The 72,089-nt window shown below is 40.6% G+C and overlaps 1 protein-coding gene across 1 annotated transcript; it reads right to left on the reverse strand.

Moving 5' to 3' along the window:
• Positions 1-3,324: 3,324 nt before the first annotated feature.
• On the reverse strand, positions 3,325-53,704 carry st6galnac5a (ST6 (alpha-N-acetyl-neuraminyl-2,3-beta-galactosyl-1,3)-N-acetylgalactosaminide alpha-2,6-sialyltransferase 5a). The gene is made up of 5 exons (XM_034153186.1): positions 53,301-53,704; positions 52,362-52,589; positions 20,116-20,528; positions 8,971-9,078; positions 3,325-3,844 (listed from the first exon to the last, which is right to left on the reverse strand). Exons 1-5 carry the CDS (start codon positions 53,313-53,315, stop codon positions 3,586-3,588), a joined length of 1,023 nt encoding a protein of 340 aa, XP_034009077.1. The 5' UTR covers positions 53,316-53,704; the 3' UTR covers positions 3,325-3,585.
• Positions 53,705-72,089: the final 18,385 nt, after the last annotated feature.

A 72,089-nucleotide genomic window follows, 5' to 3' on the forward strand; every position in this document is an offset into this window, starting at 1 on the left:
ATGTTAAAAATGAAACGCCTACATTTTCATCTCTGTTCATAAGTCTTATGATATTATACTTTATAATGAGAAATCAATCCTCCTTAATGCACGTTAAGAACATTTTATTGATCTGTCTCACTATTGGATTGTTTATCATTCTTTAATACATACTTGTATTCCCTTTATCATCCTCTGATGTTTGCTTGATCAAATGTTACCTTCAGTAACAGAGGCTGTACTTTTTCAAACACAAAAGAGAGATGGTCCAGCACTCAGCCATGAAGTCAGTCAGATATGTGTTTTTAGCTCGTGGGAATAATGGCCTTGTAACGCCGCATGTGTTTCATTATTATTTCAGTGTGACACAGCCTGATGTCACGAGCAGACAGGGAGGCAGAGATTGAAAAGTAAGAATCGCAGCTGCCGTCAGTGGAGGGTGAAGGTGAGTCACTGGCCTCCCCTCCATGTCTCATCTTCACGTCTGAGGGGTAACACACACACACACACACACACACACACACACACACACACACACACACACACACACACACACACACACACACACACACACACACACACACACACACACACACACACACACACACACACACACACACACACACACACACACACACACACACACACACCTTGTTTTTGTTACCTATAGAAAAACTACTGAATGCAGTACTGTTGGTAAACATGTTTTATTGAGTGGAATGACACATTTCCATCATGTGCAAAAAACTCCTATTAACAACATCAGTGCTAAATTATTAGTCGATTAGTCCTTCAAAAGGAAATACATTTATAACAGTTGAGTAACCCTTTGAAAGGAATGTTTGACATTATGAGAAATGAGACTTCTTCTGAGAGTACAGATTGATACCACTGTCATGTCTGTACAGTAAATATGCAGCTGGTTAGCTTAGCTTAGCATAGAAACAGAAATGAGAGCCAGGCCAGCCCTGTGCAAAGACAGTGGTGGAAGACGGACTCAAATCCTATATCAGTTCAAATATAAATACCATAGTCTTAAAAATACTCAAATAAATGTTCAGAATTCAAGATGTTACTTAACTAGTTTTTATCAGCAAAATCTACCTAAAGTATCAGAAGTAAAAGACAGAGATCTGCATGATGGCTCCTCTCAATGTGGTAGGATTTTTATATAATTCTGTTTTTATAACGTACAAATACATGGGACAGTATTTAAGGGATTCATCAATGAAGAGCCAAATTGAGATAAGCGTCAAATAACTATAGTGGAGTCAAAATGACTTTTCCCTCCCTGTATAAGCAGAAAGTATAACAGAGGAATACTCTAGTACAATTTTGACATACTTGTACTTGACTTATGACAGTACTTAGTTAATATACTTGGTTATATTACACCACCATCCAAAGATCATTAGGTGTTACACAGGTTGATGTTTTATATTTAGTAAGTGCTGTTTTTCTTGGCTGGGACTAAAAGTAGTCAGGCATGCAAGCCCCCGGTAAAACAGCTAATTGTCTTGTCTTTCCATTTTCACTTCATGCTAAGCTACTGTAAGCATCTGCTGGCTTCAGCTACATTTTCACTGTACAGATATGAGAGATAAGTCAAACTGAATATCTGCACGAAGAGAGTAATACCAAACCTTATCCATGAAGCATGAAACATTTGAAATGTTCACTGTGTCACCTTGTCGATTGTGAGGATTTTCTTCTGTTATACAGTTATACCAATTTAATATCTTTGGGTTTTGTCTGTTGTTTGTACAAAACCAGCAGTCTGAAAATGTCACCTTGGGCTCCGGGAAATGGTGACTAATTTCTGACATTTCAGAGACCAAACAATTAATCTAAAATGAAAATAGCTTGCAGCCCAAAAAGACAAACTGTGAGTGTGTGTATCACTCCGCTGATACACACTGCTGTGCACACAGATGAGTAAACAAACACATATCTTCATCTCTCCTCGAGCAGCAGGACTCTCAGTACAGTAGCATCACTCCTGCAGCTCTTTGTGATGGATGAAAAGTAATCGCCGCGTCTCCGATGTGAAACACATCCTCGTGTGAGCGCCTCTGTATCTGACCCACGGCATTCCTCCTCTCATTACTTACATTACAGAGATGAGGGGGAAATCAATAAGGACTTGGGACCAGAATCATTAAGATAACCACAGGTCTCATCACTTCCTGCAGACACCTGACTCTTATTCATGGAGGAGAAAATAGAGGATCTCAGATAGAGGAAGGGTTAGTCTACAAGCTGCATACACTCCATCAAATGAGAGGAGAGTGCTATACAACACAATCGAGAGCGAGAGAGGAGAAGACGGACACATCACATACTCATCAGTTTAACAAAAATCTGTAATTTTCCTGCGAGGAGATTCAGGCCGCAGATGAGCGCTGTAGAGTAGGATGGATGGCGCCGGTGCATCCCTGCTCTCCATTTTAATCTCCCACTTGTCTTGTGTGACATGGCTGTGCATTTACTGTACATGGAAATCTGGCTTGTAGCTTTATAAATTGCACTATTAGGTGCTGACAGGAGCTGACAGGAGCCGACAAGGCCTTATAATACATACGTACGGGCCACGAGGCACACACACACGAGATAAAACCTTCCAGTTAATAGCACACACACAAGATAAAACCTTCCAGTTAATAGCACACGCATGTCACTCAGCCGGGTCGGGACGCGGTGCAAAGTTTCACTTGTTTGACACTTGTGAGTTTACAATGCACACATCTGAAAGGTAGTGAAAATGAAAGTCAGGGAAGTGATTCATACCGGATTTGTTGCACGGCACAAAGAATCGGATCCAACTTGACCTCTTCACACTTTGAGTACAGCGAGAGAATAATGGTGATGAATCATACTTTGACTTTAACTACACTATTATAGGTATTCATGTGGCACTGTCTCCAGCACCACATTGTAATGGTACTTTTCTTTCAGAGCACTGTGAGCCTTGAATCCTGCAAAGATCCTTCATCCAGCAGAGGCTTTGTGGAGAGCCCAAACTCAAGTTAGTATCCGCTGCGATCCCTCAGGGGCGGGCGGGCGGGCGGGCACACACACACACACACACACACACACACACACACACACACACACACACACACACACACACACACACACACACACACACACACACACACACACACACACACACACACACACACACACACACACACACACACACACACACACACACACACACACACACACACACACACACACACACACACACACAACACACACACACACACACACAACACACACACACACACACACACCCACACTAAGACACTGGATGCATGCATTGAGAGTGTGTAATGATGTTTCTCTTTGTATACAATCACTTTACAAGGTTGTACAATGGATGTATAACTTTGAACTCAGTGAACCAAACACACTGATGGAGCTGGAGAAATGTTCGCACCAAACATCCAGCAGGATTCTTCTTCTGTGGTAACTATATCTTGCCTTCTTCTTGTTTCATCCTTCTCTGATAAGTGTCCAGCAGCCTTCAATGCAAACACTTCCCCATCTTTAGACTTTTTCCTAGATGAATCTCTAAAGTATTTTTCTCCCTCCCAACACAGGTCACGTCTTCTGGGGTACCAGGGGCGCCGCGGTGGCTGTGGCTTCTAGAGTCTGGTTGGCTGGGAGAGGAGGGGGTGTCCAGTCCGGCTGGTAGAAGTGGATGTCAAAAGTCCGAGCCCACTTAGCAAAGACCCTCTTCTCCGTGATGAAGCGGTGGTGGCTGCCCCTCCGCCCGCGCTCATGGGAGATGTACATGGCGCACTCGTCTGGACCCCGCGGCTCGTAGTAGTGGTACGGGACGGAGTGTTGCTGCGACTCCCTGCAGAAATACAGAATAATTATAATTATAATAATAATACGTTTATTTAGTGTTGGGAACATACTGAATGTACTCTTCCAATATCAGAGTCCACATGATAACAAAGGTATCCCAACTGTAGCTGTGTACATGACAGGATGTATGATTACCTAGAAGAGCATCAGGACTGTTTTAGACATATGATAGCTATGTGATTAACATGATGATTCAGCCTCTATGGAGAGAGACATATGACAAGCATGATCATTTCTGATGTGGCCCTTAGCTACAGTAATAGTTGTACCATATGCTCTGTATGTGATGACTACTTCCATTCTTGCAAGGATAATAAATGCATGTATCCTGATTATTGAAGCTCAAGTCGGTGCCGAGTGATATTTTTCCAACATCTAGTATAGCACCTTTCACAGAAATAGAAGTGCTTCACAAGAAAGAAAAAAAAGACCACAGAAACATGAATCCAATAACCACACGAGGCAGAAATGTAAGGTTAACATAAAATCAAAACACAGACCACAGAGTCCCGAAAGGAACAAACATATGAACAGAACACATCACACACATCTCAAGTATAAACAAAAGCCAATGTAAAAAGATAGGTCTTCAGTCGTTTTTTTTAAAGCTTCTACAGAGACAGCAGAGCGGATGTCAATAGAGGGGGGGGGCTCTGTAGTGTTGGAGCACCACTTGAAAAGACACGGTCACCTTTAGTAGCAGAGGGGGTTGACATTTAAAAACCGCTTTATGAGTCACTTCAGCTTCAGTGTTTTTCATGTATTGTTTAAAGAGGTGGACTGATTTGCATTTATTTGTCCGTCTCTGCATGGATTACGTAACCACATTTAATAGCTTTTTAAATGCCACCTGCAGCTCATGACTAAATGAAAAAGACAAATGAAGAAACAAAGTTTAAGCATGAATAATGAAAGTTATGACAAAAGAGCCTCCATTCAGGCGGGCATGAGCAGCGTTTTATATTCACATCATGTATGAGTTCTCTTCTTACATCGGGTGGTCTATACAAAGATGTGTTACTAATTGCTACCCTGCTGCCTGATTTCAAATATGTAAATCCCACTCCCCGGGATACTTATCATGCACAAACTCTACAACTATAAATGTGGCTTTTATTCTGTCGTTAATCTAGATGACTATTTCTTATCAATGTTGATTCAGTAAAAGAAATGTTCTGACTTTTTTCCAACCAGAATATGCACCGCACTTGCATACACTAAAAGAAGTCACAGTATAGTAGGTTACAAAAAGGTTTCGTATGTCTAAAATGATGGAAAATGTCATTATATACATGTCAAAAAAGGTTTCATAATATAGTATGTCATAAAAAGAAATAAAAACGGTGTAGTAATAAAATAAAATGTAATATTGGTGATTGGATTTAGTTAACAAAAAGTCAAAGTAAAGTGTGTCTGAGAAAAGTAAAAAGGTCAGTATGATTGGAAGCTACAGTAAGCTAACCCAGCTACGACCTCAGGCTATTCCACTACCCAGCATGCACCAGGCTGATGTCCTCTTGTGTGCTCTTCTGTCCGACCGCTGGAAGAAGCACAGACTTAAAGGTCCCCTATTATACTGTTTTTCATCAATATATTACAGGTCTCAGATATATACAAACATGTCTCTGAAGTGTTTGGCTCCAAACACCAAAGAGATCATTGCAGCATCCCATAATCCCCTCTGTTTCAGCCCTGTTTCCAAAGTGCTGATTCTCTGTCTGTTACTTCAGATGAAAATAAGGAGCCACTCCCCACGCCCCTCTGAGAGATATTTGGTTACAAAGAACACAATGGTGCTCTAGGAGGAGATTCAGGTGATAAGGTGGTTACCTTGGTTGGTGATTGGCTAATGGTTACACAAGCCAAAACATCGTTATGACATCATAAAGTGGGCAAAATCTGATCAGCTCATTTTCAGACAGGTTTTTATATAAATGGATCAGGACAAAAAGAGAGAGAATCTTTTTTCCTGAAACTTTCAGAGTCTCTTTACACAGAGGGGACACATGTTGATGTAGAAGAGACATGAAAAAGTGGATTTTGCATAATAGGTCCCCTTTAAGGAATACTACAGTTTTTATTTCGTCTTGTCTTGTTTGTTTTTCAGCATTTAATGAAAAACTGCATCTCATTGTGCAATCCTGTGTTGCAGAATGACAGGAAATGATCCTTGTTGTACTAAAGTCGTGGTAGAGTATGCCATAAAGTAATGTAATTAAAATGTTATGCTGTAGTATGTCATTAAAAGTCATGCTACATTAATAAAAAGACTTAGCAGAAAGTCACTGTATAGTTGTCTACCCTTCATTAAGAATTTAAATAATGTAAAATGTCGACAAAACACATTGGATGTAAGTGATTGTCAGTTGGATCACATCCAGTAACATCTGCAGACTTCACTTGTAACAACTTATAGTGATTGCCAAATATGAGCTTAGACAACCATTTGTTCAAAGAAATGAACCGACATCTCTCTCCTCATTATCAAGATTGGACTTGTGCCTATACCCAAAATGATTTAATCAATCAGCAGCGGGAACAAAGATATACTGAGCATTTTACAGTTTGTTCTTTTTTATTGAGAAATCTAATAAGATTTGTTCCTTGTCCAATAAAATCCCCCAATTAAAGCGTTGGCTGAGAGGAAAGAGACGTGAGCTGTAATTTCAAACCATTAAACTCGGCTAATGAGACGCTCGTTGAGTTTGTTGCTATAGGAGCAGGACAGTCCCCCTCAGCTATGTATCCCATCATCCTTTGCATTTGTGCTGAAGGGGAGCAGCGTCATGGTCACGTTATTTTAACCTGCTCAGTGAAAAGAGAGGGAAATATTAGATTTATTTAAGATTTATGAAAGGTTAAAAATCCCTTTTTCTTTTTTCAAAATGCTCAGTGGAAATAATATCAGGGGTTCTGACCTTGGATTATATTATCCTGGATATTGGTTTTGTGTTCACTCTGTTTTCTGATTGCAAAACTTCCTGTAGTTATTTGTGGTTAATTTGGCGCAATATGAAAAGTATGTATTATATGTATTATTTCCATTTCCTCCACATGGCCCGTACTAATGATGAGAACATCTTGAGAGGTTTTATTTTGGTATAATGGCTTCCCTGTAAAGATGGAGTATTCTACCTCCAATAACAGAAACATTAAAAGCTCCTTCATGAGTCAACAACTTCCTGTTCTGAGTATTTTCTCTATAATCAAGTTGAAAAATATGAAAAACTGTTATAGTATAGTGTGTTGAAAAATCATAGTATAATATGTTAAAATATCATGAAAACTGTATGTCAAAAAATCCAAATAAAAGTCGTTTTATAGACTGTTAAAAAAAGTCTTAGTATAGTATGTCGGAATAAAAACGAAAAGTCATGAGATATTATGTTTAAAATGTCGAAAAAAGTTGTAGTATAGCATGTCGAAAAAAAGACATAATTTAGTATGTCCAACATTTTGAAATAAAGTCATACTGTAGTTAAAGGTAGGGTAGGTAAGAATGGAGAAACCGGCTCGAGATCGCTAGAATTTGAAAATACACAACCGGAAAAAATCTGCCACTTCCTTACAGAGCCCCTCCTCCAACACACACGAATGCACACATGACCAATGAGGGCACGAGATAAGTTTGTGCACAGATGGAAGGCTGACAGGCAGGTAGGCCATCCAGTTATTTTAGCCGGGTCGGCTAAAATGATTGGTCATGCTTTTTACAGTACTACGGCTTCCACAGAATTTTTTTTATGTATTTATTGTCAAAGTATTTAATATATTCATTGCTATCGGGATGTTAAGAGCATTCCATGGAATATAACAAAAAGTGTTTCTGAAATAAATGACATACCCCACCTTTAAGTATGTCAAAACAAAAGGTCACCGTCTAGTACGTTGAAAAACAAGTTACGGAATAGTACATATGTCAAGATTTAGAAAAAAAGTCATAGTATAGTATGTGGACAATTTTGAAGAAAAGTTATAGTATAGTTAAATGTCAAAAAAAGTCTTAGTAGTCATAGTATAGTATGACGAAGAATATCAGAAAAAAAAAGTCATAGTGTGTTGAATTTTTTGTAAATGTACTGCAAGCTGAATCTCTCTTCAACAGGAGGCTAGAGGGAAGCCTGTCTACACAGATATGACAGAAAACGTCATTCTGTATACAGTATGTTCAACAAAGCTTCTTCACACACTGTGCAATGATGTGGCCATACAGAGGAGCAGAGTGAGACCCCTGCTTTCTCTTTTATCTCACATGCACACAAATACTAAAACTCTGTGAGAATTATTCTTCATTTTGACTAATCTTCAGGCAATTTAAGCAATCCAAAAACATCTCCAGTCACAGTGACGTTTTATCTATCAGCTGCCTGAATACATTTAGTTTGAATCTTTCTTATCAGGGCGATGTGCTGCTATGAATTTCTATACACTTAGAGCGACTGCATTTACACCTCTGCTCAGAGATGGCAAAAGTACAGACATCCTTTCCTCAAGTAGAAGTACAGATACTCGTGTTTAAAATACTCTGGTAAAAGTAGAAGTACTGACTAAACTTCTTTACTCAAGTAAAAGTAAAGAAGTATGGGCTTTGAAATGTACTTAAGTAAAAAGTACCCATAACTAGCAGCTGTTTTAAAGAGTACCTGACCTCCCTTTATATTAATAGAACAATAATGTCATTGTTAGCTAATGAATGTTTCCATGCTGAACAACGGCAACATGACAACGTTTTCATTGGTCCCTCTTCTTTAGAGAAGACCAGGAAATGATGGATACACGGATCGTGTTCAAATCAATAGGCACGCAATGACTCTAAATAATAATGATCACGCCACCAAACACACATTCAAACTAAAGTAACCAGCCTGTTTGGAAAATGTAAGAAGTAGAACGTACAGTACAGGTATTTGGGTTCAAAATGTAAGAATTAAAAGTAAAAAGTCGTCAGAAAAATAAGTAGTGGAGTAAAGTACTGATACCAGAAAAATGTACTTAAGTACAGTAACAAAGTATTTGTACTCCAGTACTTCCCACCTCTGCCTCTGCTTTATAAAAGCCTCAGTGATGGAGTTAGAGAGCTGATGGTGTTTCACATGCAGCTCCACAGCTCACCTGCAGAAGTCGGGGGCCACCATGCCGTACACGTTGATCCGGTCGCACAGCTCCAGGGCGATGGTCATCGTGAACCAGCCGGTGCTCAGCCAGGAGTTAGAGACTCTTCTGCAGAGGAGAGAGGATCAGGCAGTTAGATGGATTTCATGCGTGGGAGATCACGAGGATTAAAAATGTACCTCGTTGGATTTTTTTGGAATGTGATTAACTGGGATAGATATTTAGAAAATCTCACATTGGCATATTAAGGCAGAATAAAGATTTATCTCGATCCAGAGGTCGATTTTTCTGACTGCAAGATCATTCCTCGCAGCTTCATTAAAATACAAATCTATTCTACGTATCGATGGATGCAAATGAACCCTATCAAATAATCAAACCCTCAATCAGAGAGTAGTCTTGGTTTGCATGTGGTGCAGAAAGTAGAGAAGACAAAGCTTCAGCTGCAGAACCATCTGCTTCACACTGGAGATTTTTCAGTCTAGCCCCGAAGAACTGAGCAGTTTTCTGAGAAATACTTTTTACATTGCATTAGATAGTCTCTCTACATTTAAATGCCCATCAGAGAGACCCCTCTCATAGGGGTTCTGTCAGATGAAGTAACATAACAGCCTGACTATCATGCATTTTTCAAGAATCCCTTGTTGGTTTTGAATAGATTTAATGGGCTCCAGTCATAAAACTTCAAACACCACTCCTAAAAGGACTAAAAAAAAACATTCAGTTCAAAGTAAAATACTCAAAAACTAACACTAAACAAAATAACCAAAACTTTGATTCTGGGGATTTGACAGAAAAATGAATAAATAAGCCCTAATCAAAGTTAGCTGAAATACGCAGAAATGAGAACATGTTGAAATATAAAAGCACACTGTTTATCAGAAGCTTCTGTTATTAAGGCTGTGGAATAAAAACACTGTTTCTCTTAAAGTCGCCTTTAGAGGGTTTTCAAGTTAACATTTGGAACAGCCAATGTGTTTAGGGTGTGTTTTGTAGACCTGATGATTAACCCGACTGCAAATTGCCTTAATGGCCTGAATGGACAGCTAAAATGTTTTCGTCAACTACTTTAGTCCAGACTGAAATATATTTACTTTTAAACAGATTTCCATGAAACGTTAGGCAGATATTCATGATCCTCAGGGGATGAACCCTGACAAACTTGTGGCTCACATTTTGTTTTTGGGTGAAATCACTTCATACATATTGAATGTGTGACCATGACATGACAGCTGGCCCTAGGCTCTGGAACACTTTGCCCCTCCATGTGAGGTCGGCCCAGACCGTAGGGGTTTTTAAATCCACATTAAAAACACACTTCTTCTCTCTGGCTTTCTAATTAGAGCGGAGCATGACTCCTGACTTTTCCGTGTGTTTTATTCTTATTTTGTTTTTTAAGTTATATCTGTTGTAATTTATTGTCGTTTATTGTGTTTTGTAGTAATGTGTTTTTTATTACATGTACAGCACTTTGGCTCGACCAAAAATCGCTTTTAAATGTGCTTTATAAATAAAACCTGATTTGATTCGATTTGATTGACATTTGACAATGGATATGATGGATAATCAATGACCATAGAGAAGAAAGTGTATCCTTCATTGGTGAACTCAAGATCTCTTATCTAGCGCCATCATCAGGTTCAAACTTAGATGTTTCCCAAATCTTTGGTTTGTGACCAAATAGCTGCAAAACCAATGGCATTCCCAAAAGTTTCAGCTATACAGCTATACACTATACATTTAAGATTTAAACCATGAACTGTAATCATATTGTTTTGCTCGCAGACAATCACTGCAAGCGTTCTTCAATTAAATGTGACTTGTAATTGGAGTTAAAGTTGAACGCTTTCTGCAGAGTTGGGAGATCAGTGTCCCAAGATGCCTCCAAAATATGTCAAAGTATGGCTGTAGTACGGGGTAGTAAACCATCAGCATGATGGCATTACTATGAGCATGTTAACATTTAGCTCAAAGCAGAGCATGGCATCTAGCTCCTGTCTCACAAAGCAGTTGGGAAGAAAACTTGATGCTGGTTGGCTCGAAAGCCACGTCTGTAATCGCTGCCAAGCACAGTCATGCAGGAGGTTTAGCTGCTGTGCACTTTTGGAACAATCAGCATTCATTAAATACATTTATAATTTCGAAATGATTCACAACTGCTCTAGTTCTCTCACACACTTATTATTAAAAGTATGAGCTGATTCAGCAGGGATGAGTTTGAGTCCTTCAGCTGAGTCAGCCCAGCTGTGGCCCTGTCACGCTCAAACAAACCTCACTGGGACTATGCCAGGGGACCAGTGGAGGTGTTCAGGCATCCGCTATCAGGTGTATTTTAAGATGGCCTCTTTGGAAACGTCCTTACAAAAACAAATATAAGTAATGCCTGCAGCCTTTACTGTAAATGCTGCAACAGATTCATATATCCGATTAAAGTTAAATAACAATGAAGGAGGAACGAAATGTGTTCTACTTAAAGCACATCATTTATATTATGTGATCTTCCTCATCAAATATTTAAAGAGGTAGCAGGGCCACCTATAGCGCACTGAGTCATTTATGAACGTAAGTATAAGATTGGCCGAGACTTTAAAGAAACGTTCTGGGACAAAGATCACAAAGAGATAGCTTTATGGTGCAGAGCCAACACGTGCGAGCTTTGCCAGATGATAGAAGAAGTGAAGGTTGATGGGGAAAAGAAAATAACTTTTGGCAAGAGCAGGAAATGATGGGCTGGCATGTGATACGATAGGCTTTTTATTATGAAGATGCTGTTAACTAATTATGTGTTTTTGCAAGATATTGTTAATTACAGGAATCAGAATATTCACTTGTACAGTTTACCTTGTTAGGCTAGTATAATGTTGACTATGATCATCTTTATCCACAATGCTTACATTTGGAAATTAGCACTAAACACAGAGTATAGCTGAGGGGGATTTAGTTTTGCAGGTTTTTGGTAATAAAATTAAGCATTATTTGGGTTTAAACTTATTGTTTTTTTCAACAGCTTCCATAACATGTGACCCCGTGACTCTAAACCAATGCAGCATTGTATTACAACACTGGACTAAATAGGTCACATCTTTTTAGGCTGTGTCCACTTTGTTAGAAAACATTCAGTCAGGAGGTTCCTATAAAGTAATAAGGATTTGTCCTCATGGTACGATGAATACTTGTTCTAAATGTCACGGAGATCCGTCCAATAGATGTTACGCTTTTTCCATCACCAAGTGGTGAACAAACAGAGAAAAAGACCAACCGATAAATAAAGCCAAGTGTCAATCAAAAGTAATTTTTCATCCTACCTTTGTTTTAAACACTTTAAACATGCATTACAATAAGCTTTCCTGGTCATCATTTGTTTTTGAATGCTGTAAAGAGCAGCGAGGAGGCAGAAGATGAAGTGCAGTTTGACAGATCTGCCGTTCTCTCGACCACCTCGTCTCCCCGCTGCTTTCAGAGAGCTTGCTACCGCTCCTCGTCTGTTCCCACACACACTCTCCACACACACTCTCAGCATCCACAGCAAGAAACAAAGCTCGGCCTGATAAGAAAAGTGTTGACAAGAACAACCAGGCAGCCATCTCCTCACTCGGTTGATGAGGGTGACACATTCTAAGTGGAGGGTTAGCCTGGCTGCTTGTGAGCTGTTTCTCTTATTTCTCACAGAGGCAGCAGCGTAGGGGGGGACAGACAGACAGAAAGCTTTTAAATAGAAAGCCTGTTGAGCATTTGAATTCTGAGCATTTCCCCCTGCCTGAGGATGGTGGAATAAAAACCACATCTTCCTGGGACACTTTAGAGGATGTAAGGACATGTTAAGAGCTTTTTCTAAACAGATATAAAGAAGGACTTTGGTATCAGACATACTAACAGTCCACTACCTTTCCAAATATGACTATAATCTGAATATGATACAGGACAGGTATCATCTGAATATGATACAGGACAGGTCAACAGTATCATCTGAATATGATACAGGACAGGTAAACAGTATCATCTGAATATGATACAGGACAGGTAAACAGTATCATCTGAATATGATACAGGACAGGTAAACAGTATCATCTGAATATGATACAGGACAGGTCAACAGTATCATCTGAATATGATACAGGACAGGTAAACAGTATCATCTGAATATGATACAGGACAGGTAAACAGTATCATCTGAATATGATACAGGACAGGTAAACAGTATCATCTGAATATGATACAGGACAGGTAAACAGTATCATCTGAATATGATACAGGACAGGTAAACAGTATCATCTGAATATGATACAGGACAGGTCAACAGTATCATCTGAATATGATACAGGACAGGTAAACAGTATCATCTGAATATGATACAGGACAGGTAAACAGTATCATCTGTGAGGATGTTCTGAATAAAGCCTAAAACACATGATTTAGATGAGGGCTGTGTTGATATTAATTCGATTTCGAGAGCATTCTTTGAACTTGAACAAAGTGCATTCAGAATATGAAACTGAATTACGCTCTTTACCATTCGTTTGCAATAATGGAGTAAAGATCATGGAGATGCATGGTTGAGCAGGTCTCCCTTGAAAAAGAGATCAATGATCTCAATGGGATACACCTGGATAAATAAAGGTTTGAAATGAAATGAAAGACAGTCTAAACGTCTGGTCGGAAAGAAAGACACAACTGCTTAAACATTACGAAATACTTCATAATCAATATGTTGTTCCATATTTGCACATTTTGCATATAGAAGGTTGTGTCCATTGGTGATCATTACTGGTGTGAGGAAATGTAATCTTGATCACGGCTGCATAGAAAAGAGAAAATTGATTGAATATATATTCGCATAATTCATTTAAACAATTGAGTGTGAATATTGCCTTGTTAAAACTGGTATATTTTGTGTATGTTATTTTCAATACCTCTGTGCTTTCAAGTTAATAGTATTAGAGAAATTATGTTAAAACAGTATTAAACATGTGTCCTACATTTTTATCACTGTTTTACATAATATTTTAATAGAAGATCATTTTAGGTTTTCACAATACAGTGGCTTTCATGTCATCGGGTCTAATTACTGTGAATCAATGCAGCATTATATAACTATACTGGACGAGTAGGACAAACCTGTTAATGCGATTTTAGTGCTTCCTCTATTTTATACGAATAGTGTTTGGAAAGTCTGTGGCTAAATCAATGCAGCATTTATCAACTGGTCGAGTAGGACACACCTGTTTTTAGTGGATTCTAAAGCCTCTTCTATTTTATATGGATTTTTTGCTGTAAAATTCAGTAACAAGACCAGAGTGAATGTCAAATATCCAAAGTAAAACTAACTGATATGTTCCATCGTGGCAGTTTTTAATCAGAATACATTTCGGAAACATTCTGACACTGAAATAACAAAGCAGATCGTGAATAGAGTGCACTGTGTAGGAGTTGGAGAGCGATTTGAGACACATCCTAAGTTTTGTTATTTTTCAGCAGTCAAGCAAACAACAATCACCTTCCTCTTTCGCCCTACTCCGACCTTTAATACAACAACATTGTGTTTGCTGGAGAAAAAATATCTCCAAATGAACACATCCTGCTGTTTTACCGTGTTGCCAAACAACACCAAAACCCTCTGAATCAATATGTTCACTGAGTGACAGCGTGATGAATAGTGACGCCGCACTTTTGTCAGATTTTCATCTTTATTAACGTCAGTGCAGGGGACAAACAACAGTGTCTGTCCAAAGTGATGCTATCGCTGCCCAAGCACAGACTTCTCATTTTCATTTAATTACGACAGGACCCAGGTTGTCTGGAACATGTTGATTTGTATTGATATGCAAACACAGCCCGGGGGCTGGACTATGACGAGAACAGCACACACACACACACACACACACACACACACACACACACACACACACACACACACACACACACACACACACACACACACACACACACACACACCACACACACACACACACACACACACACACACACACACACACACACACACACACACACACACACACACACACACACACACACACACACACACACACACACACACACACACACACACACACACACACACACACACACACACACACACACACACACACACACACACACACACACACACACACGGACACACACACACACAGACACACACGGATACCTTTAGCAAATTAGAAAACTTCCAAAGTTCAAAGCGCAACATTTTGTCATCAAGCCGTCTTTGGTGGATGCGCGGAGGTCTTAGTCAGGAGGCGTGCAGCTAATCTTCCTTAAGAAGTCTTCCTCATTTCCTTGTTTATGAACATGCTGATGAATAATGTGGTGTGAAATGTCAAGCTCTTAGCTTCAATGGCTGTCTTTAAAAAGGACTGGAAGCAAGCTGTGAGTGGGAAGAAGGATTTATCCCGGCGAAGGAAAGCGTCTCCTCGTGTTTACGCAGTTCTGAAAGTCTAGCAAAACCCCGTTAATGAGTAGTTTAACTGTAGTCTGATCCTTGGGTGTTCAAATCTTATTTCTATTAAAAGAGCGAGAAAAGAGTGCTCTTATTTAATAAAGGAGATGGCTGTTTTCATAATATTGACGCTGAAGTTGATTTGCAACAACACCCAGCAGGCATATTGTCATTTACTTTGAGAAAGATAATCTAATAGAATCAAATTAGTCAAGAAGTGTAAATCTTTCTAATTATGAAGCTGATTCGAGAAAGAGAATCGTGCTGCTCTTTGGTTATTCTGTTGTTGTATTGTGATCATTTCTAAAGAGCAGGTGTAGTTTATTATAATGGTTTGTATGTTACCGCTGAGAGGTAAAGGTCAAACCAAGGAGTTTAACATTAGTTTAAAAAAGCAGACTCTTTGTTGTGAAAGGTCTTTTGCTTCTCGCATTAGAACAAGGCATAGGCACAGTTTATTTACGCGCCTCTAATGACTGCAGTGATTAGAAGCAGTTTGGTGTTGATTACTGATTTATGGTACTTCACTTCTTTCAGGCCGCTTTCCTTCTGATCACAGCTCCCGTTATGTTGCATTGCTCAGGCGTGAAAGAAGTCAAGAATAAAGCTTACATATCTTTTGCAATCACTTCTCACACCGTGTTTTTGTACTTCTTAGCCAATACAACCATATTTATTTGTATATATTTTCTAACGTGTCTTGCTTTACTTAGCTGCAGACTTTCCTGCTCCTGGAATGCTTTGTTTTATTAATATATACATATATTACAGGCTACTTTTTGTTCTTTACAAGTCATTAATTGCTTCAGGAAAGATATGTAACTAAAAATCTCACTTTTATTCCAAAAGATGGTCGATATATATTCCTACATGCTCTGCACCTGTGCTCAGATGGTACATCCACACAGGTGATGTATATTCTTTATCTGTTAGTAGTTTCCTTCAAATTGTAGCAAAATTCCAGAGCAGAATCTCCAATTTACTTTTATACTACTTTAATAAAAAAGAACGACCTTTAAAGGATACTCTTACCCTTTGTTGAAACAAGAAATGATGTCTTTTGAAAAATGTGTCATGTTCTTCAACTTTTAGAAGATACCTATTCATAATTAACTCTGTAGAGTCTTCTAAGTTTAATTAAAGAAGCCCTGTTCTACTTTGTTGGGGGTTTTCCCTTCCCTGTAGTTTGTTAAATACGTTTGTGTGGATGGTCTACAAAGGCTACATTCCCTGTGTTCCCTCCAGAGGGAGTTTCTCTCCCACACACTGCCTGAAACACCTCCATTGGACTCCTATGTTTACTTCTGGGACATAATGACATCACTATGTTACACTCGTGCTTCTATTGGCTAGCGCTCCAACACATTGTACGTGATAGGCTGCGAGGCGGGACATCTCTAAGTGGTTGAGCAATCACAACTGAGCCGGCCAGCTAACCAATCAGAGCAGACTGAGCTCTGGTTTCAGACAGAGGGTGAAAAGAGGTGCTGCAGCACAGGCAGTATGAGGAAAATAAAGAGCTTTTTGAACATTAACGCATGGGGACATGTCACAGGAGAGACTCAGCATACTGATATGAACCTGATTTGTAAATGTAAACTCGACAGTCTATTGTTCTCTGTTGAATACGAGGCCTTCTGTTCCTGCTCTCATTCTCCTTTTTGACCTTTAAAGTCACCCCAGTTTCGTTTTGCAGGACTGTCAATGCTTTAGCTGGCATTTTTCATCTTCTTTTCAGCAATTAGATTTACTTTTAAAAGGGTCAAACTGTCTTTTGGTAACTGAATGAGCCTGACACCTACACACTTCAGTTTTATTCCAGCACTACCTTTCCCAAATGAATCAAGTAGAAACCTTACAGTAAAACACAGTGAGACTGTAAGTGATTAGAACAAAGCATTATGGGAGCATAACATTATGTATATAAATAAAAAGGGATAAAAAGTCATTAAAAAAGCTAATTTGCCTTTAATCATCGGTTGAGGCTCATTCGGGCATGGCAATTGAACACAGAGGATGCAGAGGGACACCTGTTTTTCATTGCTCCTCTGCCAGCTTTATTAAAATGGGTGGATGTGACACCAGCCCACACCGTCTTAATTACCTTTACTGAAACGGCATAACCCATAATTACAATTACTGGCTTGCAGGGTTGCCGATCGCACAGTTGATTACCCAGAGACTCTGCTACTACTGCAGCTCACACAGCTTCACAGTCCTGGAAAGAACTATAGGATTCATTCTATAAATGCGTTAAACTGTTGTTATTTAAACTTTAAACTTGTATCCATCATTAAAATGATGTAAAAGCATTGAGGCTTTCTTCCTCTCTCTTCCCACGCTCCACAGAGCTGAAATGACCTCAAATAAGCCCCACGGATATTAATGCCAAATGCTATAAAAAAAGATAACAGTACATCGGAAGCCGCTTGCTCCCTGTAAACATTTCAACATTTAACATGAATGAAGACACAGATCCTGAAGGAGGTCTTGGCCATTCAACAAACGCTGGAGTCAGATTCAGTCTCCAGCAACACTCCGGACAAAAGGAGAGAGACTAACAGTGTGTGTGCGTGTGTGTGCGTGTGTGCGTGCGTGCGTGCGTGGGTGTGTGTGTGTGTGTGTGTGTGTGTGTGTGTGTGTGTGTGTGTGTGTGTGTGTGTGTTAGCATTTTCATTAAGTGCTAATGGCCTCAAGACTGAGGACTCCGCTTGGACTCATTACATTTGAGCCCTCTAACACTGCTTGAGAAGAGACGCTGCAGAAACTCAAAAAGACGTTCTAAATCATTTGGACATCACACGTAAACAAAACATTATTTCTTCTTTTCATTGCAAGTATATTTCACATTTACTTTGAAACATTTCCCTCGGTACATTAACTCAAAACTCAATGCCTTTCTAGTTTGATTTTCAAAAACAAAATACAGATGGCGATGCACCGGCGTGTTTTGCAGCACCTCTCTTCACCCTCTGTCTGAAACCAGGGCTGTTGTGATTGGTTATCTGCTTAGAGATGTCTCACCCTTTGTCTATCACGTATAATGTGTTGGAGCGTTAGAAGCGCCAGTGTTACATAGTGATGTCATTATGTTGCAGATATAAACAATGGAGCTGTTTCAGGCAGGGGGGGAGTGTGTAGGAGAGAAACTCTTGGATTTCAGTCTTTGAACCATTGACCATTGACATGCACAAAAAGCCTATACAACACACTACAGGACATGGGACAACCCCAAAAAGCAGAATAGGGCCTCTTGTGATCTAATGGCAGGACAGTATAAGATGTGTTTCCCTGATGTCAGGTGATGATTTTGTGATGACACTGGTTTTAAATAGAAACCTATCCTTGCTTTCTATATGTGAAGCTGCCTCTAAAGTTAGCAGGCTTGCATGTTGCGCTTTGAGTGTTTCTTCACCTTGGGCGAAAAGTGAAACCATTACATTCAAACCATGAAGACTGACCACTTCAAGAAATAGACTTCTGGAGCCCTGAGGAGAAACTCTTATCACACAGCCTTCCAACTGGACTAATATCAAACTAGACTGTGAACCTCACGCTGCGGCACATTTCTGCCTCCTCTAGCAGGAGCTATTTGGCCAAATCATTTCCATAAATGCATCATAAAAGTAAGGTCATTTATTAAAGAATTGTGGCACTGAGAAATATTTACTGGTAACCAGATAGACAGAAATCTAACTGTGCTTCGAGCACTGATTATATATATTAATAGGCTTGAAAATGCTACACAACAAGATGCTCTTATACCCAAAAGCATTACCACAATATATAACCATGTCACTGTTATTCAAGTCTCCAAAGATTCAACTAATTATCTGTACGAAAATACTTTTAAGGTCACAATACTTCAATGCCATCTTTGTCACTAAGTTTACTGAAATGACTGCGTATTATTTTTCGCCATGGTTGTATACTTATTTGTATATTTTATTACTAATGTGTGCTTTACTTTTTTAGTATTTTACATTTCATTTCTTTTCTTTTATTACCTGCTATTCAACTTTTGCTGTAACATTGTAAATGTCCTCGCTGTGGGACTAATAAAGGATTTCTGATTCAGTAGTTCTTTTATTTATTTTCAATTGAGGGATTATTCAGTGAAGTAAAAAAACACATTTTCCCAAAGCCCTAAGTGAAGATGCCAAATTGCATTTATTCCAAAGACTCCCAAATCACATTAGTCAAATAAAAGGCAGCAAATGCTCACACTTGTACCAACAGTATATATATTTTCTTTACATGTTGCTTATCCTCTTACTTGGAAAATAAGGACTGATTTTCTGTCAATCGTCGAATAATGTAATCGAATCATTATTCAAACACGCTGTCCACAATGCATCTCTCATATAAAATCCCCAAAACTGAATGCATTCCTGTATTTTACATATCACTTGAGCTCATCATGTTAATGTCGCAGTTTTAGCCTTAAAGGGTGAGGTGCAATATGTGCAATATATATATAAACCTGGCTGCTAAATCCTCAGAACTGTTACAGGATGTGTATTTTGTAAATGGTGTAACTTACTTTTATTATAATTTTGTTATCTTCAATACTTTTTTATGCATGCTTCTTAGGTAACATTAAGCTTTCTTTGGCTCTTTTCTGCTGTAACAATGTACATGTCCCCTCTGTGGGACTAATAAAGGTATTCTGATTCTGAACTCTCCCTCACCTGTCCTTGCCGGTCTCCTTCTTGAAGAGCTCGTCGAACTGCAGCATCTTCTGCCAGGAGATGATGTAGACCTTGAGTTTGGGCAGCACCTGGTTCATCAGCCTCAGGTTGTTGTACACCAGGCCCTTCCCGTCCCTCCTCATGTAGCTGCTGGGGCCCCAGAAGATGAACACCGTGTCCTGGCTAGCGTTCAGCAGCTCGTGGCGGCTCCTCAGGACGCGCTGCATGCTGGAGTGAGCGACCACGCGCAGGGATGTGCGGCGGCCCACGTCTCGGGCGAAACCCCGGGCGGTGGGAGCGTCGTTCATCCGGATGACACACTCCGATTGGTCGATCTCTTCCCCCCGACCTCCTCCAATCAGGTGACCCGAACTCGTCACCAGGGCGCAGGTCTTGCAGTGCATCCTGGGAGGCTGGGGAGGGAAGAAAAACAAGATTGAAGCAAACAGAAAATAGATAAGATACGATAAGAATAAGAATAAGATAAAAAGTACATTTTTGCGTTGCAGCAGCATAAAAAGACATGGCATTGAACAATAAAAATTAAAAGACTAGAAGTATGTTGGGAAAATACTGAATGTACTCTTCCAATATCAGAGTAGCACATGATAACAAAGGCCCTACGTAGCTGTGTACATGACAGGATGTATGATTACCTAGAAGAGCATCAGGACTGTTTTAGGCATATGATAGCCATGTGATTAACATGATGATTCAGCCTCTATGGAGATAGACATGTGACAAGCATGATCATTTCTGACGTGGAGCTAATCTAAACTAAACATTGTATACTGCTTTGAACCGGTATTCCTCCATCTTGTGACTGTGTAACTCCCTCTCTTGTATATCAGCATGTGAAGGACACTGCTCAGGAACTAGTTGTACCAAATGCTCTGTATGTGATGACTACTTCCATTCTTGAGAGGATAATAAATACATGTATCCTGATTATTGAAGCTCAAGCCGGTGACGATTGATATTTTTCTAACATTAAACATTCCAAAATGTAAACATCTCAATAGAAATAAAATAGCATTAGAATAAAAAGTTGAAAATATACATGTTGAATTACAAATGTACAGTAACTTTCTTTTGCAAATATGATGTTCTGTGAATTGAAATGTGTGGCCTCTTTATTCCCAGTGGAAGCACTCGCAGCACTGACAGCTGAATTTTCAGTTTTTTCTCCATATTTTCAGTTTTTTTTCCAGAAGTCAAAATTGCTCTGAAAGTTGTGTTTAGCCCCGGTTTATACAGAAATATGCAAAGCAGACAGGAAAGCACACCTAGGGGGAGTGTGGTAAAAAGCCTCGCTGTGTGTTTGAGGAAGAAAATGCTTTGTTGACAAATGGGTAGTGGCAGAGCCTCCTGGGGATGTGTAGCTTGTCATATTGCTTTTGCGATAGGTAGAAACCCCGGGGTCTTACAAAGGATTCACCTTACATCTTTCTCCCACTCACACACTACAGAGGAATGTGTGTTTACCTCAAAACAACAGGCCGGGTGCACAAAACGCATGTTGCATTCTTATCAAATATCAACCTAAAGTACTCAGCATATTATATATATCAAACTCAGCAACTCTAGAGGAATATTGTGGAAGATGTTACTGATAATAACATCACATATATGATAATTATGTGATGTTATGAACTGAATATCTTCTGGTTTCAGAGTCTTGTTAGCTAAGAAAACAAGCATTTTAAATTTAGCATAAGATACACTTTTAATGTCACATTTGTCCTGAAGTTCCACAAAAGATAAAATCTGATAACTACTGTATAACAATATAGAAGTATTGAATTGTGGATATTATGACATGTTTCACTATTTCCTGACAATGAATCGACTAAATCGATTCAACAAGAGTACAGTTTACACATTGACCAATAAGAACAAAGTATCAGCCCATCATCAGATGAGTCATTTTATGAAACAAATTGTATTTGTTTTTTATAAGGACATCTTGTATAAGGACATATTGAGTGTTTTGTTGGATTATATGACTATAAAGTATTACAAAAATACAGTACAGTTATATGTCATCATGTTGTTGTTAAAGACCCTGCCACAGATTAAACTACACTGGAAGTCATGCTTCTGCACACATACATTAAGAATGTGCCTTTTTCTCTCTGTGCATGAACATTAATCATGACCATAAATCTATTTATGTATAAAGCTGCTCTACATGTTGTTAGAGTGTTAGAGTGTTAGAGTGTGTGTGTGTGTGTGTGTGTGTGTGTGTGTGTGTGTGTGATGTTATTCCTCATGTACTTTTTATGCATGCATGTGGGTGTGTCTCTGATTTCCCCCCCTTGCACTGAGCAGCAATGATATGCAAACCAGGCCCTGCAGAGCCCTTTAATGCACCCTGAACTATCTCCCCAGCAGAAGTATGATGGTTATTTACATTCTTATAGCCATAACAAATGTACATTTCCATGGCATTAACAAGAACACATGATTATAGCTGGATGTGAGTGTGAGTCTAGGAGGGAAATGTGTCGTTATCACCTCATCTGCTGACTTTGACTTAGTGTCAGATCACCAGACGAACGGCCTCATCTGGCTAATGAGACCTGGAGGAGCGGCGGCACAGAGAGGAAGGTGTGAAAGAGAGCGAAGTAAAGCGATAAAAACAAAGAGAAAGAAAGTCTGGCTTAAGAGAAAGAGATATATGGAGGCAGTGAGAGCCACCCCGGTGCCGTAGTGTTTGATGAAATGTCGAGCTAATGAGGTCCTAGCGGTCTACACCATCACCAGCAGCAGCATCCATCCATTCCTCCCATCTTCCTCCCATCTTCCTCCCCCTCCTTCTCCCACCTGGCAGCCAATCTGGCCACAGAGCTGCGGCACCAGTGGAGCAGGTCAGAAATCCCATTTTCACCCGGGGGCTTTTAAGTGGCTCCGCAGACACTATTCTCTCTTCCTCTGTCTCACGGAGAATTTAAGTGGGGCTTTGCTGGCCAGAATTGGCCTCTTCAGGGAGCTCCGTCAGGCTATTACTGAGAAATAGGCTGGATGTCTGGACAAGACTCCCTATTTTAGCCGGAATTACGTGACCCATCCAATATGGAGGATTGGTGTGAGGCGATTGAGTCGAGGTAGTTTATCTCGTTCATTGCCGGTGCACAAGAGAATACTAAAGATCGGATCAAATGTCTGTCCAAATAAAAATCCAATCAAATATTATTTATAGAGCCCATTATCACAAAACCCACCTCAGAGGGCTTTACAGAGCAACACACATGAATGAAAATGATGTAAGAAAATTCAAAAGATATGATAAAGTTACAAGATAGAATGTAAAATACAAACAAAAACAGTAAAATAAAACATATCTTAGGCCCAGGAGGATTACATTACATTGCATTTAGCTGTCGCTTTTATCCAAAGCAACTTACAATAAGTGCATTCGACCAAGAAGATACAAACTTGAAGAAAACAGAATCATAGAAGTACATCAGGTTTCATAGAGCTAAACATTTCAAGTGCTACTCAACTGGCTTTAGATAAGCCAGTCCTTTGTTAGTATATAAGTGCTTTGATAGTCATTTTATTGCTTGAAGTGGAGTCGAAAGAGATGAGTTTTCAGTCTGCACCGGAAGATGTGTAAGCTTTCTGCTGTCCTGATGTCAATGGGGAGCTCATTCCACCATTTTGGAGCCAGGATAGCAAACCGACGTGTTTTTGCTGATGGGAACTTGGGTCCACCTCGTAGTGCTGGTGCAGCGAGCCGTCTGGCTGATGCAGAGCAGAGTGCACGTGCTGGGGTGTACGGTTTAACCATGTCCTGGATGTAGGAAGGGCCAGATCCATTCACAGCATGGTACGGATGTTAGTAGGTTGAAACCAGCCCTAACTACATGCTTTATCAAAAAGGAAGGTTTTTACCATTAAATAGCATCTTAATTTTTTATTATAATGAACGGTGTCTGTGTGTGTTCAGTCAATCTTGTTATTTTTGGCTTGATGATGATTGAAAGGATGATCATTTAGTTTTTTACTTCCATACTTAATTGTTAATGACATGAGATGAGCTGTTTAATTCTGTGTCGTGTGTTTATTGTGTGTAAATATGTGTTTGGATGGCAGGTAGAATTGCTAATGCTAATGGAGATTCATGCTAATGCTAATAGCTGGTGCTTATGGGGATTCTAATAAAGACATGCTGCCCATCGTTCCTAGAAACTGGACATTTCATTCAGATTGATTTCATCCTCGACAAAACAGCAATGGAATCTGTGCTCAATGATTCATGTGATAAATGGTTCATAATTCACATGTATCATTAACAGTGGCGAACCGTCAGTGCCTTCAAGGTATTCAGAGAATACCCTGGAACACTCAGATAAAACAAACAAAAAATCGATTTAATTATATAAATAAAATGTATATAAAATGTATATAAAATGTATATAAAATGAATAAATGAGAATCGTATCTGTGTTGTTGATCTGTAATATTACAGTGTTACGTTGATTTGTTTGTCCTTCTCGGACCATGCACTACGCATTTCAGTGGTTTTGTGTTAGAAAAGAAAGCAACCAATCAGATCTTGTTCTGGGTCTCTGCGTAGAATATCCTTCAACCAGGGTATTCTATATCCTTGATAGAATGCCCTGGCCGTTGCACTGAATGAGAGCGTACGTTTGGATTGACAGTTTGATCAACCAATCATATATTGATTTGTAGCCAATGGGCGTATTCTTTCAGAGTTTCCCTCGGTTCCAGGGTACTCTAGTACCCCATTCACACCAACGGTGTTTCGGGGCCGGTTCGGTGCTGGTGCTTGAAAAGCACCGGGTTTTCCTGTTCACACCGCAGCAGAGCAGCCTCTAAGCTCCGGAATCCGGTTCGTTTCGAGCACCAAAAAGTTGTCCGTCTAGAAGCAAGAACCGCATACGTCACGCTTACGTCGGAGGGGGGCGAGATTAACCTGAGCTAACAGTTAAGGCGAGTACGGCAAATAAAAGTTGTAACCAGCAGTAGTGCTGAGCAAAGTGACTAGAACGCAACCACACACTTGTAAAAAAAAAACACGCTTTATAAAGTCAGGCAACACTAACCAGGCTTCGTGTGATTCTGTTTATTTGTACCTTACTTTGACCATCCGTTCGCTGTTATTGATCATTGTGGAGAGCAGGCAGACGTTTTGTTTGTTATTATAGCAGCTATCGGATGGAATCAATACATGGGCTGCACAGGTTGTCATGTCCGACTATCACAAGTAGAATCATAATGAAAAATACGTCGGTAAAAAGTGCCTGTAGAAAACGGCTTAGCAAGTAGTCAGTTTAGCTTCGGTTGCTATGCTAACATCACCCATGTTATACCAGAGAAACTTTCATAACAGCGTTGTGATGCCAAACAGCGTCAATTCAGACTGACACCAAACAGCGTCAATTCAGACTGACACACATTCACTTAAGGGGAACTGGGGATATGTATCAGCTGCTTGTGTGACAGTCAGACAGTGAATACTTTAGAGCCGTGTGAGCTAACCCGGAGCTAACGGGAGAATACACTCGTGGAAGAGCAGCCAGCACTGCAGCGGTCGGTAAATGCCGCTGAAACACATTAATAAACAATGAACCACGGCACTCTGGAGAAAAGTATAAGGTTGGAGAAGTCGTTATTTAATTTAATCTGGCTTCGTATGATTAAAAGCAACGCAGTCCCCGGCCCGTTGTTGTTGTGAGGTGAGCTCCGTTGGGGAGAAAATCAGCGACGTAAACTGTGACGTCATGACGCAGCAGCGGCAGCACCAGTCGGGCTCTGAGCGGTGTGAAAAGAGCCGGAGCTAAACCGAAGTACCGGTTCTGAACCTGAAAAGCTCTAGCACGGAGCTTGAACCGGAGTTGCGTTGGTGTGAAAGGGGTATAGAAGGCCCGCTAGTTAACTGGCTCGAGACAGAGGATCTAGATGAATGCGACGAAGCAATTCATGCCGTTTTATTGTGTTTAACGTTGAAATGGTAAGTGCAACAGGTGAAGATGAAGTTGTTGCGGAATTGTTGTGAGTACCCTTTTCAAGACGACAATTCAGTGAAAAGACGGACATTATAACGGGGGGGGGGCGGCAGCGGGGGGTGTGTGTGTCTACAGAAGGTCCAGTTGTGATAGACACGGTTCGCCACTGATCATTAATGTGTTTGAAATCGCTGGCTGTGTTCTTTCATTCACAACAAACTACCTTTGATCCTTTTTATGAGATTAAAACTGCAGGTGTTTGGGTTTTCGTTTAAAGTGAAGGATATCAGTGTGCCGTTAATCAAAGCTGCAGGCAGCAACGTCACACAAATGAATATCCAATCAAAATTAATTCGGATTAACATTAGGCTATTTCTGTCTGACTGGAGGTATACAAATAGACATAAGAAAGAAGAAAACATTTGTTCAGCTTTGCTCAAAACAAACACAGATTAATCAGTGATAAAAGCAAGTCAAAGTAGTACTACTTGCTTTTATCACTGTAAGTCGCTGCCATCCGACTTACTGTAACCATTACACTGAGGCAGTTATTAATGTAACAGACAGTACAACTAGACCTTTTAAGAAGCATAAATAATTCAGCATCGATGCATGTACGGCACAAATGTATAAGTCAACCGTACCCTCGTGTGAGGCTGTGGCCTTCCTTCAGGGACGATCAATATCCATCTTTAATCTGATTCATTGTAGAGGAGCAGAACCCATGAAGATCAAATATCAGAACCAGAATCCGGTTTATTTAGCCAAGTAGTCTAACACATCCAAGGAACTTGATTTGGTGTATAGCGGATACATGAATACAATAAGAGGAATTAAGCGGAAAAATTAAAGAACAAATATTTTACTATTTTTTTAAAAGCTTTAAAAAAAAAATATTTTAAAGGTAGTGTAGGTAAGTTTGAGAAACCGGCTCGAGATACACTTTTTGTTATATTCCATGGAATGCTCTTAACATCCCGATAGCAATGAATATCGTAAGTGCTTTGACAAAAAATCCATACAAAAATGTCATCTGTGGAAGCCGTAATACTGTAAAAAGTACGACCAATCATTTGAGCCGGCCCGGCTAAAATAACTGGATGGCCTACCTGCCTGTCAGCCTTCCATCTGTGCACAAACTTATCTCGTGCCCTCATTGGTCATGTGCGCGTTCGTGTGTGTTGGAGGAGGGGCTCTGTAAGGAAGTGGCAGATTTTCTCCGGTCGTGTATTTTCAAATTCTAGCGATCTCGAGCCGGTTTCTCAAACTTACCTACCCTACCTTTAATTGTCAACAATGATACAAATAAATGTTGACAAGAATAGAAATAAACAAAAAAGTGAGTAAAAGAAGGAAATGGCAATTCAGCTGAAAAGAAAAATATGTCCAGTGTATCAGTTCATAATTTAAACAATATTTGATCGTTGTGAAGCTGCTACTCAGATTACTTTGTTGATTAGTTAATAAATTGTTAGTTTTTTAAGTTTAAGTTTAGGGTTAGGGTTAGGGTTAAGCTCAGCGTTTCCGCCAGGGTGGCGTCTTGCTGTCATTTTACGCTCTTATTCAGCTCGGAAAGCCCTGAACTCGAGCCGAGGGCGTCCAAAAAAAAAAATAATTCAAGAGAAGATCAAGTTTTTATCGCTTGAAATGACGAAAAGGAAAAAGGACATCCCTCAGTTGGAGGGGCAAAGGAGTCTGGTGGGATTATTTTCGCCGCCAGTAAAGCGTGTTCCTGTGACGGAAAGTGTACTGCCGGCGAGCCTTGACGGGGGGTGCTAGTGGAGCACGCGCGTGAACTGCGAGTGCCGGAGCCTCGCAGCGGCGAAACTGAGGCTCCGTGGTAAACTGTGGTAACATGAAGAGCCGTTTAGGAGCCGAAAGAGCTGGCTCTTCTTAGTGAGCCGAGCCAAATGATCCGGCTCACTAAAAAGAGCCGGAATTCCCATCACTATTACGTAAAGAGATAGTATCTATAACTTAAGGGACGGCTCAATTCAAAATTCAAGTCACGTGACACGACGTGACGTCACACCCCCCCCCCGCTCTCGGGGTGGACGCCCTCTCAGCCCTGGTCTGGCGGAAACACTGGTTGAGCTACTCTTTTCCAGCTATTGTTTTGCCCAAAACTCAATTTAAAATCATAGCAAATAGAGAAAAGCAGTATATTGTCCCATTTGAGAATCCTGACCCAGTGAGCTCACTCCTCACAAAGCGACATAATAATTTGTTTTCGTTTCATAATGAGTCTTCTTGCCTAATAGTGTAACCTTGTCCCACTTGGTGCAAACACCGGGAGCCTGCCCTGGTTTCATTAAGCTGACACATCCATCCACAGCGTCCTACTGAAGGTACAAAGACACCGACAGACAACAGTCACACGAGATACAACAGTCACACGAGATACAGGGTCCCGCGATTCAATAAAGTCAGACTGAAGCACTCCTTTGTGCTCCAGTCAATCCTCTCAGTAAATACAGAGCTGAATCCCAGATCAAATGCACGCTGAAGGCTCCTTGGACATGTTTTCTCTCAGTGATTGTGCCGTTATGTTAAATGTTTGCTGTTTGTTGTTCATGTATTGTGTCTTGATATTTGTCTATGTTGATGTTACACATGGAGCTGCTGTGATGCAAGTCAAATTTCAGACTTGATCATTAAAGTATCGTACATATCTCCGCTCCGCCCTCCTCTGTTTCCTCTTTCTGCCCGGCGACGCCTCCCTCACAGGGAAACATCTCTGACCTGCCCGACTCTCTGACCCGAGGAGAACATGGCTGTCAGAGCGGAGGGGATTAACCTTGAGAAGGAATGAGGATGAGAGGGTGGGAAAGAGAGAAAGCTCTGGTCCTGGACCACCTGGGGAGGCAGAATCTCTGAGAGCAGAGGGAGACCGGGGACCAAAGACAATGTTCTGCTGCTTATTAAGCTCTGAATAAACATGAGTGTGTTTCCAGTGTTAATAGGTTTGTTCTGGATAGGGCTGCACCATTAATCAACATTTGAAAAAGTGACTTACTATTAGCTAATACAAGAGGTGGGAGAAGTATGCAGATCTTGTACTTAAGTAAAAGTAAAAGTACCAGAGTGTAGGAATACTCAAATGTTACTAAAAGTATTGGCATCTAAATATACTTTAAAGTGGACCTATCATGCTATATTTTAATAATATAGTGTAGGACCATACCTATATAAGGCATATTTATACTTTTCTTTTTTCAAAATACCAAACAGATCATGCATTTTAGCCATGCCTCATTTCGCTCAATTTGACATTTTTTAGCCCTGTTTTTGCAAGGGCAGATTCTGTGAGAACAGCACCATCTACTGGCCTGGCATATGTACTACAGCGTCTCCAGCTCTTTCGAACGGCAATGGCCGTGGCTGTCTCCTCCTGATTGGTGGAGTTGGCCCAATAGCCGTAGCGCCACAGTCCTGACGTCAGTAAAGTGTTCAAATCTGTATCAGTCTGTATCAGATCCGTTGCAGCCCCGTTTTTAGAGATTTGGGTATGGAGGAAAAGAGAGAGGGTTGTGTTTTCTGACTCTTGGTGAGTTCCCTGGAACACCGGGGACACATATTCATGTATAAAAGACGTACAAAGGTGCATTTTGCATGATAGGTCCCCTTTAAGTACCAAAAATGTAAAGAACTCATCCTGCAGATTTGAATTTAGCTGTACCTTTACCAGTGATGCATCAATAGTCATAATGAAGTCAATTGAAATTGGCCATTACGAGTATTTTCCTTTATGCAACTTTTGTATTATTTGATGCCAATACTTTTGTACTTTTATCAAAGTAAGATTTTAAAATGCAAGACTTTTACTTGTAACAGAGTCTTCCTGAAAATGTAGTATTAAAGTAAAAAGGAATTGAGTTATTCTTCATCCACTGGTGCTCAGGGCCCTTCGCTGCCCATGGGTAACACAGACAATAATTGGTGGTTAAAACTCACATGGGTCTTAAGGGGGCATGAAATCAGCTTTAATTCCTCACCCGAATCCCCCCCCCCTCTCTCCCCCAACTCAGCTGCGTCCCCAGAGGAAAAGACACACTTACACTGCAGTGAACCATTACGCTTGACGTGAGCCATACCCCCTCTGAGCGGAGAAATGGCATTGGAGTGTTGTTATTGATTTTGTGTTGGTGAATGCAGTGGGGAGGGGGATCGAGCCAGGGCTTAGTGATGATGCCGGGCCTTAAAGGATGTGAAATGGAGGATATGGTCGGTAAATGCTCGCGCTGAGAGGCGGCAATCATGCAGCCCAGCAGGACGCCGGCCGGCTGTCTCGTGTTCAGAGATACACAACAACAAAACAGAACATTTTCAGCCTCCTCAGGGCCCCCGGCCTGACCTTTAGGCTCCTCAAAGACGCCTCTGTTTCTGCTGCTACCTCAGAGGAATGCCTTCAAACCCACAGCCAGAAATGAATGGTGGCTGGAGGCAAAAATGCTCTTGTACTCATACTTGCCAACCCTCCCGATTTTCGCGGGAGACTCCCGATTTCATTGCCCTCTCCCGGTTTCCTCCCGGGGTCATATTTCTCCCGCATTTCTCCCGATTTCTGACAAAATCAGATTTACTCGGGACTGTTTCCACTCGGACTTTAATGCAGCTACACCATTGTTTGGTTTCCATGGTAGCGTAGCGCGCGCAACTGAAAGTCTGAGAGGGCGGTGGATGTCCTTCATGGCCCATGGGCTACATTCTCCAGTGTCGTATGTGTGAAGAAAACAAAGAGAATACATAGAGATGAAGGAAACAGCAGTACGAAATGTTAGCACCACTCAGAGCTTCCAGGATGAAGGGTCCCTATTATGCTTTCCCCTTTGCTGTAGTGTTATATATGCTGTTGTGCATGTAAGTGGTCTGCAGAGGGAGTTTCTCTCCCACACACATAAAGTGCTTTTTGAACATCAAAGCATGGAAACATGTCACTAGGGGCACAAAATACTTATATTAACAGATCAACCTTTTTGATAATCACCAACAAATGGCAGAAAAGGCTGTTAGAGAACAATTAAATATGGAGAAGTTTCTTGTCTGCTTTATATCATATTCCATCTGGTAGATTTTCTGCTATTTTAACTTGACAAATAAAAACTTGATGTTGAAATATTCCCAATAGACTGACCAACTATTCCCTCCCTGCAGCTACGGCTAAAACTGCTGAACAGCAAACAGCTGCATAAAAGAACCAAAAAATCTTCAAAAGAAAATCAACACCAACAAAGCGAAGGAGGACAGGCTGGTTGGGGGAAATTGCATCACAACACTCTGAACATCCAGCTGTTCCTAACAGGGCGGTGAAGTTACAGCAAATCTCTCAGGGCTGGATCCAGCTGATATTTGCATTGCTAATGTATGGTTTCATCATTCAGTAACGTTGCCTTTGAAAAGCGCCATTAAAAAAGCTCTGAAAATCAGATAAAAATGGGACAAAAATGCCCTGAGTAATAAGCTAATTTCTTAAGTTGGTTCCTGCTGTGAGAGCCAACATGTGCAATATAAGATATGAGAAAAAGGAAGTGAGGAAGAGGGGGGAAATGGGAGGATAAAGAAAAGAAATAGACGGTGTGTAGAGAGTGAATGAATGTAGAGTTAACAAACAGAGAAACAAAACGGCATTTAGAGTTGAAAGCTGCGCAGGAGGAGCGGATGTGAGAAGGCGGGACGAGTGCAGTTACCAATTAGAGTCAAAACTAAACAGCTGGAGGCAACAACAGAGCGGAGGAACAAGTGAGTCAAAGGAGCTGTATTTAGAGGAGAGGCAGGGCACAGGCGATGGAGGAAGGCTGTGTGTCCGGCAGCACGTTGACCGCTCATTACAGAGAGCTGAGAGAAGAGCGAGCGCTAGTGAGAACTAATGAACACGAGGAGGGGAGGAGGAAGAGGAGGGGAGAGAAAGGGAGATATCGAAACAGGGGCAATTAGAGATCCAGTGAGGGGCGGAGGAACTCCAGGTTGACAGCTCGACCCTCTGGTCTTAATTAGGGCAGAGTGTTTTTGTGAGCACCTTGAACAGAAGACATCTTTGATGGAGGGCAATTATCTAATTCACTGTTTTTTTCCCCCCAGCATCTGGCCTAAAAAGAGAGTAATAGAAGTTCACAGATGGAGGTAGAGAGTGTTTTGATCATCTAAAGGGGGGCTATAGTTGAAACGAGAGCTGGTACCATCCACAGCATTTGAAGAAGAGGAGAGATTGGCGGCCGAGCTCTGAACTTCAAAGCAAGCAAGAGCGTAAAGAGGGCTCTTCACTGAGTGGGTCTGTGTGTGTGTGTGTGTGTGTGTGTGTGTGTGTGTGTGTGTGTGTGACAGAGAGACAGGGACGGTTTGATGTCCTGTAAACTGTTGCATCCCTTTCCATTGGCCGAACACTTTTACTTTGATTACACACACACACACACACACACACACACACACACACACACACACACACACACACACACACACACACACACACACACACACACACACACACACACACACACACACACACACACACACACACACACACACACACACACACACACACACACACACACACACACACACACACACACACACACACACACACACACACACACACACACACACACACACACACACACACACACACACACACACACACACACACACACCACACACACACCTGGCACTTTCACTTGACACTTTTGAAGCAAAACCTGCCATCAAACTAACAAGCAGAAACATTCAAAAACAACAACAAACGCAAGCAACCTTGCAGCAGACTGTGAAAGGTAATCAGGCTGTCGTTGTTCAGTTATAAAAAGGCCAAGTAGACAAAAACCGTTACAATGCAGCCGTCACTAAACGCACATTTAATCGATAAACGATTTTGTCATTGAGTAAAGTTAGCCATTATCTTATTAGTAGGCACTTAAATCAATTTAATAAAAGCAACTGACCATTTAAAATGCATTTCCTCTCATGTGCTCTTGTATTGAGTAAAGCTGACTATTTTTGCTCCTGTCAGATGTGATTGAATTGAACACTAAAGATTCATGTTGTTTTGGATTGGAAACGTTAGTAGCATTAGTAGTTTTCCTACAGGAAGAAGAAAGAATAGACAAAGCGTTGCACTGTATTCAAAGGAAATAGAATAATAGTATAGCTTTGAGAGTCTGGAAACTACAGATCATTTGTTGAGGTCAACATGTTGTGGTCATGCACATCACACAACAATGAAATATGTTTTATGTTCAGGAGCAAAGATAAAGAGAGCGTGAGTTCTTCCTCCAGCTACAGGAAGTATCCTGGTTCAGTCACATCACACCTGCCAGTATTTGCTCCATCTCTTATTCATTTTCACCGAGGCTCTTACAATGACAAATTCATTTTGAGAGTTTTCTGTTTCAGTATGATCTGTGGCAGACTTGCAAATCAGAGTTTGGCAGCCGAAACCCGGATGAATTGTGTTTGGAAGTTATTGTTGTAACAACAACACTGTTTTGTACAATATCACTCAACAAGACAACAAGCTGCAGAATGGCTCTGATGCAATATTTACAGTCAGTCGCTGTGCTCAACATTTATTTATTAGTCACAACAGAACCATAAAACTTCCTTTTTTATGGCTGAGTGTGGGACTATTTCATGGGGAGAAAACCAACTGTCTACATTGGTTTGTTGAAGACAATGTTTACATGACCACACTTTCCCTCACTGGCTTCGTGAGAAGATTCCTGAGGTAAGAAATGATAATGATAACGAGGGAATACAGGGATTTTAGCCTTTGCAGACCATTTACATGCACACAAACCTATATAACACACTACAGGAAAGGGAAATCAAGTGTACTGGGCACAGCTTTTTAGAAATCGTACTCGCAAGAAGACATTCCTTCATTCTAAGAGGTCAAACAATTGGGAAGTGCAGTTGCAGGATATAACAGGCAGTAGATTGACAAAAAAAACACACATAGAATATAATACAAATCAAAGAACACCAAATATTATGTCGTCAAAACTGACCACAAAGTTGTAGCATCATCTCTGTGACACTGTCTCAACAAAACTTGACCACAGTGCTTCTACTATACTGGGCTGTATTTTATTGTTTATTATACAGGTGTTACTAAAGTTATATAGGTCTTACTATTGCTGTGTCCACCCACACTGAGTCCACGTCTTTGTTTCCTTCTCACAGTCAACTCCCTAAACTAAAATGTATCTGAAGCAGCGAACGCCTCTGCAGGTCACGTGCAGCCCGACTCTGCCCTGAAGGCAACGATGTGTCATTAAACCTTAACTCTCCTCACCACCTTCGCAGAAAAGGTGAAAAGAAGAATGTTGCATCTCGTTTCTTGCTCTCTCTGGACAAAATGTGATTCCTCCTACTCTTCTTCTTCACCTCGTCAGGTAAGGTTGACCCGGAGCTTGCTGTGAGTTTCTATTAGTCTGAGCTGCTGGAGAGAGCGGATCGAAGGCAGCTCAACGTGTCGAGTCAGTGGGAGTGTGGAGACAATCGGGTTGCGCCTTGTTACAACACACACTTTCTTTCCCTTAATGGGCTCTATATCAGCCTGGTGCAATCGGTACAATGCAGCCACAGCTTGTCTCTATAACCTCCACACAGAAAGAGGGGCTGCTGTGAGGACCACACACCCCATCCCTGTAGGAATGATTGCCTTGGCATGAATACAAAAGATGGGGTGCAATTTACTAAAGAATCTCCCTCCCTTGCCTGTATTCTCGCTCTGAAATTGCAGCAGGAGGAGGAGACGGAGGAGGGGAAAGCAAGTAGGGAAATGACAGAGGGACAGGGAGATGGGTAAGACAAAAAGCGAGAGGGAGGAGGTGACAGACGGAGGCGGGCTGAGGAGGGAGGGAAATGAAAGGCAATCTGAAGGATGAACAAGAAGAGCAAGAGAAAGGAGTGGCTGTCAGAGAATGAAGCACTTTGGAGACCAAGAAATGTAGGGCAAGGCCTACGGAGAGATAAAAGACATTTCAGGGGCATCCTTTGATGACGGAAAAGTTCAAAACGCACACTCGTTGCTTCACAGCAGCGCGGCATGAGGATATCTGATGAGGTCATTATGTGAATGTGAAACAGCCGACTCAGGAACTTCATTCAAACTAGAGCTGCACGACTTATTCAATGGTGTAATGTTTTTCTTTTGAAACATTATTTACATTATCATTTAAAATGTATTGAATTAAGCATCGGTTCATTTTTAGGAGGATCTGTACAAAATAAGGATTCCTTTTTGAGTCTGTAGAATACCGGCTTCTCTACAGCTCCACAACAATTCATTGAGATGTCTTCCCAGATGTTGCCTTTACAAAGCTCTTACTGAAATGTGGATATTGCACAGGTCCATAATGCGATATCAATTCAATTACAAATCATTGGAACCCCTCATTAAAACATCGGCAGGATCTCTCCTCCCAAGCGCGTCAGACAGTAAGGACGGTTTCACAAGTGAGCTCGCCTTCATCAACACCACATTTAGATTTATTATGAGAAAATTAAACATTATGTTTATGATGAGGTAGAAGGTTTGGGTGTTGCTTGCATTTAACCAAATACGGTTCACATTTTCAGTTCTGCTTGAAGAGTCTGGTTCTTATCGGTTAGGGTTAGTTGCATGCTTATTTCACATTAAAAAAAAACATTTATGAAAATTTTACTCAAATTTATATTCATGTTCACGATTGACTCTAAACTGTGTAATTCAGTTTAATTTGGATGCTGTTATTAAATACAATGATTCAATAACAATCTTTTCATTATTTCTGCATTCACAAGTTGATTTTGAATCTTCCTATAATGCCATGTTTAGGAACCAGAACACTGAAACAAGAATGTTCCTTTGTTTTGGCTAGCGGCCTTTTGGATTTGATTATTCCTTGGACCTGATTATTGGGTCTCAAGCCCTCTGTGGTGGGCTGATATGTTCCCATAATCCTCTCAGATCAGTTGCTAGGACTCGTAAACAATGGACTGAATCAATACCAGAATATGATCTTATTAAGAGTTTGGCGAGAGGAATGATTCGGAGAGGTCTGAGCAAAAAGGTGCGAGACATTATTTCACATCACGTCCACTGCAAAAGACTCATTTCTACACGAGATGGAAATAAAACTGAAAGATAGAAGGTGCAGTGTCATTCTGGCTTAAAAAGGCGCATATATGTATGTGTAGGGACAGCGGGAGTATGTCTACATATGGAACCGTTAACCGTCAAAGTTGAGATGACACGTTGGTTATGAACAAGGGAAAACAGGCAGTTTTCCACCAACTTCTTCCTCTTCCAGACCGGCTGTTAAATCTTGGAGTGCAAGTGTAATAAATCCCATTGATGGAGATCCCAAAGGAGCAATTACTGTTGTGTTCTCGCAATATAACCACAAGCCCAAGAAAAACAAAAAGAAGACATCAATAAAACATTGCCAATACTACAGTCCTGCGGAGAAAAGCTCGGCTTCCCTTGGAAAACACTCAAAATATTCTAGTTGGAGTTTGTCCATTATGTGCTGGAGCAGAGGATAATGAGAGACAGTTACTGTACCAAGAAGAAGGGTGTGTGTGTGTGTGTGTGTGTGGGTGTGTGTGGGTGTGTGTGTGTGTGTGTGGTGTGTGTGTGTGTGTGTGTGTGTGTGTGTGTATATGTTAAACACCAGCTGCCAGTGACAACACTCGTCAAGCAGAAAGAGTCTCCTGGGAGGCGTCAGATTTCATATCTGCAAGCAGGACGCGTGGGAGAGTCTTTCAACATCTTTGTGCAAAAAAAGTACATTTACTGAAGTACAATACTTAAGTACTATTTGACATAGTCATAATTTACTGAGAATACACAATCCATGGTACTTTACAAATGACTACATTTACATCACTACATTTTTCTCCCAGCTGTAGTAATGTAACTTTACCGATCAAGTCTTTATAAAAACATTACAAGCTTTAAGAAAACAATTTTACATTATAGATCGAGTCAGTGGTTTCTAAATCTTCTTACAAAAAAGTAGTGCCTGATCAAGGTCCTTTTTCAGATGTGTGTATCCATCCACCTGTTTTTAGGTGCACTTACAATTCACCCATCATTCACCCATGTGTTGAAATGGAGGAAATCTACAGTTCAACCTTAATATAGTCAGACAAGAACTACTAGAGATAAGGAACAATGAAAGGACGAGATTAAAGTAAAGCCAAAGCACAGAAACTATGTTTAGTTCAAAGAGGGTTACTGCACTCAACATATCATTTAAAGACAGGGCAGAGGTTGAAAGCTATTCCTGAAGAGCAGCGGTCGTATGTTTTAACGTGATCTTGGTGTGGTTGGGGATTCATTTTCTATTTATCAGGTCTTTCTTTTACATGAACAGTGACTTGAGGAATAATCTGTTCAACTATTTACAGTAGTTTGATAACCCTGCTTTTTTAGGGTTGTGTGGTCATGTGGCCATCTTGGTTGTCATTTTTTTTTGTCATGATAGTGTTTAAAAATAAGATAAGATACTAAAGGAAAAGAAAAGACATTAAAACTAATAAATGACTGTAATGCTGTCCTGTTACATTTTTGTACTGATACTTTTACTTAAAGGTGGGGTAGGTAATTTTGGAGAAACCAGCTCGAGTGCGCTAGAATTTGAAAATACACAGCCGGAGAAAATCTGCCACTTCCTTACAGAGCCCCTCCTCCAACACACACGAACGCGCACATGACCAATGAGGGCACGAGATAAGTTTGTGCACAGATGGAAGGCTGACAGGCAGGTAGGCCATCCAGTTATTTTAGCCGGGCCGGCTCAGATGATTGGTCGTGCTTTTTACAGTATTACGGCTTCCACAGATGACATTTTTTTATGGATTTATTGTCAAAGCATTTAAGATATTCATTGCTATCGGGATGTTAAGAGCATTCCATGGAATATAACAAAAAGTGTTTCTGAAATAAATTACATACCCCACCTTTAAGTCAAAGGGACCTGAATACATCCTCCGTCGCTAAGAATGCAAATTACTAATTAATATGAATATAAATCAGCATTATTATTAATTTATAATAATGCTCCCATCTGTATGATAAAACGTAAGGTTCCAATGTGACCGAGTGGAACTTATTTGATTTTGCAATCCCAGAGACTCAGTACTTTAACAGGAAAACACTAATATAATGAATCACAACACTAATGTGTATTGCCATGGTAATGCCTATTCATTTGCGTAATGGGTGCGCACCTGAGATGTGATAATAGCCAAACTGGTGATGAGGAACTTGTAAAATGAGCGTCACACTCTCACATGCTCCTCACGTCAGTAAATGGCTGCGAGGAGGTAGTTTGCCTCAGTTTTTCAGCTCGGTGATGATCCTCCCACACACACACACCGGGCTCATTAGTCTAATCCTGAGTGGATTCTGCCTCGCAGGAATTCACAACAACACAAACAATGTGTGCATGCTAACAGCCTTCTGTCGGGAGCGGCTCCCACAACGTTTTATCTCCGAATGAGTCCTGATCAGCGCTCTCACGTTACTGCGCGCTGAAGGAAAGGTGAGCCACACACAGACGCAGAACTCAGGTCCTTCACTTCAGCAGAAGTATACCAAAACAACAATATAACAAGAAAACAGGTATTACGGGCAAAATGACCTCACTATGCTAACCAATCAGAGCAGACTGGGCTCTGGTTTCAGACAGAGGGTGAAAAGAGGTGCTGCAGCACAGGCAGTATGAGAAAAATAAAGAGCTTTTTGAACATTAAAGCATGGAGACATGTCCCAGGAGAGACACTACATACTGATATGAACCTGAAAATGAGCAGAATAGGGCTCCTTTAAAGTAAAGCACAAGTTACTCTCTCATGTTTAAAGCATTAAATTCTCGTATTAATGCACGTGCGGTCGCTACTGTTCCTCTCAGTTATTAGCCGAGCATCTGATGCTATTATCATCATCATCATCATCATCATCATCAAGGCTTCTGCTGCATTGTTAACTAGATAATGATGGAGGATGGAATTAACACTGTGATTATGAGCCGGGAAAATTGAGTCATCTTCGGCTCATAAACAGACAGATACTCTTTTGCATTTCTGAAACGAGCCTCTGCATCTGTTGAATGCGTTTATTTTCCGTAGCCAGCTGTCTTTACATCATTCTTCATCACTGTAACAAAAAAAAACATAGTGTTTACAGTGTCAAACTTTTTCCCAGCTCAGTGTTGATCTTTAGAAACTGACTTTGTGGAGTTTCAAAGCAGTAACAGCCTTTGTAGAGGAAATGCAGGTATTTAGGGACCACTTCAGAACCTCTATTAACCAAAGCAGAGCAAGGCTTCGATTGAAACAACTGAAGGATGAAATGCGCTAAAGCAACCTCTCTCATCGTTACTGCTGTTTATCTTGATAGAGAAAAGGCAAAGTTTTAAGCTCCTTCATAAATAAAAACTAAAACTCTGCTGCAAAGATCAGAAACATACTGTTTCAACATCTTCAATAGCCGCGTTCACACCGGAGTACTTTTCACCGTACTTTTCGCGTTTAGTTCCGTTAGTACCCCTTATGTCGCGTTCACACCAAAATCTCGGGAACTTTTACCCCCATTTTTAGTGCCTGCTGAGAGATCGTACTTTCCTGGGGGAAAAAAGTGCCCCAGTTCTGGTTGGCTGGGCGAATTGCAAACCACGCCCCGTACAACTGTGAAATGTTTTGTAGAGCCGCCATTTTATTATCCTCGCATTAGCATTATTAGCATTAGCATTCGCCCAGCGCACAAACGCAGAGAGACTAACTTATGGCAACACAAAAGAAAACATGGGAGCGGTGGAGATGAGGAGGTGTCGGCGTTCTGGCGATTTACTCAGAAGGCTTCAGTAGAAGCTGCTGGGAGTCCCAGCAGCTTCTACTGAAGCCAGTCCCCAACTCCGGGGACTTCGGGCCGGGGACTCCGGGTGGCAGTATACGCCGTGAAGTTGTTTGCTGCCTGCCAGTAAACCCAAAGCAGAAGAAGACGAAGTGACGTCAGCGGCTCATTTGCGTAATCTTCCCTCAGGGAAAAGTACTCCGGTGTGAACGCGATCTGTACTAAATGCCCTGGGGTCATAAGTGCCGGGGCTCTGAGTGCCGGCACTAAATACGGCAAAGTACTTGGTGTGAACGCGGCTATTAAGGACTTTTTGATGAGATTGTTTGCATTTACTCAAACGATGCTTTATTAAAGAATCCCTTCTGGCTCAGGATGAACACGAGTCCCACTTGTTATTGAGCTCATTACCTAAAATAATTGATTCTTTAAAGAAGCTGTCGGGCTGTAATTTATTTGTTTGTTTTTGCATTTGTTATTTGTTCAGCGCAGGTTCATTTTGTTCTGCAAGAGCACAACAGAGGACAAAGACTCAGCGACAACACTTTTTCTTAGGTCATACATTTTATTGCAGACATGAAATACCTGCTGAATGCTGATTCAGATTATAATAGGAACCACTGTTTTCTGATCTGTAAAGACGATACGTTTCACTATAATTTGATTAAGGATTTGCCCTTTTTAGAGGGGTTTAGACATCGGACTTGTCCTGGCGAGAAGGAAGTGCCGCTGTGTTGTGTTTTAGTTTTTACCTTAGGGTTAAGCAGAACTTCAACTGTTGCTTTTAATATTGTGTTTTAGGGTAGAAACAAGAACCAGAACTCAGCAGAACATTTTTTTGTAGTTACTGCATGGGTCCTCTGACTGTGTCAAGTACTCAAACTTACCTTCATTTTCATAGCACTTCAGAGAAGAAGTGGATGCATCCGTGTTACTTTATCTGATTGTGTGTTTAATGCAACTTGGATTTTAGGTGATTTTCTGGTTTCTCTGATAAAACTTTAAACAAAGTAACACATTTTTAAAAATGAACACGGCTTAACACCCTCTTTTGTTGGATCATCGCTGCAAAAGACCAACTGCATAGAAACATATCTGGTTATTTTATAAAGAAGTTGTAGGTGAAAATATGGAAATGAGCCATAATTGTATACTTTCCTGGTCTCAAAGGCAACTGTTTTTTTAATGACTGTTTGGTGAGAAGCCTGAAACAGGTCTGTAGTTAAGACAAGCTGAAGAGATGCACATTAGCCGCCTTAAGCCTAGCAGTGAAGTGGTGTGTTTAACGTTAGCTTTTTTCACTTCTGGCCATTGCATTTGCGCTTCAACTACTATACAAGTGGTGTTAAGTAGGGGATAATGTGCAGCGACGCGGTCATTATGGGGAAAAGAACCCCCGACAGGCTGATCAGGAGCCCGACGCGAAGCATGCTTTTCAGCCAAACTGTATACAGTTAAATCGAACAGACTTCTTTGTGCAGATGTGAGCGTCCTTAACAACGGTCAATAAGTCCTTGACAGCGGTCTGTCTGTTCTGGATTAACAATGTGTCACGTGTTCTGAATTGACCAATCAGAATCGAGTATTCAACTAAACCATGTAATAATATGTGGAGATTATCCTGCTGAATAAAGCGTGAATCAACTTTTGTTTGCCACAGAGCTTATTATCTACAATATTCCAAAAAACAAGGGAAAAATCCCATTGCATTTTGGTCGAGGGAGCTCTTGCCATGCTAACTTCCGACTCGGACTACAAAAATACGTCATCACTGAACCACTCTATTTTAGAAAGAAACAATGAAATAAAAATAACGCATAATGGGAAAAATAACCTCTGGGACCAGCCTTTTCTCCTTCTCCACATATCTATATTCTATTTTTTTGACTGCTGGAAAATTGAGAGCTCTTTTAATGAGATTGTGTTGAGCCACCACAACGATACCCCCTGCCTCCCCGCCTAAAATCAATTTAGTCGTACTGACAATCATAGACACTTCCTCTGTTGACCTACATGTCACTGTGACCCAATTGCATCTGCTGAGGCTTGTCAAAGATCTCAATGAAGTTCAAATCTGAGGTGAACACTGCGCTGCATACAAAACCTCAAATCTCTAGGAAAACAGAGCCGGGGTGAGAGGTGCTGTAACTGCAGGGTGAAATATATTTTCAGAAAACAAACAAACCACAACTCACATGTGCTTCCCAAAGTGAAGCGGTGTGAGGAAGCTGTACAATATCTTCTTGTTTAATCCTTTGGTCTGTAAAATGTCAGGAAATATATAAATACGTCCACCCCGGTTTCTCAAAGTACAAGGAGATGTCTTTTAATGTCTTGTCTTGTCAGTGGAAAACCGAAAGACATTCATTATAGATATTCACTTTAATATGTAATAAAATATGGAAAAGCGAGACATCTCCTAATTGGGAGGATGAAACAGTATTTTCTTTCATCTGTGCATGAAAATTACGATTAGGATCAATCCATCAAAACGTTTGTTGCTATTTTTCTGCTTTTAATCATCTAATCGCTGCGGCTATATTGCACACCACACAAGGAGATGTTTAATTTATTCTGATGCCAGTTTATTGATATTTTGTACCAACAACTACTTGGGTTTTATCATCCCTCCCTCAATATGCTGATCAGCTTTTTGTTGCATTATCAATAGGTAGCTGCTCTACAAGCGGACACACAGGCATCAAGAAAGTGTTTTATTCTGCCATCAAGTCATATCAGAGTTATCGTTATTACGAGATATGGACTTGTAAACAGTGTGAATGTCAACATCCAACACACATTTACAAGGATTCTTCTGAAGGCTCCGATATATCCAATATTGCAGGTTATAGTATGGAAGTGCCTCACAACAAAAACAACATATGGATTCCTAACATTAGCTTACATAGTGAGCAGAGTGCAGTGGTAATTCACAAAAACACTAGAAGAGGAATAACTTGTGAAGTTTAGCATAACAAAACCATTTTGGATAATAACTCCAAGTAGGGAATGAGTCCTTACCCCAAGTGAAGGAGTTCAAGTATCTCTGGGTCTTGTTCTCGAGTGAGGGAACAATGGAGCGTGAGATGGGCCGGAGAATCGGAGCAGCGGGAGCGGTACTGCAGTCGCGTTACCGCACCGTTGTGACGAAAAGAGAGCTGAGCCAGAAGGCAAAGCTCTCTGTCTACCGGGACATCTTCGTTCCTACCCTCACCTATGGTCATGAAGGATGGGTCATGACCGAAAGAACGAGATCGCGGATACAAGCGGCCGAGATGGGTTTTCTCCGCAGGGTGGCTGGCGTCTCCCTTAGGGATGAGGTGAGAAGTTCAGTCATCCGGGGGGGACTCGGAGTTGAACCGCTCCTCCTTCGCGTCAAAAGGAGCCAGTTGAGGTGGTTCGGGCACCTATGGATGGATGGATGGATGGATGGATGGATGGATGGATGGATGGATGGATGGATGGATGGATGGATGGATGGATGGATAATAACTCTTATTAACGGACTACAGGCGAGACAAGAAGTTTTGCATTTCTTTACAGGCTTTCACTAACACTATCGTCTCATCTTTACATAACCATAAAACTCAGCAACAGAGGGGTTCACCTTTATTAAATGCTGGAGCACCTTTCTCTTTCAATGGTGAGAACAATGGCTGATTGCAGTGCACCTTAGCTGACATGATTACAGTGTCTGCAAGAGGCTTCCTGAAAAAAGGGCATCTTTTGTCTGTACATTTATGTATTACTGCACATTTGCAAATGTGTCTCTACCGCTCCTTACTGACATTATTTCACTAGAGTCTCTGAAGCTAACTGGAGGAACACTTCCTGCAAAACATTTTGATGCAGAGCAACATGTCACGCTATAATCTCCCATGGGTGTTCAACTGGGTTGAGATCTGGTGACTTTGAAGGCCACAGCATATGAATCGCAAACTCATTTTCATACTCATTAAACCATCCAGCGAGCCTCTTTTTTCTTTCTGTGCATGCATCTGCATTTGCTTTACACTCATTTATTCTGATTTCTTTCTTGAATATGTTGCCGTTTGTTTGTCAAATGTGACCTTTTCCAGTGCAGGGGACGATGCATCAGCTGAAATAGCTCTGAGAGAGAATAAGGAGTATTTACGGTATCTGTTTTACACTATAGAGAGTCGTGGTCCCGTGAAAGACCCTGCTGTTGATGTAACTTGAATTAATGTGGAGTCCCTCGAGCAGTGAGGGAGGAAGTGGAGGCGGAAGAAGCTTTGTATAACGTCCAGGAAAAAAATGCTTACTCCGACACCACTGGAGACCAAAATATCTTCAATGAGTAACCATGACAGGATCTCCTCAATGAAGGGGGGGATGTATATCAAAGTCTTCCCTGTAATTGGGACTGTTTCTATTGAAGGCAGACATCGGGGTGCAATGACTTAATGTCACATCAGCAAAACACTTCAACGCTACTTCTTTCTTTTCATGTTTCCTGCGTGGTTTCTTGTTTTACAAAAACTTTTCCAACCTCTTAACACAGCTCCTATGCTCCATTTGTTGGCAAAGAAACCAACCAACAAGCCCCAGGCCTCCGTAATGAATGACCTTGGTATCCAATATGGTTCTAATCTGGGGAGTTTTGGGGGACGCTCACGGCATACAGAAAGCGATTACGCCAAAATACAAGTAAGAGTTTGATCATCCCTCTCCCCCACCATGGAGGACACGCTCATTAATCACGTCTAAACAGCTGAGTAATGTAGCCTGTCGTAGGTCTGGGGAGCCAGAGGAAGGAAAAGCAAAGAAATTGGGTTTTATTGCCGAGCTTCCTGCCAGCCGTCTCTTTGCATTTGCCCTCAACGATGCAGAAGCCAGCGGCGGCTCATCATCTCTCTCCTGATGTTGTGCCAAAAGGTATCATCCATTTATCATAGTTTAACCTTTTCAGATCCTTTACAGGTCTCTCAGGGGCCAAATGAGGAGAGAACCCCACAGGCCGCCGCTTACAAGCACCAAAGGTTAAAACAAGCAGAAGCATGAAATCACCATTCAGCTCATGACACACGTCTCAGGAAATCTCCCTCCACTTCTTTTATGTTGAAAAATGTACGACTTCACCAGCGACTCCCAAACCACAGAATGCCAAAAGGCATCAAGTGTGAGATTACTCCGTCGAGGGAATGCTTATCGAGACGTGCCCACCCCCTCCACCCTCCCACTCTTCATTCATAATTGCTTTCCAAGCCTGCATTGGAAAGACCCTGAAGCCTTGTTATGTTTAGCGGGAGCAGAATGCACTGGAGATAAGTTTAAATCCAAGACTGTGGCCCAATTGGGAGCTCTGTAGTAGAGAGAAATCACTACTCTCTTCTCTTCAGTCGCAACGGAGCATTTTTATTATTCTAACAAAGTCTCTGCATAAAAATATTGGTTATCTGGCTGCTAATGTACACACACACACATACACATACACATGCACGCACACACACACACACACACACACACACACACACACACACACACACACACACACACACACACACACACACACACACACACACACACACACACACACACACACACACACACACACACACACACACACACACACACACACACACACACACACACACACACACACACACACACACACACACACACACACACACACACACACACACACACACACACACACACACACACACACACACACACACACACACACACACACACACACACACACACACACACACACACACACACACACACACACACACACACACACACACACACACACACACACACACACACACGGTTAGTTTGCATAAAGGAGTCCTTGGCCATAACAGCCTAATTGGGGAGTTTTCTGTTTCGCTATCCAGCTGGCACATTGCACAGGAAGATCCTAATGAACGGTGAAAAATGACTTTGTTGCTTGGAGAAAACAGAAGATGCCTGAGATGAAATATTGAACATCTCACTCCTCCAGCTGTCAGTAAAGCAGTGGTCGGGAGAGGGATGCCTTGTCATGTCTTCATTGGCACAGATGGCTTTGTTCTCCGTTGGCTCAGAGTGAAGCAGGTCGTAAAAGACGGTTTGGGCAGAAAAACCTGCTTTGTAAATCTTTTTTGTCGCATTGGCTCCAATCTCCTGGAGCTGGACCACTTTTTACGGCAATATCTCAAAAACTATTGGATGGATTGTCACTGAAATGTAGGGGAAACATTAATTGTTCCCAGAGTATAAATCATACTTTTTTGGTGATTAATTCGATTTTTTTATCAGCACGTTTCACGCATTTCACATGTTTGTTGAAAAATCTAATATACTGTATAACGAGTTTGACATTTGAAATTTGGTTCAAGCTTTCACCGTCCTCACAGGATAAGTCCTAAAGACATTCCTGATCCACGGACTTCTCAATTTGGTTTTGTGTAAAATATATCACAGATGAATAGTCATAACATTTTGCACAGATATATTCATGTCCCCCATTAGGACTCGTTTCAATGACTTGGCTAATTTCTTTAACTTGCCATCTAGCACTCTGATCAAAAGGTCAACATTTCAATATTTACGATTGGATCAAAAACCAGTTCAAGATTTTGAAGATGGTAAACCTACTTGCTTTACATCCGCATGTAAGAATTGACAATATGGAAGACTTGGAACAAAAAGAGAAAAGCGTTATCGTCTTGTTTTAACTATCCATCGCGATCGTGACATTGTTAGAGGAGTGCGATAAATCTTCCGGGTACTCTATTAAGCAGACTCTTTGTCTTGTGAGCAGGAAGAGTCGGCCTGGTTCTCCCTGTTCCCCCGTGACATCAGGGCGTCCCTCGTGTTTGATAAGACTCCTCGTCTGCACCAGAATCTCCTCCATCACTTCTCCCCTGTCTGACAGGATATCAGTTAGGGAATCTGCATGATAGTGGTGTCAGAGAGGCAATCAGAGGGAGGCGTAACGCTGCCTCGTGCTTCCATCTCCCACAAGAGACGGGCAAGACTGGTTTCCTGTCCTCCTCCTCCTCCTTCTCCTCCTCCTCCTCCTCCTCCTCCTCCTCACTGACTGAATAAAATGTAAGATACTGCTAGAAGAAAGGAAACCCCTCGGGATCTTTCTATCGTTCGCTCTTGGTTTCTGCCTCCTTCACTCACTTGTCTTTTTCTCGTAGGCTGAACCTTTCCCGGCTCCTATATTCTCTTTTATCAATCTCCACCCTTTCCTACTTTTGTCTTCTTCTCTTGTTCTGTTGGACCTTAGTCTTCAAGAGAGTCATTTCCTTCTTATTTCCATCCCAACTTCCTTTCTTTGCTTCCTTATTCCTTCCGTCCCTATCCTCAATGCAAACGGTCTGCCAACCAATGACACTAAATCGCATCAGCATTAAAACATACTGGTCCACAGGGTTTTAATGGATTTCTGTTGCATAAATAGTGTCTGTAAGATACAAACAAATATCTTTCATAAGTATCGGTTCAGTTGAGTTGGTTCGGGCACCTAGTAAGGATGCCACCTGGGCGCCTCCTAGTGAGGTGTTCCAGGTACGTCCAGCTGGGAGGAGACCGAGGGGTAGACCTAGGACCAGGTGGAGGGATTATATCTCTTCGCTGGCCTGGGAGCGCCTTGGGATCCCCCAGTCAGAGCTGGTTGATGTGGCCAGGGAAAGGAACGTTTGGGGCTCTCTGCTGGAACTGATACCTCCGCGACCCGACCACGGATAAGCGGGTGAAGATGGATGGATGGATGGATGGAAGTATCGATTCATAACCCGAAAAAGAAAGATTTGCAATGTTCTTCAAATGTTTAGAAATCGTGGCAAGAAAGTGTACAGAAAACTTAAAGGCTTCAAGTTGTGTTTTCTCAGGGTTGTGATGAGTTTAATACTCTGGTGGAAGATAAAGTGAAATGGTCAAAGGCTGGCTGGCTATGCCCCGAGCGCACGCCTCCTGATATCTTGGAGAGATCAATATGGCAAAGAGGTCAGCAAGCAAAGATGAAGAAGACAAATGTTCATGTCAGAGGAGTTTTTCCAAACACCGCTCATTCAGCAGTGCGGAAGAACTAATGTGAGACAAGGTCAATAATTTCTTCAATTCTCCATATGTACAGAGAGAGCTCATCTGTGAAGTCAAACCGCCGGCAGAACAAAATGTCTCGAAAAACTGAACATAATGTGTTTGAAGGTTGGCCTGTGTTTTGCACTTCCACATGCTGTAGTCGCTGAGTGCATTTGAATCAGAGTATTGATTGCAGCTTGCAGTGGAACAATGTGAAGGGTGATATAATAGCAGCTTTGGAAAAAAGCATGAATGATGTTCAGTGGAGCCTTGGCCCTAATTGATGTCCCTTGTCGCTAAAATGTCAATAAGTTTACTGCCAAGAGAAAAAAATAAATTGGCGGTTTACTTAGGATGCTCGGCTGCTCCCGTCAGAGCGGGAAAATCAATTCCCATCCAAAGCTGGGTTTACTGACGCATTACAGACAAATCCTCATCAAATCAAAACCAACACTGTCACTGAATATTGGCATTTCAGGCCTTGAGAAAAGAAGATGCTGCAGCGTGTCCCCTTAGCTTAAATATGAATGACTCGTTTTATATGTGCACCGCGCAAATTCTGTCAGAACTCATTATATTAATTTTGAATTCAAGACCAAACACTAATACAGCCTCTGGCATATTGACCACAACAAATATTAACTGGATTTGAATGTCCTGTCTCACAGCATGCCCATCATCCACATCCCACTTATAAACAGAGTCACAACATTAAAAAGTTTACACACTTTAATGAAGATTCTAAAAACAAGTTAAAGTACTACGATCTTAAGGAAGTAACTGAACTAAACACAGTTTGAGTCCTTAGGGACAAACAGGCTGTGCAAAAACATCAGCTTTAACCCAATAATGTAGAAGCAAAAGATGAATGCCTGTGAAATGTTATTCAGAATTGTCCATTCAATGAAACAAAATGTCTTTCCAGGACCATATAGAGCAGATATCCTTACCAACGGACGCAGAAACAGACAGCTGAGGTTCATGTATTTTTTGCTTCAAGAGGCCCTACTCTACTTTTTGGGGTTTTCCCTTTCCTGTAGTGTGTTATAGGATGTGAATGGTCTGCTAAGGCTAAAATCTCGCAGTTCCATCCAGAGGGAGTTTCTTTCCCACTCCACCCCAATCACAACAGACCTTTTTGAACAGTACAAAATACAAACATGAACCTGAAAATAAGTATAATATGTCCCCTTTCAACTCCATTGGATATCTGCCCGAGGAGCCATGCGCACACATCATTGTTGGCATGGTGATAAATGTCATGCTGCATGAGAGGCGGCCCATGTAGACGTTCATGGCCGTTCAAAAACTGAAAGTAACCTTCACAGCTTTATGCCCAAACTTAACTACTAAAGTAAGACAGAATTAAATACAGTCGTGGTGCTTATTTATCTTTGGCTCAAAGCACCAACCATGAAACACAACGTCCTCGATATAAAGGCTGAAATGCGCGTAAGAAAATTATATATTTTGGTCATTATGTGAGGAGGTCAAAGTTCTGAAATAGGGAGCTCACAAACAGCATTTGTTCTGTTTTTTTTTGTCACATTTGCAAGCGTGAACAGACAACCTTAAATATTTTTCAGGCTTCCTTTTCTTTCAGTATCCATTAACGAACTTTTGTAAAGCTTACAAAGACGAAAATACGTTCCATTACATTTAGACATACAGAGAGATGCTTCCTGTAATCTTTGGACACCCAGACAGACAGTCATATAGAGATTTAATAATCATCACTGAGTCACAGGAGAATGAATCCCATTAATACAATTCTATACATGTATATTTGAAACCCTTTGAAAAGGTTCCTTAGAAATAGGTTGAAAATGGTTGCCTCATTCTGCTCACATAGATATTAAGTCACCATGACTACATGCAGTTGGGCACAGTATGTCATACATAAAGTGAACTGTGAATTCACGGTTCACACCATCACCAGCGTGCACTCCCTGTAGAGCCGAGTGACTCAAAGGGGAATTTTAAGTAGACAGACGAGCAGCATTTCTCCTGAGAAAACTCTGCCAGCTGAACCTTTCACAGCCATCGAAATTAGAGGCTTCTGCACTTGTTGGTTTCCGCACCAATGGGATTTATTTGAATGAATAATAGTTCTACCTTCTGTTGCCAACCTGCAGTGCTTTTTCACAAGATTAAGTGACTCTTCAGAGCCCCTGGTGTTTGATTTAGCAAAAGTTCATTTCCCTACCAGGCTACATTTTCTGACATTTACGAACAATGTGTTTACTTCCAAATCTGTCCAGCTGATACATGTACACGCTGCCTATTTGTCAAAGCAACAGCCTCTTCTGAGAGCAGAGGGGAGGCTGTGAAATTACTCATATGCAAATCAACCTGCGACATCAATCTGATGAATTAAAGCAGTTTTGCAGCAGCCAACTTATCATTTTCTTTAGAGAAAGATGGCAACACTAATTAGCTCTGTCACTCAAAGTGTCATCCATCCTGCCACGGAGAGATACTCCAGGCCCTCAGGGCTCTGGTCGAAGTGACTATTAACCTTTATCGGTGGAAAGTCAATCAAATCGACAACAAAGACACACAAACTTCTACAGGGAGGGAAAACAAATACAACTAGAGACCATGTTGTAATGGGATCACTCGAGCCATGACAATAAATCATGTCAGAAGAGTAAAGCAGGGAGATAAAGTGTTCCCTTCTGCCACCCCTGTCAGGCTGCATGATCTTCATTTTGTTATCAACTACACACCTGTAAAGTTTAGTGTCTGGGTCGTCTTGCACTGTTGCACCTCTATCACCGTGACAAAATCTGCCCACATCCGTATAGACATCAAACACCTGGCATAAGGCTCTGTTGTAGTTCCAACCACAAAAGGCATTTTGCAAGAAAACACATAGAAATTAGCTGAAAACAATATCTAACAAAGAGCCCCAATTTGAATACAATCATGCAAATAAAACTACAAAGAAAGGCACAAAAACTCCATAAAAGATGCCAAAAGACTACAGAGAGATATGAAACATCTACAAAAACAATTACAGAGACACAACATGATTACAGAGAGACAAAAACGATTTCTGCGGGTTTTTCATTGGATCTATTGTCAAAACGTTCCATTCTCTAAATCTAGCATCTTAAATCCAAACGGGTTAGAGAACAGTTGCATAGATCATTACTCTCAGAGTTGCACACCGCCCACCATCAACCAAATTGCCTGCAGAGAAGCTGCCTTGTATGTTGCCTAAAAAAGAGAAAGCCTTTACAAGGTGATTAGGTCTGCTTAACTTGCAGCGGCTTCGCTCCTCGGTACTCACATTGATTGTTTTCTCCTGGCTTGGTAAATAGATGGAAGTCAATACACACTCCTGCTGTGACGTCAGGGTTCACCTAGCTGAAGGTCTCCTGGGTTTACCAATTAGAGAGCAAGAATGCAGCCAAGAATTTCATTTGTAGCCTAAGCTGTTATTAGTAACGACAGGTGGGTATTGAGTGTGGCGCTACACTGTGCTGGAGAAAATTGTGATAAATGACAGAAGGGTGATGCGTTCTTTCTCTAAAGAGCTGTGCGGATTGATGACTGCTGGCCATTAGACAGGGGGAAGGGTGTGTGTGTGTGTGTGTGTGTGTGTGTGTGTGTGTGTGTGTGTGTGTGTGTTACAGGTAATAAGAAATGGAGATGCAGTGCACAAATGGGCATCTTAAGGGAGACACTGGCTTCACTTTGGTGCCCATTTCGCAGCGCATTATCCAAACTTTTGAAGCCAATCATCCACCCTCTCCATGCATTATGAGAGCCACACACACACACACACACACACACACACACACACACACACACACACACACACACACACACACACACACACACACACACACACACACACACACACACACACACACACACACACACACACACACACACACACACACACACACACACACACACACACACACACACAGTACACATTTGAGGTACTTTGACCAAGTATTTTCATTTTATACAACTTTATACTTCTACTCTACTACAATTTGGAGGTCAATGTTGTACTTTTTACTCCACTACATTTATTTTACATACCAGCTACTTTATAAATTCAGATTTTGACACACAATATAGGAAACATGGGTGGGTCAACAGAAAATTAAGTGGCAGAATTTCTTCAGCAATGAAAATGCGTACTACTAAAACTTTAAGTACATTAATTTTACTTAATTAAGATTCTTGCTGCAGAACTTTTACAGTATGGTACTTTTACTCAAGTAAATAATCTGAATTCTTTGTCCACCTCTGCACACACACACACACACACACACACACACACACCACACACACACACACACACACACACACACACACACACACACACACACACACACACACGCACACACACGCACACACACACACTTGTTTACCTTATGGTCGATGATGCCACTGTATCCCTGGAGGATGGGGGGGTGAGGCCTGGCCCTGGGGGGTGCTTCAGTGGGCCGACGCAGCTGCTCATTCTGCCGGGTGTGTGTGTGGGTGTGTGTGTGGGTGTCGTTAGCGTCCCTGGAAGAAGTGCCGTTGAAGCTTCCGTTGTACACTAGGAACAAGCTCGCGCACAGGAGGAGCACGAGGACCACAGCTATCCCATGGCGCTGAGGCAAAGACACAAACAGATACAGATTATTCCTGTTGCAGCGGACTGACTGTAAACTGTAAACTGCTCCTGCACCCTCATCTTCCTCATCTTCCTGCCTCACTGTCAACACTAACACAACTTCCTGGAAGTCGTGTCACGTGTGAACACAACTTATAAAAACAGCTTTTATCGAAAAATGTAACTTAAGGGCACAGTCAGAATCATGACATGACAAGATGTCAGGTTGTTAATGAAAATCTTTACTTAGTTTGCATGCATGAATTGTAATGCACAGACATCTGCACGGGAATTTACAATAAGCCATAAAGTTAAAAAAAATAAGTTAATAACATACATTGACGTTGTAAGTCAAAGGGTGCATACAGAAATCCCACATGCCCATAAGCAGGTTTTTGTTTTGATAATGTGCATCTTTTTTTATTTCACAGCGTGCATTAGGACAATACATATGAAAGAGAATACAAAAATCACTTTTAAGATGAATGCATCTGCATTAAAACCCGGAAAACCCCCTCATGCTGTCTAGTGTTTTTAGGAAAAATCCGGAGTTTAGTGGCACAGAGCGCACAGCTGGATCACCATTGTTCAGATCCTAATCTTTTGATCCGACAGAGTGCACACAGCCGCGTTATGGCGATCGGAGCGCACTTCACTGAACAATGCTGGGTGTAAAAAGCCCAAACAGTTGCATGGCAGAAAGCTTTACCATAGGTGTCTTCATTTTGCGGAGCTCCGTCTTATCCCTGCAGCTCAGTGCGTCCGGCTCTACTTTCTCTCATCGTCCATCTGCTCTCGTCCCGGTTCCTCTCCTCTCCTCCTGCCGCCGCTGACTGTCTCCAGACCGGAGCTCAGCGCATTCATAGTGAGGAGACGAGGCGACAGATGTTCACTGTGGCACCTCTGCCGGGTCTTAAAGCCCCCCGAGTTACAGCGGCTGGGAGAGTATAGGCGCAGTTAATTAAAGAGACTACCTGCGAGAGGGTGATAAGGCCGTTTTGTTTAATGGTTATTTCCTGCTGAGCAGTATTTGATGGAAATCTCTACTCGGATTACTCTGGAGTACAGTGAACCCACTCCGTGTCATCTCCTTCTTCCGCTGCACTGAGTATGAGGGGGATTATGAATGCAAGAGAAGTCAAACAGCTGCGATGATATCTTGGAGAGCAACCAACACTGAGTCATTGTTAATCAGAGAGGTATTTGTAGGCTACTTGTTTTGTATTGTACAAGTACTGCAGTTCTCAACTCATTTGAGGTATTTTAACTTTATCTTAGTATTTATGCCACGTATATCTACTAACACATAACGAACCTTACTGTATGCAAGGAGTTACACATTTAACTTCCCACTTTAATTAACAATAAACATAGTAACCTATAATATACTAGTCTATCTATCTATCTATCTATCTATCTATCTATCCATCTATCTATCTATCCAGTTTTCTCTTTATTCAGTGCATTGCACACCTTATTCTCTTGTTTCTTTCTTATTTAATGTTAAGTGCTATTATAAATCAGTTTGCTTGGATGTCAGTATTGAAATATAAGTACACCTAATCATGTTCACTGTACATCAACATTATCGCAGCATGCAGCCTGGTGCTGAATTTTCACTGCTCCTGTTTTAGTGTTGATGTATGCATATTCCTGTTGAGCAGAAGCCCACTGTGTAACACTTCCCATATGTGCACATATAGATATACAAATATGCATGCATGTGTAGATATGTATACATTCAGTGCACGACCAAATATGCACATGCAGTATAGTATACATGTACGTACATTATATACATATAGATGTAAAAGGTTGGTACGTATAATAGAGTTAAATAGTTACCACTAAGAAACTGAGAGAAGAAGAAAAATAATGTAAAACCATGTTTTTAAAACACTGATAGGATTTAATTTGAGATGTTTGCTATATGTTCAGCAGAAGACTTGAAAGGTGATCAAAGAAATGTTCAAAAATGATGATTTAAAATCGATAAGGTAAAAGAAATACAGTCAGGTCTTAGATCATCGTAGATTTAGTTTGAAGTCTTGTTGCTGCAGTTGTACAACATGTAGAGAGGAGAGGGAATTTTCACTCAGGCAGAAATACAGAAAATGTATCTTTTTTTTAAAGAGATGATATTAAAGCATGTATTTTGGGAATATATATCTCGATCGTAGAGGAAAACATGAGTGAAACTAAAGGCTAATGTTGCTCTTTACCTGTTGGATATTTAAAAAAGCAACTTTTCCGCTAACACCTTTCCCCTTTCAACTTTATAATGTGATAATGTGCCAGTGTGGTGATTAAAGCTGTTTCTGCTGACCCCAAGTGGCCACAAAAAATGCATACAAATATATTATTAGTCAATTTTTATACAGATGCTAATGATTCCCTTAAACAGCTGGTTACTTAAGTTATCATAGCCAATGTTAAAAAACGATATGCATTTGATGCACTCGTGGTTATTTACGTTACCAAAACAGTGCACGTCAACTGCATTGCTGGACAGGAACAATGATAGTGGTTAATTCTGCTAAATCCCTGATTACAAGTACAGTGTTTGAAGAGCCACTACTTCCTTTAATGAATGTTGTGGGGTATTAGGTACAGATTTGTTCAAACTAGATGTCATTGTCAGGGATACTATGTAGGATTGACTTTGAAAGGAAGGAACATGTCACCCAGTGCGACAACAATGGATCTATATGGCCCACAGAAATAGCTGTATCCCTAAAAGAAACATGAAATGTCTACAGATTAATTCTTTAAATAGTTTATATAATGACCTCATCTCCACGTATCTCCCTGTGTCGCCATGACTGCACATTAATCCACAATGGACAGTTAAACCCACACATAACAATGCATTAAAGCTGTGGAGCTGCTGCATGTTTCACCCACATCTGCCTGGGACTCTGTATAATCTGCTTAAAAAAAATTAGGCCCTCACGGGAGATGCATGAGCGACTTCCCAGAAGCAGTAATCCCCATCAGTGTTGCCATCGTTGTCATGGGGGAATAATGTGCTGAAACACAACAACAATAACAACAACAAACGCAGCACATCAGAAAAACAGTTTCAAAGAGAGGCCGTCTTTGAAGTGTGCTTTTACTGAGGGCAGGGAGAGGGCATGTGGATCTCTGCGTTTAAATGGGGATATTCAAGGAATTTGGCAAAAACATTTTAGAGATAACTGTCAAAAGTCTTCATGTGTTTGTGCACAGTATGGGAGGTATTCGGACCCTTTATATAATTGGTAATACCACATATGAAAAAACTGTCACTACGAGAAAAAAAATCCTGCACTTAAAGAGGCCCTATTATGCTTTTTTGTGGTTTTCCATTTCCTGTAGTGTGATGTATTGGTTTGTGTGCATGTAAATGGTCTGTAAAGGCTAAAAAACCCTTCTCTCTCACACACTCCCCCCCCCCCCCCCCCCCCCCCTCTTGCCTGAATCGCATCCATTGGACTCCTTTGTTTACGTCTGCAACATTATGACATCACACTGTAACACCTATGCTTCTATTAGCTAGCGCTCCAACACATTGTACGTCAGGGTCGGACTGGCCATTGGGAATACCGGGAGTGTGCTGTGCGTGGGCCGGAGGGCCACTCGGCCCACTCCGATCGGCCCACTTCGATACTTTGGCCATCTGTAGAATGACCGAACGGTCGGGTCGGTTCGCTTTTTTCAAACGGCATCAATGAAGTCACGCTGACAGGTTCCCGTTGACAGTTCACTAGCACCCCCCCCCCCGTTTACAATTCACGTGGGCTGGGCTGGATGAGAGTCCGCCCCCCCTGTTGTACATGATAGGCTAAGGGGTGAGACATCTCTAAGCGGTTGACCAATCACAACAGAGCCGGCCAACTAACCAATCAGAGCAGACTGGGCTCTGGTTTCAGACAGAGGGTGAAAAGAGGTGCTGCAGCACAGGCAGTATGAGCAAAATAAAGAGCTTTTTTAGAACATTAAAGCATTGAGACATGTCACACAGAATACAAATATCAACCTCAAACTCAAGCATAATATGTCCTCTTTAAAAATTGTAATCAAGTAAAATAAAATTGAGCAGGATTTACTTAAAGCTTGGGAATGTAACATTGGGAAGCTAGCAAGAGTAAGGTTGATTTTTAAAATGATCTTACTGGAAAACCAGGCCCAGTGTTACCAGCTCTTTTCCAGCATTAGCACTAACTCTAAAAGTTGATTAATCTAGTGATAAAGATGCATCACTTGGCATCACTTTCAGTCTTTTCAGGCCTACCTAAAAGCCCAGTACCACAAAATGATCATTAAGGACTCAGATATATTATAATGAACATAAACAACAAACATCGCTATGGTACAGTATTTTCACAGCTGCCAGGCTATAAAGTGTTGAACGACTGGTGATGCACAATGGTGGCACAGAGTGTGGATCACAGTCCCGCCTGCGACAGAAATAGAAACCCAATTCCTTTCCATTTTTTGGTAAGAGCATTTTATGTATTAATGCACATGTGTCAAACTCAAGGCCCGGGGCCAAATCAGGCCCTTGGTGGAATTAATTTCGGAGCCTGACCCCAAACATTGATGAACTTGCACCCAAGATGAGATGCCAAGTATCTGGCTTGAACTAGCATCACAGAGCAAACTGAGTTTCAATGGATGTTTCCTTCTGCACTTTTTCTCTCACGACAACAGGGCATGTTTGGTTTGTTCTTTGAGGGAAATAGTTTTGTTGAAGCTGTTGTTGGCCTGTGGAAAAATGTAATCATAAGAAATGACTCCGGAAAAGCTGCAGATAGAGCCATAAGAAATGAATGCAACTGATTATTTAACGTTGTTTTTATGGGCAATCATTTAAGCTTTGTTAGTTCCAGGTTTAATATGTGCAATAAGTTCATTTCAATACGTTTTGCAATAAACATTGAACCAGTCCGGCCCTCGACTAGTACCGATTTTTTTATTTTGGCCCACTGTGTATTTGAGTTTGACACCCCTGTATTAATGGCTAGTTTTAAATGTTTCCTGATGCTGCATTCATGTTGCATTTTCTTGGTTTCAATGTTTAAGGTTGTGCTTTAATATTGTTGGGTAGTTTTATCATCAGCACACATCCTCTGAGACCCACTTATCTCTAAAAAGTCAACTTTTCACAAGCTCTGATAAACAGCTCTGTTTTCAGCTTTGTGACAATGCATTTCCTGCTTATACTCGAGGGGTTTAAAACTGTTTATTTAGCTTAAGAAGTAAAATTATGTTCTCGACACAGAAAGAAACATTTAATTGTTCGGTTTATGACGAACGTTCAACATTTAACACCTCTTGACATACATCGTTTTCGGTGGACAGGAAGGAATTACAAAATCTGTAGAGTAACTAAAGTAATATAAATAAAGAAGAGTAGAAGTATGATGTTGCATTAAAACCAACATACTTAAGTGTTTTGGAAATCTTAGACCTAGTCAATACTCAGGAGATATACAATCAGAATGATCAATCAATAAAATGGTGGAAACAGAGTTGTCTTTCTGGATCTTTATTTGAAGCTTCAAATAAGGCACAGGTCTTACGGAGTACAGAGTATTCTGAAAGAGTGCGCACAGAGAGAGAATTGCGCATAGGTTTTATAGCATCTTTGTCAGTCCACAGTTCAACAATAACTCGTGACCTGTCACTCTGGGGGGGCTGGATGGGCAGATAAGCTAAAGCCCACATCCCAGAGGAACAGAAGCCACCTATGGGCAATGTAGTAAATCAGGAACTTAGTAAAACAGGAACTGGGTAAAGACAGATGGAAGTGTTGAAACTTTAACCCCCAATGTGTTAAAGCCAGGTGAAATGAGGACAGCAGGAAGTCATAGAGAGGTCAAAACAGATATAAACAAGGAATGAGGAATTCATTGCAAGACAGGGGAAACAAACACAGGAACTTGTTTGAGACACTTCTTCACTTTTGCTTACGACCCTGTTTCACCCCCAGACATCCTTAAGGCTAGTTATATGTTGAACAGAGGGCATGGATTAAAATACCTCCTCATGGGACAACTGCATAGCATTTTACCATATTAGGTAACACATAAAGTTAGTTTGCGCATCATTTAAAGTTTACACTACATATAGAGTTTGCCATTACATATAAAGTTTATAAGTATACACTGTTATAAAGTTTTCCACTACATAAGTTAAGTACAAGTACCTGAAATGTGTACGTTAGTGTAGTTATATTCCACCACTGTTCACTGCATGCATTCAGTTTATGGCCGTTTTCACTGCAGTTGTGTTTTACCCTGTAGAGTAGGGGTGTCAAACTCAAGGCCCGGGGGCCAAATCCGGCCCGCGACTTCATTTTATGTGGCCCGCAAGAGCTTGGAAAGAATATGATACGTTTATTATATAAACATTGAACCAGTCCGGCCCTCGACTAGTACCGATTTTTTTATTTTGGCACTGTGTATTTGAGTTTGACACCCCTGTATTAATGGCTAGTTTTAAATGTTTCCTGATGCTGCATTCATGTTGCATTTTCTTGGTTTCAATGTTTAAGGTTGTGCTTTAATAGTGTTGGGTAGTTTTATCATCAGCAATGCATCATATTCTAAAAGATAATCATGAGTTTTTTCGCCCACATCCTCTGAGACCCACTTATCTCTAAAAAGTCAACTTTTCACAAGCTCTGATAAACAGCTCTGTTTTCAGCTTTGTGACAATGCATTTCCTGCTTATACTCGAGGGGTTTAAAACTGTTTATTTAGCTTAAGAAGTAAAATTATGTTTTCGACACAGAAAGAAACATTTAATTGTTCGGTTTATGACGAACGTTCAACATTTAACACCTCTTGAGATACATCGTTTTCGGTGGACAGGAAGGAATTACAAAATCTGTAGAGTAACTAAAGTCATATAAATAAAGAAGAGTAGAAGTATGATGTTGCATTAAAACCAACATACTTAAGTTAAGTACAAGTACCTGAAATGTGTACGTTAGTGTAGTTATAATCCACCACTGTTCACTGCATGCATTAAGTTTATGGCCGTTTTCACTGCAGTTGTGTTTTACCCTGTAGAGTAGGGGTGTCAAACTCAAGGCCCGGGGGCCAAATCTGGCCCGCGACTTCATTTTATGTGGCCCGCAAGAGCTTGCAAAGAATATGATACGTTTATTATGGTTACATGCCGCTTTACAGAAGCACGTTGCCAATAAACTACATGTCCCACAATGCATCTCATTTTGTGACATGCGCACTGAAGAGACTTGCAATTATTTGCCCTAGACTTCTGCTTTCAGACGTAGTTAATTATGAAGTTATTAATTACCCTATCCGATAATAATCCAATGCAGAGGCAATAATGTAATATAATACATTATTTTATATATATTATATATTTATATAATCTTAAAGTTACAACTGGCCCTTTGAGTGCAACCATAATGCTAATGTGGCCCGCGATGAAATTGAGTTTGACACCCCTGAGTGAAGAAGCTTAGATCATATTTCTTGCTTTAAATGAGAGCATTTGATATGTGCATACTTACTTCCTCTTTGAAAAAAGTAGGAAAGTGTACCAAAAGTTCAACAAGCCCTTAGCAGTAAACAGGACTTATGCATGGAAACACCTGCACTAATATTCATCGAGATTTTATAAACTGCTGCTACAGTCCCTCAACATGAGTTACAAATAAATAGAAAATTAGAAAACGAGGACACATTTTCAATAGGAAATGAACACGAGGTGGCCTAATACATGCGACTGAATGCTTCTATTTCGATGATTAGCAGGGGTTTATTGTGGTATACTTCACATGGTATACTCAATGGTATGCTAGTGTTTATGCATTATTCATGACTCTTTTGTAAGATAAAAGGATCAAACATCCAGTGTGAGTTTGTAGCAACTGTTATGAAGAGAGAGAAGTTAGAGTAGAGCTATTTTGTTTTGTGCTGTTAAAAGTCTGTGCTTGTAATTCTGCTCGAGTAATCTCTCTGCTTTTCAAGAGAGGAGGAGGAAGCATTCAGGAAGAGAAATGTGCACTAACTCTTAAAATAACAACAGTTTTAGTGAACTTTAACTCAAGTCGTTTTACAACAAGCTTCACTGAGAGTATTCATGAGGGGCCAGACGGATCAGTGTGTGGGCGGCTCGGCCATGACGATCCTTGAGCAGTCAGACACATTTAAAATGCAATCAACATGCAACATGCCGGCAGCAGCAGCAGCGTGTTGATCGATGTTAATGCTGCTCGTAACACTGAGGTCACTGCGCTCAGAGAGAAGCCTTTGATGGTCCGGCTCCATGTGTGGGGGGGGGGGGGGTCTAGGGGTTCTAGGGGAGGGTCAACAGGGGTCAGTGCCCCCGTAACACTGACCAGGGTTACGGGCCCCCCCCCTCCAAAAAAAAGGTTACAATATTACGATTTATTGGAACTAAATCAAATCAGAGTCCTGGATGTACAGTGGAGATTAAACTGTTCATTACCTTATATAAAAGAAAATAATGTTTTTTTATTAAATTGTCACTAGTTACTAAAACAAATACTCTAAATGAAAAAAAACTACTGAAACAACGGACTGTTACTGAAATGTACTAAAACAAATAACTTTACAAAAACAAATACCAATTATTATTTTATCTTTATTTTACACAATTACTTTATACTGTCTTTGTCTTTGTGCCCCTCTTCATTTCAAACCTTTATTTAACCAGATTGGTCCCTTGAGATCATAGATCTCTTTTTCAAGGGAGATCTGCAGCAAATAGGTTCCATATGAAACATAAAACAACATAAAACAATAAAGGACATCACACAACATATTTACAGGCTACATTTACATACTTATCGACATTTACAAATACCCATAGTTTCAAAGAGCATTTCACTTAGACTAGCTTTAAAAACATGCAGAGGAATGAGATTGCTCAGTTTCAATTCTACAGTAGCTGTAGACTGTTCCAAGCAAGTGGCGCTGCACACATAAAAGCTGTCTTACCTAAGACAGTCCTTGCGCTCTCATCTAACAAGACTACATCATGCGATCTCAGACAATAGCTGCTTGCAACTCTCTGTGTTATCAGAGAGCAGATATAATACGGGAGTTTACCCAACATAGCTTTATAAATAAACGTGTACCAATGACTGAGCCTCCGTACAGTAAGTGATGGCAAACCTGCCTTGGCATACAGGGTACAGTGATGAGTAAGTGCTTTACAGTTAGTGACAAATCTCAGTGCGCTGTGATAGGCGGCATCTAACTTGTTCAGGCAATGGGCAGGTGCATTCATATAGACCAGATCACCATAGTCTAGCACAGGTCAAAAGGTCACAGTGACTAGCCTTTTCCTGGCCTCAAGCGAGAAACAGGACTTGTTCCTGTAAAAGAAACCTAGTCTAACCCTCAGCTTTTTAAGCAGGTTATTGACATGAAGTTTAAAAGTGAGACAATCATCAAGCCAGATACCAAGGTATTTGTAACAGGCAACCACTTCAAGTATTATTCCTTGCGCAGTTACAATATCCAAAGCAGTCTCTGGTGTCTTTTTAGCTTTTGAAAAGAGCATTACCTTGGTTTTAAACACATGAAATAGCCAGCCTGGCTCCCCCAGTAAAATTGGTCTAGAACCACCACTGGGTCACTGTGAAACATGGCCGCTGCAGAAGAGAATGTGCATGGGCAGTGGTGGAAGAAGTACTGAGATATTGTAAGGTCAAAGTAGCATTACTAAACATACTCTGTTACAAGTAGAAGTGCTGCATTCAAAACTTGACTTCAAGTTTCAAGGCTTTATTGTCATTTGTACATAGCTACAGTGTAGATATGTCAATGAAAAACGTAGGTCACAGGCTCCTCCAACAGTGCAACATACTGTATATAGGACATAGAACAAATAATACAAATAAAATAGAATAGAAATAGTGCCAGAAGAGTCTATATAAAAGTAAATGGAATATGATAAATAATTTGTAAGATGCAGACAGATGCATGTTATGGATGTTCTTTCAAAAACTGTCCCCGAGTCTGGTGGTTTAAGATCTTGAGTAAAAGTACAAAAGTATTGACATCCAAATATACTTAAAGTGCCAAAAGTAAAAGGGACTCGTTGTGTGTTATGGCTCATTTCATGATCATATGTTTAATAACTTGATAGGGTTATTGATGCATTAAAGAGGACATGTTATGCTTTTTTCAGGTTCATATTTGTATTTAGCTCATCTACTGTGACATGCTTCAATGCTGTAATGTTTTTCGCATGTGCTGCAGCAGACAGGATCTTGACCTATAATTATATAGTAATCTTCTTTTATGTGTTATTTATTTATATTTGCTTTTAATCTGAATCTATAAAGAATCTAAAGCTGTAAAGTTACTTTTTATAATGATTATTGTTTCATCACAGCTAAAGAAAGAGCTAATTGTAATTACTTTAATATTGCTTTATACTGCTATTTATTAGTTAATTCATATTTTCTATAGGCTAATAATATAAATCTATAAAGTAATGTTGTAGCTTGCTATGTTGAGCCAATTTAAGATACTCTATAAAATACTTGGTTGCTAAATATTACAGTACTGCATCATCATCAATCATCATCACATACAGTATAAGCATATTATTTGTTCAACCATAAAAAGTAGCTATTAGATTGTTGAGTGTTAAATACTTGTAGTGCCTTAAAAAGTACAATATTGGTTCCAAAATGTAGTGTATAGAAGTATTAGGCAGCAAAACCAAAAAATACTCAGGTAAAGTCCTGTAGAAATATCTCTACAATTCCCTTTGAGTAATTGTACTTCACTTGATGCCACCACAGTGTTTACGATGCCTATAACAGGAAGGAGGGCCTGCTACTTATTTCCTGTCGTCTGCCGTTACATGGTTGATTGTCTGGGGTCCGCACGGTGCTATATTTCTCTGTTTTATGTTCTCTCTAATCCTCCGCAGATCTGATTTATGAGTGAGAGCTGCCTCCCACGGAGCTGCAGGAGGAGGACCTTGACGAGAGAATCTGACCGGCTTTTTGTCCTTTCCATAATTAGAGAGTACATCCAATTCACCCCGTTCATTACCCCTGGGTCCTCTGACAAATGATGAGCTGTTTAAACGCTCGCTGGCTGTCCTGTTCGGGTGAACGAGCAACAGTGAATACCAGAGGAGGGCAGACCCAATCCTAAGGGGGTTTGGTGTATGAATGTATGTGTGTATATCTAATATTGAATTATATTGACCCCTCCGTTTGTACACACGCTCTTAATATCTGCACAGCTTTCCACTTTTCATAACAATACTGCACGTATAGTATTTTGTCATGGTATACTTTACGTAGCTTTTTGTAAATAGTAAATAGTTTTCTGTATTTTCATGTTATGATAAAACATTTTTTTTATCATTTTCTTATAATAGATTTAATTTTTTGGTGGTTTTTCTTACAATTTATCTTCTTTAACTGTGTTTATATCAAAGTCAAAGTCAACTTTATTGTCATCTCAAAATATGTTTGTACACACAGAAAGATCCAAATACTGTCCCGCAGGTATAAAATAACACATTAATATACAAGAACACTCAATAATTACAAAGAACCACAAAATAACCGTTTACTGTACTTCAAGTAAGCAGGATATATGTAAAAGAAGATGATGTACATAGTGCAAATGAGAGTGCACCATATACACCCAGCAAATTCCTGGTATGTGTAGACAGGGCCGGTCTTTGGCATAAATCAAAAAATTAAACTAATTTAAAAGGTTTTATTGTTGCCTAATTGATTTTTACATTGTGACAAAATGAATTGAAACAATGGCAGCCATGATGGTAGATTAAAATGGATTAACGTGCTTCCAAAAGGTGACTAATGAAGTAAAGTTTATAACATTTGGGCTTCAGCCAGTTAAAATGAAAATGATGATGTCTATATTATAGCTAGTAATAAATAGAAGCTGTATTGATAAGCTCTATTATTCTAACATCTACTAAACTCAATATCTCAATGTTATTCAACTGACTTTTTCGTCTCATAGTATTGTATCCACTTTCAGCAAAAGTCAGAATAATAACAGGTTGTTGTTGGCATATTTACCCCTGTCTGTTTTAAATGATGATTTCTGGCATCAGATGTGAACTTCCTCCATGTGCTTCCCATCGTGGGACCTCAAGTTGAGATTAATCTACAAAGAAATGTAGAATAAAATGCTCTTCAATGTTAAAATCTTATTTAAACAACTCAGCAATCAGGTATGTTTTCACTAAATCAAAAAGATGTGAAAGTAAAATCACTTTTATGGAGCTAAAAACCTCCAGGCCGCTCTTTAACTGTTGAACGCAGTGTGTATTGAAGCAGAGGAAACATGGAGTTCAAATGGAAGTGAGGTTTGGCTCTTTGTGAGATAAACACATTGTTAACATGATAATAACAGCTGACAGGTAATTATAGCAGAAATTAATGGATTATATTACCAGATGGAGCATAAAAATGAAGCCCATTCAGGTTGTACCAAATTGAAAAACAGATAGGATTTCCGGGACCGGATTCAATTAAATAACGTCAATCATCGGGACCATTCTCATGAAAATAACTCCAAGCCCAAAATATATTCAATCCTGCCCCTAACCCGGAGAATTAAAGTCACTACCCCACCGTCTGTTCACTCGCTGTGTATTTATAGTTAGTGTAGCAGAGCAGGGACATTGTCCACAGGAGGATTTATTCACTCTCCATGTTTGTTGACTGTGGACTCGTCAAGAATAGGGTGATGGGTGTCCTTTGCTCGGAGCTGGCTTTTAATTAAATTGTTCCCTCAGGCATGATGGAAGAGGGAATCTAGTTTCAGGGGTGACTGGACCACGAGTAGAGAGGGAGACCCGAGCTCTGCAGGGTCGAGTCTGAGTCAAGAGAAAGAAAGCACAAGATGGAGAAACACCAACGTCTCCACTAAACCACTTGGGAGGGTATTAGGCTGTAGCTAAATCAAATCTTTTAAATCTCTTCTAAAACTAAACTTTTCTTAACGTGTTCTACATGGCATCTCTGTTTATTGGTGTGTTTCGTTGTACAAACTGTATATTTCCTTTGTTATTGTTGCTGCTTATAGGTTTTTCTGTATGTGAAGCACTTTATTTCAAAATGGAGGCTGTTGAGATACAGATTGGTATTACACTTAAGGTAGTGCTAACGTAAATGTGTAGGTCGAACCAGAAGTTAGCATCACACTGCTTTTCTCAGAAAATAAGCTGTGTGGCAAACACACGTTAAGACATTTTACACGTTTTGTTCAGTGTGATCATCATTACTCAACATATTTTGTGTGACTTTTGAAGACTTAATGCAATCTTCAGAAGTAAAAAGCTAACGATAGGCTATAAACGAACTACATCACGTCACATGACTTCATGTCACCATCACTAAGCTAAAGGCGGCATATGTTTGGCGTTTGTTGTGTCGTAGATTAAAATGTGAACATTGCTTAAGCTTGTGTTAATCACATACTTTTTTGAAGGCATTTAACCAAAAACATGTTTTAAAAAATCGTATTGTCAAGGCAAGGAAACCAGAAGTGGTCAAATGCTAATTCATTCCCAGGTTTTATGACTCGTTCCTCTTCCTTATCTTACATAAGGGCGGGGTGTCGCAGTGGGCTGTGCGTTTGATCATCAGATCAAGGGGGCGTTGGGGAACTCCAGTTCGAAACCCGCCTCCGCCGCCACTGCGTCAGGCCGTTGTGTCCTTGGGCAAGACACTTCACCCGAATTTCCTCCTGTGGGTATTGTCCACAGTACATGACCATTACATGTATGATATGTATGTGTAATGTGTATTTGTAAGGAGCGCTTTGAGAGTCATTGAAAAAGTGCTATAATAAATATAAGGATTATTATTATTATTATTTATTACATGGCCACGTCTTTCTCTCTATCGCCATATTCTCAAGAAGCTCAGTTTTGAGTTTTTACAGTATATATATACAGTCTATGGTTTTTATCTATATTTGTTTACTTAAACATTGATAGTGTTTTTGAATTGTTCAGTATATGTTGAAGTATTATTGAGATAGTGTGTATTTGCAGTGGGCCTTGTAAACTAAAACATGCTTCAAATGCTGAAATATTTAACATTGTTACATGACATGTAATGGATTCTGCTGCATTTTGCCGTCTGATAAATGCTTAATGGTGCTTTTATTGTTAATTTCAGCTATAGGGCATAACGATTTTCTGCAATTTCTACCCAATTCAGCCGAAGAACTGCATTATTCCACCTCTCTTTTACAGCAAATCTTGGTGTAATGCAACACTTCACAAAATGTTGCTGTGCTCGCTGCCATTAGAGTGTCCATCCTCCACTCCAGCTAATGGAAATTCACATTTGGTGTACCTAAGTGCCTCTCACAAAGTGCCGCTCTAATGTCCCGTTCTCAGCCCCTTCCATTTGAATCTTTATTGAAAGTCACGCTCAAATCCAAGGAAAATTCCCCGCTTGTTGGGAGGCAGATTGCAGTTTGTGTCCAAGGTAATTTCACCAAATTACTTTCTCTCCGCCCCAATTTCCCCCTGAAAAGAAAAACCTGGTCCCCTCGCTGCCAAAGCCAAGAGATGTGGGGCCCCTCTCTCCTCTCTAATTTTCCTCTCTGTTTATAACCGTCTGAGGAGCCGGCCAGGAGCCCGCCTCCCTCTTTGGCTCAGAAACACTTTGACTGAATGAGCAATGGCTAATTAACTTCTGAATATAACTGTTTATCTGACTTTATGATCTGACTGTGAGCCAGTTTGAGGGTCAGTCTGTGTGAACGTTTGGCTCCTGATGTGAGCTCAGACCCACCAGATACCAGAGGTGGGAGAAACACTCAGATCTTGTACTTGAGTAAAAGTAGAAGTACCAGAGTGTAGGAATACTCTGTTACGAGTAAAAGTCCTACATTCAAAAGTTACTCAAGTAAAAGTAGCATCAAAATACACTTAAAGTACCAAAAGTAGAAATAGTCATTCTGCAGATTGGTCCATTTCTGAGTATTATATATGATGTGTTTTATAATGATTGATCATTAAAGTGTTATCAAAGCTGGTAAAGGTGCAGCTAGTTTTAATGACTTTGTATACTGCAGGGTAGCTTGTGAATTTACTTGATTATATTTCACATCATTCATCCAAATCTGCAGTAAGTAACTAAAGGTGTTAAATAAACATAATGGAGTAAAAACGTAACAGCCAACAAGAAATAATAAAGAAAAAACATAGCATGACAGGAATACCATACTGAATGACATACATAGTCATAGTGGGAAAGAACATACAAAATAGTATATATAATACAAATAAATAAATAAACTTAAAGGGTGCAAATGAGCCCAGACTACCACAGTACTTCAGTAAATCGACTTAGTTACTTCCCTCTGCCAGATGCTCTGCTTCGTGCTTCAGCCCTGCTGCTGCTTCACTGGACTGATGTAATGCACCGTCTCATCATCCGGCCCGCAGGGAAACACACTCTTACGGCCCGACATGCTCACTCTCGTGTGGGGGGGGGGGGCAGATGCTATGTGGCGAGGGAGCTGTTGGAGGTCAGGAGTGAAGGACTGCAGAAGTCAGGGAGTCTGACATCATTTGTAAAGCTGTCTGGGAATAAAAGAAACCAAGTTAGTGCTGGTTTTTTAAATGAGAGATATATGTAGTACTGTAATGTCATTAGACATCGTATTTGTGAAATTCACTTTGTGATTTGTTTTGAATTGATAAGGTCAATATAAGGTTCATCACACAGACATCCTGCAAATGGTTTCAGCAAATAAACATCGCTGTGGAGATTCTTATGCAAACATTTGGTACATTTTAGATTTCTGAGGGTTCATGAAAAAACATTGCTCACCTTGACTTATGAATGTATATATATGAGAATATCTTACATTGGGTTATATTGAGTAAACACATACAGTACATCTGTCTGTATGAAGTAACCTCTCTGCAAACTTCACTTCAGCGAGCACATAATTGAGTTATTTGGAACAACTGCTTAATTTCCAGAAAAGTTCAAGAACATGGTGTGAACCCAAACTGCAGATAGTAAAACAGTTCAGTTATATAACTATTGTTGAAGTCTGATGAATTAAAAGGCACACTGTCTAAGGAGTCAATAACAGAAAATGATGTAAGTTATGTAATATCTGTTTGAACTTAAGAATGTGCAAAACTAATGGATTCTGGTTTTTCTTGCAAGTCGATCAGCAACACGTCGATCTCAGAGTCTCTTGTCTCCAGTCTCTTTCTGCAGTTATCCATTATTTATACAGGTCATTAAAACAGTGAGTTGGCTTAGAAGACACAACAGACTTAGCTGAGGAATCAGACTTATTTGAAAAAGGTCAATCTTGTGCACTCGTTTTAAATATGTTATTGCCTGGATTAAAGTTGACTTTTGATTGATTAAAGTTAGAAAAGAAAAATGAAGCTTTGTGCTGCTGGAACTATCTGTGAAAGAAAATGTTTTTAATGAGAAATGTCTGTCTGTGTGTCGGAGAAATTGTAACACTGTTCCTGGAAAACATGCTGCAGTTGAGATGTACTGTCTGCAACATTTAATTTTGTATAATTGTGCTCATATTAAAAATGGGAACCATTGATGATGTTTAGAGTTGGCAGTGTAAACATTAAAAAAGAACAAGTTATTAAGTGAGTAAGAAATTAAGTAAACACATGAATAAATAAATGAATTAATAAGTAATTTACACTGTCATAGAAATGATACAGAATTTAATTTGGTGATTATTCCATTTGCAGATTTGTTTTATAGTCATTATTTCCTCCATAGATGGTTCCAAAACGTTTAAAGCTGTATCTCTAGACAAAGCACTATCTCTTAAAAACCACCCATCTGCATGTCTACAAACCATAAGAGGTACATGTGCATGAATCAACCTTTAAACACCGTCTGTTAACTTGACTTGTGCTTACAAAGAAAGACATGTCTCTCTGTCAGTCATCAGTCTTGTTCCCTGCATTGTGCTGAGCAGGATCACAGTTCATAAATTATCTGATTCCTGCACAAAGCGTTGAGACCGACAGACGAGAAAACAACTGTGAGTCCTTTCATCATTCTGCACGAGGAGCTTTGTGGGAGCAGCCCTGCTCGGTTTGTGATTGGTTTGGACAGATGTAATTTTCAGGAGGCTTTTGAAAGCTTCTCTGTCTCCGCAGTGTGAGAATCCCCAGAGAGAGAGACAGCATGCACACTGTGTTTCTGAGGCAGGAGTGATCACTGTACTCATGAAATGTTTGGTTAGGAGCAGAACAACGGCTGTGTGAGGCGGTTCAGCAACTTTACTTTGCTTCAGGGGAACACAGAAATCTGCTGAAGTTGGTGGCACATTTCCAGCACAGTAGGTATTCATCAAACTGTCAATGTATTCCAAAATTTCGCCAAGTTGGCACGCAGAGTCAGTGAATGTTTTCATGTCTTCAGCTGCCTGGCATGGCTGCAAACGTGCTGTGAACATCTCCTCTCGCTGCCTGTGAAGTCGTACTTATCACTCAGATGATTGGAGGCAGTTTAAAAAGAGCCCTGACTGGCTGGAGAATCATTGCAAGAAAAACTGCTCTGTGAAGCTGGAGCGCTGGCAGTGAATATATTTATCTGTATGAAAAAATGGTGTTCACTGCCTCAAATATTACTGCTGAGGTGCCAAGAAGACCCTAACAAGTCAAGGCAATGGTACAACAAAAGTATTTAGATTAGATTGAAAAGTTCCTACATTCAGTATAGGAAGCTAAACGGGACAGATGTTTGACTTCGTCAGTGTGCAGAAGCTTCAAGCTTGGGCATTTTAAATCAATTTATCAGCAGCAGTAGCACCAAGTGGCTCCCTTATGTCCCTCATGTCCTCATATAACATATATTAGTGAAGGACATGTGTTCATATAATCCGGGTGTAGTGTTGTTTTGTCCATCTGTGCATTCTCTTCACTTAAAGATATGAAATGCAGGCTTGGGGAGTAACGGATTACATGTAACAGGATTTTTAAAAACTGTGTTCCCTAAAAGTTACATAAAAAAATACGTAATCAGATTACTGTAACATTTTTAAAACTTGGGGATTACTAGCAGGATTCCAATGTTACACAAAAACTAAAAAGAGCAAATTGTGTTTGTTGTAAAAGGACCACGTTGTATTTCTTCTTTGTAAACTGCTCTGTTCTGTAGGCTAATATTTAAAGGTAGGGTAGGTAAGTTTGAGAAACCGGCTCGAGATACACTTTTTGTTATATTCCATGGAATGCTCTTAACATCCCGATAGCAATGAATATCTTAAGTGCTCTGACAAAAAATCCATAAAAAAATGTCATCTGTGGAAGCCGTAATACTGTAAAAAGTACGACCAATCATTTTAGCCGGCCCGGCTAAAATAACTGGATGGCCTACCTGCCTGTCAGCCTTCCATCTGTGCACAAACTTATCTCGTGCCCTCATTGGTCATGTGCGCGTTCGTGTGTGTTGGAGGAGGGGCTCTGTAAGGAAGTGGCAGATTTTCTCCGGTTGTGTATTTTCAAATTCTAGCGATCTCGAGCCGGTTTCTCAAACTTACCTACCCTACCTTTAAGTGTGAATAAACGTATACGCCTACTACATGTACGCATGTAAACAAGTCACAGTAGAGGCACAACAAACTATTATGAAACCTGAAATGGGCAGAAGGGCTACTTTAATGTTTTTCATTTTCTTTTGTTAGGCCCTTTGGATTGCTTTGTTATGAAATGTGCTTTATACTGTAAATAATCTTGCCCAGGCTTGCCTTCAACTTTGAGCTCAGATAAAGACAACAAGTTAAAAGAAGTGGAGATACCGCTGACTGGCTGCTCATATTCCTGACAAATGAAACACCAGAGCGTCCTGAAATTCTCTTGTTTTCGCCTGCAGTTCACAGACGGCCTCAGTTGTTGTTCCAGCGTCGACGTTATAAACGCCCGCCAGCACAAAGGTGTAAATCAGGGCCAGGCACTCTTCATCGGACAGGCTGAGCACAAAGTGGAATTTAAACAGTTCATCAAATGCAGCTGGGGAGCTGGTTTCCCTGGCAGAGGTGGGCTGTTTGTCCACTCCGATGCAATAAATGTCAGAGCGGCTCTCTGTTCTCTGACGGCGAGGGGCTGCTGACCCTCAGGTCATCATGGAGGCTGCAGAGCACAGAGTATCACAACCAGGCAGTAATGAGACCATTACAATGAGCTGGAGCATGAAAGTGTACATGGTTTTATGTTCAGTGATGCATAGATTCTAAGTATTAAGCAGCATTACAAATATCTTACCATTTCATGTCGGGTCAGTGTTAACTATGAGTCCCAATAGTGCAGATATAAAAAGCTGCAGGAGGAGCGGAGAGAAGAAGAAATAAATACAGGAAACACACAAGTTAAAGATCATCAGTGATAATGAGCTCATAAGCTGTTAAGACACATCTATCACATGTAATACCCTTACTGGTTGAATTATCTGCACTATGCAAATGTTTAAAGTTACCGTTTGACT

Source organism: Trematomus bernacchii, unplaced genomic scaffold (genome assembly GCF_902827165.1).
Source record: "Trematomus bernacchii unplaced genomic scaffold, fTreBer1.1, whole genome shotgun sequence".
In the NCBI taxonomy this organism is placed as follows: Eukaryota; Metazoa; Chordata; class Actinopteri; order Perciformes; family Nototheniidae; genus Trematomus; species Trematomus bernacchii.

Excerpts from the sequence above, each read along its gene's own strand:
- st6galnac5a (XM_034153186.1), bottom strand. Across the intron at positions 20,529-52,361 it reads GTGGCATCATCGACCATAAG|CCTCCCAGGATGCACTGCAA; the intron begins GTAAACAAGTGT and ends TTCCCTCCCCAG. Across the intron at positions 3,845-8,970 it reads GTGGCCCCCGACTTCTGCAG|GGAGTCGCAGCAACACTCCG; the intron begins GTGAGCTGTGGA and ends GTATTTCTGCAG.